At 44.1% G+C, this 72089-nt stretch overlaps 1 non-coding gene across 1 annotated transcript; it reads left to right on the forward strand.

The window, feature by feature from the left end:
• Nucleotides 1-33851: 33851 nt before the first annotated feature.
• TRNAP-GGG (transfer RNA proline (anticodon GGG)) lies at nucleotides 33852-33920 on the forward strand. The gene has a single exon. It is a non-coding gene; the product is annotated as a tRNA-Pro (tRNA).
• Nucleotides 33921-72089: the final 38169 nt, after the last annotated feature.

A 72089-nucleotide genomic window follows, 5' to 3' on the forward strand; every position in this document is an offset into this window, starting at 1 on the left:
TCCAGCAGTCTGGTCACACAGTGGCCAACCAGGTGCCTCTAGGAAGCCCACAACCAAGATGACTGCCGCAGCATCATCCTGCCTGTGTTTCACAGCACCTAATATATTCAGCATGCTCCTCTGATCCTGGAGAGAATAGGTATGCATCATGACTAGTATCCATTTTTACTAGTAGCCATGAATACTCCTCTCTTCCATGAACATGTCCACTCCCCACTTAAAGCCTTCCAAGTTGGCAGCCATCACCACATCCTGGGGCAGGGAGTTCCACAATTTAACTATGCATCTGGACAATACACTTGTGAAGGATGCTCTAGGCTGATCCTGCATTAAGCAGGGGCTAGGACTAGATGGTCTGTGTGGTCCCTTCCAACTCTATGATTCTATGAAAGACTGAGATCTGATCACCCTAAAGAGGGATGTACAACATTAGTTCTGGCAGCTGCCGCACCATGTGAAGCCTCTGGACTGACAAGGCCTGTTCAAAGGCCTAGAAAGCTAAGCTTCCCGGTCACCCAGCAGGCGCAGGGGATGCAGGTCCCATTGCCTGCTGTTGTTCCAAGCATTGTGTGTGTTATTACGACACTTCCATGGAAAACCCAGAAATGAAAGAGGGTGCTCTAGGAATTTCTGGAAACTCTATAATTGTGCTCTAGAGTTTCTGAGTTATCTTCTGTCTCTTTTGGGTATGATGATGCATGCGATGGTGTGCCCCCCCCCCATGTCCTTGCCTCTAAATAGGGTTGCCAACTGCCAGGTAGTAGCAGGAGATCTCCTGCTAATTCAACTGATCTCCAGCCAATAGAGATCAGATCGCCTGGAGAAAATGGCCGCTTTGGCAATTGAACTCTATGGCATTGAAGTCCCTCCCCTCCCCAAACCCCGCCCTGCTCAGGCTCCACCCCAAAAATCTCCTGCCGGTGGCGAAGAGGGACCTGGCAACTCTACCTCTAAACCTCTTGCCAGTTGCCAGGCACGGCCTGCAAGCCTATAGAAGGCTGGTCTTTTGTCTTTGCTCAAGCGACAAAGCAGAGGCTTCAGTTTAGCCTGCTGCCTTTAGGTAGCTTGAGCCGAAGGGCTAGGGTTGCCAGCCACCAGGTACTAGCTGGAGATCTCCTGCTAGTACAACTGATCTCCAGCCGATAGAGATCAGTTCCCCTGGAGAAAATGACCAGTGTGGCATTGTGGTCATTGTTATGGCCTGGTTGTTGTTGTTTTTGAACAAACAGGGAGGTTGAGCCATGCATATCAGGTTGCCAACTCCAAGTTGGGAAATGCCTGGAGATTTGGGGGTAGTTCATGAGGAGGGTGGAGTTTGAGGACGGGAGGGAGCTCAGCTAGGGTTGCCAACCTGGTCCAGATGTTTCTTTGGAATTTACATCAAACTGTGTGCAGCTAATAGGAGCAAGAGACACGCCTCGCCAGCTGGAGTCTGTTATACGGCAAGATGACAACGGATGAATTTTCTTACCTTGTGACTGAGGACTTTGCTCTCTTAAAATGGCCAAAGCTGGCTTATAAGTTTTCTACCACAGACTTTGCAAGGGGTGTGATTGTAGTTGTGTGTTATGTTGTCATAGTTTGTATCATGTACTTAGATAGTTACTTAGATAGTTCGAGCGAGGTTTTGACATTGTTGTATTTTTGTTTTAGTGAAATGTATTGAATTATTTGAGCTACATGCTGTTCTTTTTTGCGAGTTATTCTCATTACAGCATAGGGTGTTGTTTGGATTCAACCTCCAGGTACTAGCTGGAGATCTGCTATTACAACTGATCTCCAGCCGATAGAGATCAGTTCACCTAGAGAAAATGGCCGCTTTGGCCATTGGACTCTGTGACATTGAAGCCCCTCCCCTCTTCAAACCCCACCCTCCCCAGGCTCTGCCCCAAAAGCCTGCCACTGGTGACGAAGAGGGACCTGGCAACCCTATGAAGGGCACATGTCCTGGGTTTGGGTGGGTCCATCCACAGCCCCAATAAGGAACACAACCCTAAATAAACATCTAACACACTCAGTATCCAATGTAGTGATGGAGCGTTCAAGTGAGCAGAAATGGGGGGGGAGCAGTGGACTTGGAGGGGGAATAACCTGCAACTGCCTTATTACTGCTGCAATATTACTCTCTATTATATCTTTCACATCCGAATTACCATGAAGCGCATTATGTCCCCCAGTGGTAACAGAGGTCTTTAATTAAGGAGATCATAGGCATCCTAATCTATTGGTTTGCTGGCCTGTAGACTAGTTCTTCTAATAGCCTCAGCCCCTCTGGCAAAGTTTTAAATGACAAATCTTTCAGCAAGGCGCACTTGCGTTCCAAAGCTTATCTGATCTCGGGAGCCAGTACAGTTGCAATTAGCAACGCCGGCCCTCCTCGAATCCTTGAAGCCACGCGGGGCGGGGGGGGGGGGGATAATTAAATCAAGCAAAAATGTCATTGAGAATAATAATAACATACTTTCCTAAAGTGTTTTGCACTCATCATGCCAGAAGATGATTATATACCGGCATTGCTGGGTGTTATTGAAAATCGAGTAGTACGCGCCACCCACTCTCTTCAGAGAGGGCCACTGTTGGTCGCAGAGAATTGCAAAAGGGAGAGGATGGGGGGAGAGCTGTCTGTAGCTTTGTGAATGAAGGGAACACTCAACAGACAACAAAACACTATTCACTTTCAGGGCCTTGGCAGCTAGAGATGCCACAGTATTGCATCGCACGTGAAATGGGTTTATTGTGGTTAGAAAAAAAGGAGACACACTTATATAACCGTGACATGGGTAGGAAACCTCATTTTTAAAAAGTCACTTCCAAAGTTGAAAAAAAAGAAGTATTTAACTGATGTCCTCTGTGAGCCACACGTACCTCCTGAGCTGGGTTGCCAATCTCCAGGCAGGGCCTGGCATTATCCAGAATTACAGCTGATCTCCAGACTACAGAGATGATGATGAAGAAGTTGGCTTTTATACACCAACTTTCTCTGTCACTTAAGAGAGAATCAAACCAGCTTACAATCACCTTCCCTTCCCCTCCCCACAACAGACACCCTGTGAGGCAGGTGGGGCTGAGAGAACATGATTGGCCCAAGGTCACCCAGCTGGGTTCATGTGTAGGAGTGGGGAAACAGCTCCAGTTCACCGGATTAGCCTCCGCCGCTCATGTGGAAGAGTGGGGAATCAAACCCAGTTCTCCAGATCAGACTCCACTGCTCTAAACCACCACTCTTATCCACTACAACATGCTGGCTCTCTTGAACATATAAAGATGAGTCCTTGAAGAAGCTGCCTTATACTGAATCAGACCCCTTGGTACATCAAAGTTCTTATGTTCTTATATTTCACATTTCACATCACCTTTCACATCACCTACTCACCTAGTCCCTTTAACTGGAGATACCAGGGATTGAACCTGGGTCCTTCTGCATGCCAAACAGATGCTCTACCATTGAGCCACAGTCCTTGTTTTTTTTATGCTCTTTTTATACTCTTTGAGCCTCTTGCTTCCACAGACTTTTTTTGTGCTGGAGGATAATACCATCCTTACCATAGCCACCAAAGTATAGTGTTTAGAGTGTTTGTGTAGGATCTTGAAAACCTGTGTTCAAATCCCTACACTGTCATGAAGCTTGCTGGATGACCTTGGGCCAGACTCTCTCTTTGTCTCTCTGTTGGCCTAATCTACCTCACAGGTTTGTTAGGAAAAAATGGAAGGCAATAAGAATATATATGTCCCCCTGAACTTGTTGGAGGAAGGGTATGATAAAATTTACTGAAAGAATCAATTATCAGAATGGATTTGTGATGTCCAGCCCATTATATACCATTTCTATGCCACTCATATTTGACTGACACCAAACTAATGCTAGAAAAATGCATTAATTTAAAGAAGAAATGGGTGCGTGCTTAAAGATACAAGGGAAGAGCACGGTTGAAATAGGGATATTAAGGACATAAGAACATAAGAAAGGCCGTGCTGGATCAGACCAAGGTCCATCAAGTCCAGCAGTCTGTTCACACAGTGGCCAACCAGGTGCCTCTAGGAAGCTCACAAACAAGATGACTGCAGAGCATTGTCCTGCCTGTGTCCCAAAGCACCTAATATAATAGGCATGCTCATCTAATCCTGGAGAGAATAGTAAGTAAGCATCATGACTAGTATCTACTTTGACTAGCAGCCATGGATAGCCCTCTCCTCCATGAACATGTCCACTCCTCTCTTAAAGCCTTCCAAGTTGGCAACCATCACCACATTCTGGGGCAGGGAGTTCCACAATTTAACGATGTGAAGAAATACTCCCTTTTATCCGTTTTTAATCTCTCACCCTCCAGCTTCAGCAGATGACCCCGCATTCTAGTATTATGAGAGAGGGAGAAAAGCTCCTCCCTGCCCACTTTCTCCATACCATGCATAATTTTATAGACCTCTATCATATCTACCCTTAACTGCCATCTTTCTAAGTTAAACAGCCCTAACCTTCAGCCTCACACCCTAGTGGCCCCTTTCCCTGGGCCTCTTTCTGGACCAGGCGTGTCTTGTTTCTGCTGCCGATTTTGTATCATATTGGAAAAGTCCAGTACAGGCTTCACATTCTTGGGAATTCCAAAGGAAGTTAAAATAATTATAATCGGCGTACTAACATTCCCCTGAAATCTGCTGAACAACTCTAAGTCATTATTTAATTTTGCCCAAAGCAAAAAATGAAGGTGTTATCAAGAGGGTCCTGCTCTGGTGGAACTTCTGTAGGGTTTTAAAGAGAAGTTGAAAAGTATTGCAGGAAGATTTGCAAAATTTCTCAAGGTGGAGGGGAGCTGCACATATATAAAAAGGCTTTCCAACCTCCTTGCAGCTCCAGTGTATTTCAATGGAATGCATACTAGACACCCTTACAATTCTTCAGCCAAATAATTAATTCTTGGAAATATAAGCTGCCCACCTTTGGCTTAGCATTTGCCAACTTCCTGATTATTTACCTGACACTTTCCTGTTTGTCTTGAAAGAGCCCACCAGAATCTCAAGAAGAGTTGCTTAAGCATTTGCTGTAAATGTTTTAGTGATATTTAGCTGTTTTTCCCCATCCAGAGCCTTGCCCAGTTTTACAAACTATGCTAAAGGCCTGCGAAAATCGATTTGGCACCATTTCCCCCCTCATTTCTAGGCTCAAGTGCTTGCGGTAAACACAGTAATAATTGTTTTTCTCCTCAGTTCTCTCTTGCATCTTGGCCCCCCTCTAACTTGTGAAATTACACTTAGCATAGATTTTGGAACCTGCCTTAGAACATAAGAAAGGCCATGCTGGATCAGACCAAGGTCCTTCAAGTCCAGCAGTCTGTTCACCTAGTGGCCAACCAGGGGCCTCTGGGAAGACCACAAACAAGATGACTGCGGTAGTATTTTCCTGCCTGTGTTCCAAAATACCTAATATAATAGGCATGCTCCTCTGATCTTGGAGAGAAGAGGCATGCATCATGACTAGTATCCATTTTTACTAGTAGCCATGAGCAGCCCTCTCCTCCATGAACATGTCCACTCCCCTCTTAAAGCCTTCTAATTTGGCAGCCGTCACCACATCCTGGGCATGGAGTTCCACAATTTAACTATGTGTTGTGTGAAGAAATACTTCCTTTTATCTGCCTTAGGGTGGAACTGAATGTAACAAGAGAAATGACCCTCCCAAAACAACAACAGTCTCATGACTCTCTCCCTTTTTCTCTATCATAAAAGATATATGGCATGACGCCATCACACTTCAGGTTTTCCTACCTCCAGGCTGGATAATTCACAAGTGCTACATCTATAGAAAATGTGGAAGAAGATAATTTCACCTTCACCTTTAGATTACACACACATATACTAATCCATCTTTTAGTAGGGAGATTTAATATTTCTTTCCTTTTTATCTCTTCTTCTTTTTTCCTTTTTATGTGATGTTATTAATTAAATTCTTTTCTTTTTCTTTCTCTTTGGTTCTGTTATAGAAAATATAATATTTAAGTGATTAATGATTAATGAATATTTACAATTATATTAGGATTAGAAATTTATGCAAAAGAGATTACAAGTCTATTGTAGGATGGAGGGAGAAGCAGGGGAAGTCAAATTTTTTATTCTATATATGTTATTGTTAACCTTTTTGATTAATAATTTTGGAAAATAATAAAAAAATATTAAAAACAAACAAACAAAGCAGCCACTTTATCCAGGGGAACTGTTCTCTGAGAGGTGGAGGTCAATTCTAATTCCAGGAGATCTCCAGGAGGCTGCACCTGGAGGTTGGCAACCCTACTGTTGAATGTTCAAAAAAGCTGCAGGGTTTTGGGATTATTATTATTATTATTATTGCAAGTACAGAGGAGGGATACTTTTAAACACAAACAAACAAAGAAACACTAAGAAAATTAATTAGAAGGCTCAGAAAATTACACTTCCCACCATCACAGGCAGGAAACAATGTCTTGAATTTTTGAGCCTAGCTTTTCGAGCCGAGCTTGTACTGTTGCCAAACACTCCCCAGAAAAGTAAAGTTTGTCAGTCTGGAATAGGATTGCTAGGTCCCTCTTTGCCACCAGCGGGAGGTTTTGGGGGCAACAACACGTAGGCTCTGTAACACTTCAATATCTATCAACCAAAACACTATACAACTTATATTCCTCTATATCATTAACACTACAATATTCATACTCACAAAAAATTAACCATCATCAACATTCTCACATGCCATGTGTGTATATTCCTTGCAGAGTCCGGGAAGAAAAAAATATGAGTCCTTCTCCCAGGCTCAACCCTGTTTCTTTGCCAACAGAAAGTCCCCACTGAAAGCAGAGCTCCAGGAAACGAGAGTTGAACTTCAATGAAAGCAGAGCTCCAGGAACTGAGTCTGGAACTCCAACGACAAAGAATAAAGTGAAGGTGCACAGCAAACAGAAACACTGGCAAAAGCTAACCCAACCCTGGGTAGGTCTGTGTTTCGATCCTTCTTCAGTAAGCCAGTCGTGACGTGATCCACAGGGAGAGCTTATCCACTAATAACATTACTCTGGGCGACAGCCTCTTCCACGCATTGTGTCTCCCAAGAGGCTTGACGGATGGTCAGGGCATCGTTCTACCTGGAGCTCTAGTCCGGAAGGGGCAGATTGGCAAAGAGGACAGGGTAGCAGTGGGGTATGACAGGCGTGAGCCACATTTCAAGTTAAACCCAGATTTAAAGAGGGCTCAGCTTGAAATGCGGTAAGGCCATTTCATTTGGGGGAAGGTTTTATATCATCACTACTTCCTAGACGCAGGGTGAGGCACATCACATCGGAAAGACGCCTTGAGAACTTCAGAATACAACTCTTTCCAGCAGCCTGGATGATCTTTCCCTATCAAGCCTATTCACTCCTTTTCTTGGCCTTTGATAAACTTGGCTCATCCTAAGTGATAGAAGATACCTTCTAATACAGGCTGGGTAATTTCAGCGTTTGGCAGGGCCCTTTCTTCCCATTAGCGCTCCATTTGTTCTTCAAAGCATTTCATATCTATTGTATTCCTTCTGCTTTTATATATTTTTGTTCTGACCGGAATCGAGGAAACTTGTATTTGGAACAATTGAGGGTTTTTTTGGAGGGGGGGGCAGTAAAGCTGCCATTCACATCCGAATGAAATATATCTTCAGGCTTGTGTGACATCGAGAAAAGGAGAAGGCGAGAGCAGATAAAAAGGAAAATGGATCGACTGCAAAGCTGTACTTTGAAGAAAAGTAATTTTCTGAGATTCCTCAATAAATTGCTCCTTAATTCACAAATAATACAGTACATATTTAAGTTGTCATAAAGAATGATTACTGAATGCAGGGCCTAGAATTTATAATAAAGGAAACAGAGGGGAAAAGAATTGCTGGAGAGAGAGAGAGAAACCCTCTCTGCTATAAAAATATGGAAGTCGTAATATTTAACTGCTTTTTTCCATAAATCATTTGCCAATCAATGCAAAACAATGGAAACTCAGCACGGTTTTTTTATTTATTAAAAAAACAAAACAGAGAGAAATGAAGCCAAGTTTTGAAAAGACCCATGTGCTTCATAAATTTTACTACCTACAAAAGCAAGCATATTATCCCGTTTTACCAGGGAAAATGAACTACCTTTCCATGGATGATCAGAAATTAATGGCCAATTGATTTGAATATTCATTCACAGGAAAAACTGGTTGAGAGTTCAGGTTCATAAAGTATGAGCCGAGATGTAAATTCAGCTTAGGTTGGTTGTGGCTTCCCTGTAATTCGTACGAGATAGTTTCTTCCTTCCTGATCATTGCATTCTCACTGGAATTTCTGAGTTCTGTATTTTGATGCCGCAGCTGTTATTTCTAGAGAAGTGCAAATCCCATAGGAAAATGTGGGTGGATGGACATCAAGAATACTTCCAGTATTGTGGTGCATTTTGATGCAGCTTGAATGGACCAAGACCAATGAGATCATCCAGGGGCATTAGAGTTGCCCCCTCCGGGTTGGGAAATACCTGGATATTTTGGAAATGGAGCTAGAGGAGGGCGGGGTTTGGAGAGGAGAGGGACTTCAATGCCATAGAGACCAATTGCCAAAGCAGCCATTTTCTTCAGGGGAACTGATTTCTGTCGCCTGTAGATCAGAGAGCCAGCATGGTATAGTGGTTAAGAGTGGTGCTTTGATCTGGAGAACCGGGTTTGATTCCCCACTCCTCCACATTAGCAGTGGAGGCTAATCTTGTAAACTGGATTGGTTTCCCCACTCCTACACATGAAGCCAGCTGGGTTACCTTGGGCTAGTCAAATTCTCTCAGCCCCACCTACCTCACAAAGTGTCAAACAAAGTTGTAAGCCGGTTTGATTCTTCCTTAAGTGGTAGAGAAAGTTGGCATATAAAAACCAACTCTCTTCTTCTTCTTCTTCTTCTTCTAGAGGGAGATCTCCAGCCACCACCTGGAGGTTGTGCAACCCTAAGCAAATAATCTCAGTACACAGTGGCTGTGTACTGAGATTATTTCCTTAGGGTTGCACAATTATAGATCAGTACACCTACTTTTATATAGTTACCACCTGGAGGTTGGCAACCCTAAGGGGCATGAGTAGTAGCCATGGTTAAAAAAAGATCATTTGCTTTTAGAGATAACACAAGTGTATTCATTGGAGTGGGGTTGATTAGATCCTAAGTTACATTCGAGAGAGGGGGGGACAGGTATTTAGTGATCAACTGAGCTGGGAATGGAAACTGAATCCCAGATTCATTTTCACCATTTGGTTGTGTGGTCACAATGAGTTTCAGTAATCCAGCCTGGAGGTTACCATCACATGGATCACTGTGGCTACAGGAGAGGTAGGGCACCAAGTGCCTAGCCTGGCGAAGATGGTAAAAGGCCGCCTTGTCTACAGCAGTGACCTGTGCCTCCGTTGATAAAAAATAAACAACCACAACAGGTATCTGGTTGGAACTTGGCAACATATTACTCTGGCTATGTAAACTACATGCTACGTTATAATAGGAATGGAGGAACTAGATCAGAGGGCAAAGAAAACAGATGAAGTATGACTATGAAATGGCAAGACTGAGCTGACTTTATGTGGAATTGTTGTGTAACTTTAGGATTTTCATTGTTATTTAGATCCTAGTTGATATTAGTGTATGTGTTTATTGTATGATTGTTGTATGTATTGGTTGGATAATATTTTGGCATAAATACATCATGATTTTGTGAATGTTATTTCATGAGGTTGGCTCATCTATGTGAATTATATTTGTGATTGCACTCTGTTGATAAGGAAGCATCCAGAATCACACCCAAGCTCTGGACGGCAGGCGCAGGTGTTCATTGCATGCCATGAAGAGTCGGGATCTGGCGCACCACCTCCGGTCCGCCCGGCACTGCCACAGGACCTCCATCTTTGATGGATTTAATTTCAGCCAGCTCTGTCTCAACCATTCCGCCACAGCCTCCAGGCACCTGGTTAGTGCGTCCGGGGTGGCATCCGGCTGGCCTTCCATCAGCAGATGAATCTGGGCGTCATCAGCATACTGGTGACAACTCAGTCTGAAACCCTGGAAAAGCTGGGTGAGGGGACACATGTAGATGTTAAACAACATGGGGGGGAAAGGATCACTTCCTACGGAACCCCACACATAGGGTTGCCAAGTCCCTCTTCGCACCTGGCAGGAGGTTTTTGGGGTGGAGCCTGAGTAGGGCAGGGTTTGGGGAGGGGAGGGACTTCAATGCCATAGAGTCCAATTGCCAACGCAGCTATTTTCTTCAGGGGAATTGATCTCTATTGGCTGGAGATCTGTTGAAATAGCAGGAGATCTCCAGCTACCACCTGGAGGTTGGCAACCCTACCCACAGACCAAAGGGTGCTACAGCAATACCTTATCCCCTGGAATGAATCAGTGATTGCATCAGTGCTTAGGAATTTGTTTGTATCACAGATCTCTGCCTGAGACTCTAGAGCAGGGGTGGGGATCGTCAGGTCCGGGGGCCGTTTAAGGCCCGCAAAATCATTTGGTCTGACCCTTCGTGGGTTCTGGCAGATCTCTAGCTCAGAAGGATCTAAGACTGGTGATCTGCCCCCTCCCGCCGACAGGAATAGCCTCTATTCAAGGCAGATGTGAGTTTGTTTTGCTGAGAAAAGGAAATTTCTTTCTTCCTTGCAGAAGAGTCATTAGCTATGGAGCTGCTAGGACCTCCCAAGAAACTGTGTTAACCCTTTCCCACCTGGCCCATGGAGAAACGTATTCCCTCTGTACTACAAGAGGGCTGGGGGCGGAAGTGGCGGAAATGGAGGGGTTAAAGGAGGCCAGAATGTGGGGGGGGGGCGAGTTCTTAGCCAGTGTATCCTAATTTCATTCCTGCAGGTGGAGGTAGCAGGAGCCGGCTGTATAATCCAGCCCCGACCGTGCGGAGCAGGAACAACTCTGGCGTGCAGCTGAACGGCTACGCCTGGCTGGTGCAACAGACCATCCTGTGCCACCAGGTGGGGCGAGTGCACCACCGGTTGGATGTCTGCCTGCTTGCTGTGCATGGTGGGGGGGGGTCCATCGGGGCAGCTGCCTGTTTGGGGCTTGGTCAGCTAATTTTTAAGTTGATAATTTTGTATGGCCCTCAAATGATGTTATAAATATCCAAATGGCCCTTGTCAGAAAAAAGGTCCCCCACCCCTGCTCTAGAGAGCTGGTCTGATTCAGCATAAAGCAGCTTCAATTGCGTTCAACCAAGTTCCTCTCCTGATACCTCCTCAGCCAATGGGGGCGGGGGGGGGAGAGTACTGGAGAGGCAGACAGAGAACTGTGTACTTCAGATGAGTTAGCATTTTCTGTAGGCTTTGCTCTTTGGTCTAGTCACGGCTCTCTTAGAGCTCTCTCAGCCCCACCTACCTCACAGGGTGCCTGTTGTGGGGAGGGGGAAGGGAAGGGGATTGTGAGCCAGTTTGATTCTTCCTTAAGCGATAGAGAACTCTTTGACTCTCAGCTCAGTCCCCAGGCACACGAGCTCTGCCATTTGACCCCACTGGTCTAGCCCCTGGGATGACCAAGCCCTGGGACGGGCTCTGCCTGTGGGCAAAGCCTGCCTCTTACCAGATTTTTGCCACTCACAATTTAGCAGTAGAGGTGCCACAAGCAGATGAACATAGCAGTTTCAAAAGCTGCAATCAGTCGTCAGCCTAGCCTAAGGTCGGCTTCCTTCATAACCATCTGGTCCAAGCATCTGACAAATTGCGTTTGAGCTGTGCAGTAGGTGTGGTGGTGGGATTTCATTTCCTCCTGCTTTGCAGTGGCTTTTGCATCTGCACAGTAAATTGAATTGCTTCCTGACATCAAGGACGATTGGGTCAGGCAATTAAATGACATGGAGGGGGAAGAACTACTACTCCCATAGGGCTGTGCAAAATGGGCATGCATGAATAAACATTGATATTATGGGTGGGGGCCATGGCTTAGTGGTAGAGCATCTGCTTGGCATGCAGAAGGTCCCAGGTTCAATCCAGGCATCTCCAGTTAAAGGGAGTAGGCAAGTAGGTGATGTAAAAGACCTCTGTCTGAGACTCTGGAGAGCTGCTCCCAATCAGAGTAGACAATAGTGACTTCAATGGATCGAGGGTCTGATTCAGTAGAAGGCAGCTTCATTGGCTGCGACTTCATGGCACTTTCCCCTACCACCAAGACTTTCATAAAAACTAGGTGTTCATTTGCAGATCACTCGCTGACTGAATTAACCCTCCGAACAGGTTCAAGGTGCTCACAAACAGCCAAACGGTTGAATGAAATATCAGATCTCTGCTTGGCACCAGCAAACAGAATGTGAGCTGGACTGGTGAGTTCATAAACATCCCTAATTAGCAACCCTTCTGCCATCTTGCCAGAAGGATTTCAAGGAACTGTTCCTTGTGTTTGTATTAGTAACATCAGAGTGTCTAAATTGACCGTTTTGGAGTTGGACATGTGGAGTTGAACATGTGAAGGCGAGAGCTGATTTTCACATACCGCTCTCGCTGATCCCTCCAACATTCATCTCCTGTTCCTGGATCCTTCTTCATCAAATCATGGATATTCATAACCTTCTCCTTTTAAAAAAATCAGGCTAAGTTCTTTGTGACATGTGACATATTCACTATCTGAACCGATTTTTTTTTTAATCACTGCCAAGGTCAGAAATCTCACACTGGTTCTTTCTCACCTCACCCACTCATAAAAAAAATAAAAAGAAACATAATGGAAGGAGATGAAGAAAACTATTCAAAACCCTCTTCTCTGACTCAAAAGTGGTGCTCAGTGTGATTTCCATGACAAAATGATGTGCTTTGTCTCTTTAACACTATCAAGAGCATGTCACACCTTTGTCTCTCTTCAGAGCCAAGAGGGAAAAATATCATTAGCACACCACAATGTTCCTAATAACTAGATGAGATTTGATGAATTCCGTGTACATCCCAGTAATTTCATTTGGCAGATGGGAGGCAGTTAAAAAGAACGCCGCTTCACAGAAGCTTTTCATGAGGAATTAGTGTGTGTGTGTGTGTGGGGGGGGGGTTTAATAAAAGGAAAAATGTTTTAATTATCAGGCAATTTAAGTTCCTTTCTAGGATGGAACTTGTTATGCATATCGACAAAATCATTGCGCTCTTTCACACATTCCAAATAATGCACTTTCAATCCACTTTCAGTACAATTTAACGATCATTTGCAAGTGGATTTTGCCAGTTCACACAGGCCATTTATGCAGGGTCAATTTTGATGCTTGCTCAAAGCTCTTTTTTTAAAAAATGCGACCTTTGAAATGCCTATTCATGGTCCCTACTTTGTTCCTTCCATTAGCAACCTCCGTTTGCATAGCTAACATGTGGCTGTGATTTTACATGCTTCCTTGAGGGGATTCTTCAAGGTGGGGCGGAGCAAACACAAAAGGTCATGTTAAAGGGGCTCTTAAGAAATGCGAAGCAAGTATGTGCCGGCTTCGCAGTCACTTCCTAAATACTGGTTCATCATGAAAAACTCAAAAAAAAAATGTGGGGCACTTCAGCCTGGAACACGTTGCTAATTACCAAGAATAAATGGCCACAGTAAAATCCAGCTTCAAAGTGCATTGAAAGTGGATTGAAAGTACATTATTCGGCATGTGCAAAAGTGCCCATTGTGAGCGGTGGTAGACTGCAATGCTTGTCAGAAGTAGGGCTGTCAAAAAAAAAATTCGGTACAGTTCGGATTCGGCCGAATTTGGCCCTTGTGGGTTCGGTACGTGCCGAAGTCCGAACTCCCCCACTTCGGATCCGTTCAATTCGGCGGGAATTCAAAGTTCGGAAAAAAAATTCGGCCGAATAATGCCATTAAAAACACAATCGCACCTTTCCGCGGCTCTGGGGGGGCATTTTTGGGCTTAGAGGTCCCAAACTTTCAGCAGAGCTTCAAAGGACGTATATTGAAAGACTCCCCAGGTTTTGTAAAGATTGGGTCGGGGGGCTGAGATATGGGCCCTGAAAGGGGTCCCCCCACCCTTAATGTGCATCTCTCAGCAGAGCTTGCCACCCACGCACAAAGCTCCCAGCCCCGACAACAGTTTGCAAAGCAACTCAACTTGTAAAACTACACCTTTGCAACAGGGAAAAACCAGAGGACACACAACTGAAAACTCCCCCCTCAAACCAGGGAGCGAGAGACTCGAGGGGGAACACACACCCCAGGCAGAACCGACGAAAGCCCCCTTTGGCTTCCCCCCCACCCACAGAAACTGCTCCCTCCCCCCACACACACAGACTCTGCTTTCCCCCACACACACACACATACACAGGAGAAAAATTATAGATTAAAGCCCCCAAAGGGGTCTTACTGTGGCTGTCTTCTGTTCCATCAAGAGGGGCTGAAGAGGACTTGTAATCCAAGATGATTCCAATTAGGCACGGGAGGTTTTCTCTGGAGAAGATGCACAGGATCGGCTGATCCATTCATCCCAAAAGGGGAAAGGGGAAAGGGGAAAGCCCATATCTCGGGACCCCCTGACCCAATGTTCACAAAACTTGGGGGGTATCTTAACAACACTGGTCTGAAACTCCACTCAAAGTTTGGGATCTGCACCCCCAAAAATGCGCCCCCTGCAGCCATGGAAAGAGAAAAGGGGGGGAGGCGATATTTCTGCCCCCACTGAACCCATCTTTACAAAACTTGGGTAGTATCTTAAGAATAATTGACTGAAGCTATGCTAAAGGTTTGGGGGCTATATCCCCAAAAAAGCGCCCCCTGCAGCCACATAAATGGAAAAAGGGGGAAAGGAAAAGGGGGAGAGCCCATATCTCGAGACCCCCTGACCCAATGTTTACAAAACTTGGGGGGTATCTTAAGAACACTGGTCTGAAACTCCGCTCAAAGTTTGGGATCTGTACCCCCAAAAATGCGCCCCCTGCAGCCATGGAAAGAAAAAGGGGGGAGCCCATATCTCGGGATCCCCTGACCCAATGTTTACAAAACTTGGGGGGTATCTTAAGAAGCTTCATCTGAAGCTCCAGTGAAAGTTTTGTGTCTGTACCCCAAAAAATACGCCCCCTGCAGCCACAGAAAGGAGCGAATGTGCACAAGCACCCCACACACACACACGAGGATTTCGCTCTCTCTCTCTCTCTCTCCCTGGCCGGGCCGCACATCAGCTGATTCCTCCAGTACTCAATCCTGACTGATTGGCCAGAAGAAGACCCAGCTTGGCCACTGATTGGCCGGGGGAGGAGAATGCTGCTTACTGACGGTTATGCTGCTTACTGACGGCCGAATTTGCCGAATTTATTCGCGAACTCCCAAACTCGCTGAATTCGCCCCCCCCCCAGTTGCCCGCCAGTTTTGAGTTCGGTTCCTCCCGAACTAAAAACCACCGAATCAGGGGAAATTTGGCTGATTTTCAGTTCGGGCCGAACCGAATTGACAGCCCTAGTCAGAAGCATAGTCAAGTGATTTCAGTGTGGGAACCTAACTATCACTCTAGCAAAAGATTGCCATGTTGCAAAAGGGGCTACACCTTAGGGTTGCCAGGTCCCTCTTCGCAACTGGCGGGAGGTTTTTGGGGCAGACCCTGAGGAGGTCCATAGAGTCCAATTGCCAATGCGGCTATTTTCTCCAGGTTAACTGATCTGTATCGGCTGGAGATCAGTTGTAAAAGCAAGAGATCTCCAGCTAGCACCAGCTAGCACCTGGCAGTTGGCAACCTTACTACACCTTGAAGAGGCTAGAGAGCGAGGAGCAGGAGTACAGGAGTAGAACTGAATTAGAGATGTGTCTAATGTGTGTTAAGTGGTGTCAAGTTGCTTCAAACTCATGGAGACCCTATGAATCAACGTCATCCAAAATGTCCTATCTTTAACAGCCTTGCTCAGGTCTTGCAAACTGAGGGCGGTGGCTTCCTTTAAAAAGTCAATCCATCTCATGTTGGGTTTTCCTCTTTTCCTGCTGCCTTCAACTTTTCCTAGCATTGGACTTCCGGTAGAGCACTAGCCCAAGCACCATGTCTCTCGGGGATCTCCCCGAGGGAATCCAATAAACGTTCAAACTGGAGTGCAATAAGGCACTCCACCCCAGTCCTAAATAGCGGACTGGGAAGCAGGATCACCCCTGCATGCCGCGAAGAGCAGTTTGACTCCCATATTCTCTGAGAGAGTTTCAAGCCTCTCTGAAGAGTGGATGCTGTCCCGCAGGCAACCGAGGGGATTTCCATCTCCATGAACGTCTCTTTGGCTTCAAGCTTCGACCTCCTCTATCTATCAACACTTAAATAATATTTTTTTTTTGGAATGGACACTGCATCTTCCGAAATCTGAGTAAGTTACAAGAACTCTCTTGTTTTTACCTTGAAATTGAAGTTTTGAAAGACCGGGAAAATCACCTATGCAATCCGCGCTTCTCCGCCCCAAAAATAAGTGACTTTGGAATTTAAAAGATACTAGATAAACTGGCAGGAGCTCTATCTATTTGACCTGTATTTAGACACAACAAACAGGACTTTTGAAAGACATTACAATTACCAATCAGATCCCGAGACGTCGAAAGGGGTGGGAGTAAACAAGAAAAATACCTTTGGGTCTTTCCAGCTTGAGAAGGTCCTCCAGCCACGTTTTCACTGGAATGATCTATCTTGGAGCACCGCAAGACTGCAAGGAAATATACTCGCTGCTTTTCAACTTACCCTATAACTAAGACCCAGCACCACCGAGATTGGAGAGGACAGACTAAATCACTGGACTGGAAGTGTGTTTCCCTTGTGCAACTACAAAATATCTCCTATAACCCAGGATCATAGAGAGGAAACGACAGAAGGTCTGCAAACCAACAACATCCTGTCTACTTCCTACTCCACTGCCGAGCTAGAGTGTCACTAAAACTTGATGGTTTGTTGAAACTTTAAGTTACATTTTCATTATAACTGGAAAAATTTAAACTGATCAAAGTTGGCAGAAATACAAAGTAAACAGAACTAGGCCCTGCCATTTCAGTCAAAAGACAAACGTTAAGGATATAAGTTTTGATTGGATTTTTAAGCATCACTTCTCTTGTAACATCAAAATTTCTGGAACCCTTTTTAAAAAAACAAATATGGATGAGATGGAAAAAAATACAGGGAATGCTAGCAAAACAACAGGATCTGATAAATAAACAACAAGAAAAAATGTCACATCAATTGACTCAATTAACTGGCATGTTAACCATGTTAACCAACTCTAACCAATCTATTAACCAAAAACTGGACATTCTGACAAGTGACATGAAAAACATAAAATCACAAGTGACTATAATGAAAACGGATATGGGACAAATGGATTTATCAATAAAAAAGACAGTTGAAGAACAGAAAGAAATAAAGAAAAAACTGGAAACTCAAGTTCAACAAATTAAAGCTATGCATTCCCAAGAAGAGCTCATTAAAGACCAACTGGCTATGATGGAGATGAAAGTAAGAGAATCTAATATTTGCCTTTGCAATTTGCCGGAAGAACTAGGCGATACCAGAGAATCAATTATAAAATCATATGCTGGTCTAACTCAGATAAGTCAACAAGATTTGAACTACGCAATAAATAGAATATACAGAATCCCTTTACCATCCAGACTGGAAAAATCGAAGACCAGAGATGTTAAGATCTCCTTCTATGACAATAGGATGAAAGACATGATCATGCAAATCTTTTATGACAATCCTTTGTCAATGAAGGGAAACCCATTGATAATACTCAAGGATATCCCTCAACATTTGATGATGAAGAGAAACATGTATAAACAGTTCACTGTGATACTGAAGAATGGAATAAGATTATCCTGGATATTTCCACAGGGACTTATTCTTACCTACAAAGGGATCAGAATTACCATCATTTCACTGGAAGACACTGAAAAATTCCTGAAATGTTATGAACAAGATCTAATCAATACTATTCCAGAGCAGAAGCAAGAGCAAGAAGAAGGGAAAGAAGCTCCATATTTGAAACTTGGACAAAAAGGAGCAGACATAAGAAACACTAGAAGTGGTGGAAAAACTAAAATCCATGGCAAGAACAAATCCAAAAGACATCGTACAACCTATGGGTGAAAGAGAGACTCGGAGAGCTTACTATGGAATTTATTAATAACCAACAAACTTTAGTTATTATTGATCTAATCCTTTTACTTTAATGATAATTTTTGAAAATAACCTTTCTACTGGTTCTTGTAGGTTTTCCGGGCTGTGTAACCGTGGTCTTGGGATTTTCTTTCCTGACGTTTCGCCAGCAACTGTGGCAGGCATCTTCAGCGTAGTAACACTGAAGGACAGTGTCTCTCAGTGTCAAGTGTGTCAAATTCCAAGACCACGGTTACACAGCCCGAATAACCTAGTAGACTTTGTAGACTTTGTAGGTGAAACCAGGCAAGCTTGAACTCCCACCAGCTCAGCTCAGGTTCTGCTTGCTAGTTGTGAGCACTGAGCAGGGAGTCGATGGTTCATCGAGCTGCTTGGATGAGACCATATAAATTTAGATGGGTCTGCTTCACATGATGATGATGATGATGTGTTCTTGATCTTTCACAGCAGACCACTGTGACCATCTAATCAGGAGCTTACCTTGCATCTGACTGAGAGAGTCAAACGAGGTAAGGTCATCAAGTGGTCCTATTCATGATGAAGTCCACAGCCCTCCTAGGTGGAAGCTTGGATCAAACTCTGTGGGCTACTAAGATGCATTGGCACAGCAGCTAGTCTTGAAGAGGGGAGTGCTGTCTTTGATCTCCACAGGTGGCCTTGTCCCCTTCAACTGTCAGTCAGCAGTAGGGCTGGGAATGGCACTTCCACTATGGGGCTGGGTTCTTAATGACACAGGCATGAGACATGAATCTGCCTTATACTGAATCAGAACATTGACCATCAAGGTCAGTATTGTCTACTCAGACTGGCAGCAGCTCTCCAGGAGGAGGTCTTTCACACTACCTACCACCTGGAATGTGCCAGAGGAGGGCAACAAAGATGGTGAGGGGTCTGGAGACCAAGTCCTATGAGGAAAGGTTGAAGGAGCTGGGTATGTTTAGCCTGAAGAGGAGAAGACTGAGAGGGGATATGATAACCATCTTCAAGTACTTGAAGGGCTGTCATATAGAGGAGGGTGCTGAGTTGTTTTCTGTTGCCCAGAAAGTCGGACCAGAACCAACGGGCTGAAATTAAATCAAAAGAGTTTCCATCTAGACATTAGGAAGAATTTTCTAACAGTTAGAGCGGATCCTCAGTGAAACAGGCTTCCTCGGGAGGTGGTAAGCTCTCCTTCCCTGGAGGTTTTTAAGCAGAGGTTAGATGGCCATCTGTCAGCAATGCTGATTCTATGACCTTAGGCAATTCAAGAGAGGGAGGGCATCTTGGCCATCTTCTGGGCATGGAGTAGAGGTCACTGGGAGTGTGGGGGGGGGGTAGTTGTGAATTTCCTGCATCATGCAGGGGGTTGGACTAGATGACCCTGGTGGTCCTTTCCAACTCTATGATTCTATGATTCTATGATCCTTAACTGGAGATGCTGGGGATTGAACCTGGGACTGTCTGCATGCCAAGCAGATGTTCCACCACTGAGCCACACTGCTTCTTTAAGTTGCCAATGTGCACATGTCTTTGTTACATCCTGCATCCTGGTCTGTTTCCTGACTACACGGGGCATCTGTCCATTTGACCTAGCTTCTGCAGGTCAGGTGACACAAGGGCTGAATCCTATGATACTTCAGCAGATGCTTTAATGTTTGTATTGCATGACGACTCTGTAAAACTACATCACAGGATTCTCCTTTGTTTTCCGTTCAACTGGCAGACTTGCTTTCCAAAGCATCTGCTTCTGGAAAAACAGCCAGCTGCAGATTAATGTTTAAACATCCGTTATTCTTAAAACAGTCCACCTCATACAGACAAAGATGCACTTTCTGCTCTGATCAACCCCAAAAAGACCTTTTTTCCCCCCTGTTCACTGACTATTGGGTAAAAAAAACCCCGACCATACACAAGACCTTTGTGTACCAAGCAGGGTTCAGAATCAGAGGAACGAAATAAAGCTGCTGCCTCTAAGATGTTATCAGGTTCAAACGGAAGAGAAGGAAGTTACATACGGAAAGGATTCTTGTGGATGGAGCCTGCCAGCTAATTCACTAAGCCCTCGCCTGATAAGATTGATTCACACTGGCCTGTGTTTTAGGCAGTTTACAATAAAATAGAAAGGCTGGGCTTCTCTCCACTCTCCTTGTTGCCGCAGGATAAAGATAAGGCAATGTGCCTTCTGAAGTAAAGGGTGAATGACATAGAACGTCAGGCAGATCTCGGAAGATCACCGCTTTTCCTATCACCTGAAAAATCTTGGTATGTACAGTGCATTCCTGAAAGGAATGCCCGCGTCGGGCTTAGGAGGCAAACTAGCGCCGTTGCCTCCTAAAGAGGTTTTGGCACTGCCAAAACCTTGGCCCAGCGCCAAAAACCCGTACAACCCTAAAAGCTGGTGTATCTTTACAAAAATAAAAAGGGGCATTCCGGAGCCGAAAGTGCTCGGGAGGCTGACTAATGTCGGCCCTGCCCCGCAGCCAGTACCGTTATGCCCCAGGAACGCCTCCTGGGGCACTGTTATGCCTCCTGGCTCACCGCTGCAGCCTGTGCCGGCGTCTGGAGGCCGGCGGGAGGCAGTGGTGGTCGGGGAGCAGCGCCCAGCCCTGCACGCCAGCGCTGGGGCCAATCATGCAGTGGGCGCCTTCCAGGTGCCGGCGGTGTGGGCCCCTGCGCCGGCGGAGGCCATAGTCGGCTCCTAAGGGCTCTTGGCCCATTTTTCAGGAATGGGCTTGTAGTCTCCCCTGCAGCATATGTTTCCCAATTAGAACTTATCAATCATAGGAAAGCTTTCATCCTCGCTAGGTGCCAGGTCCTACCATCAGCGGTATTGGAGGGAAGATATAAGAAGGTCCCTATAGCAGAAAGGCTTTGCCCTTGTGGGTCAGGGGATATAGAACCTCCAAACATGTCTTGATCTGCTGTTCATTCTACCAAGAGGTTCGCACAAGGGTTCTTTCCCCTTTGCTTGACACTTTCCCTGACCAACCAGATGGGTTTCTGGCTAAGAAGCTCCTAACAGATGTAAAATCACAGTTTACCCACTTGACTGCTAAATTTGGGGCTGCAGCTATTAAAATACGTGGTACCTTGACAGGATAAGAGTAACATAAATACTTTATTACTCAAAATACTAAAGGGGTCATACCAAGTTATACGTTGTCAAAGGCTTTCACGGTCAGAGTTCATTGGTTCTTGTAGGTTATCCGGGCTGTGTAACCGTGGTCTTGGAATTTTCTTTCCTGACATTTCGCCAGAAGCTGTGGCAGGCATCTTCAGAGGAGTAACACTGAAGGACAGTGTCTCTCAGTGTCAAGTGTGTAGGAAGAGTCAGAGAGGGGTTGGGTTTGAGCTGAGTACTGTCCTGCAGACGTAATGTGCTAATCATTGTCCTGTAAGTATCAAGATAATGTACTAATGAGAGTGTGGTATGTTAATATGGAAGCATTGTATCCTGAAATGATCTGGTAATGTGTGAAATCCAAAGCTAATCTGCATGGCTATTGTTGACTGTAGCCTTTGTTAGTCTGGAGGTTTTTCAGGGCAGGAAGCCAAGCCTTATTCATTCTTAAACTCTTTTCTTTTCTGTTAAAGTTGTGCTGATGTTTATGAATTTCAATAGCTTCTCTGTGCAAGCTGACAAAATAGTTGGTAGAATTGTCCAGTCTTTCAGTGTCTTGGAATAAGACCCTGTGTCCTGTTTGTGTCAGTCCATGTTCAGCCACTGCTGATTTCTCAGGTTGGCCAAGTCTGCAGTATCTTTCATGTTCTTTTATCCTTGTTTGTATGCTGCGTTTTGTGGTCCCGATGTAAACTTCTCCACAGCTGCAAGGTATACGAGAAGTTTACATCGGGACCACAAAATGCAGCATACAAACAAGGATAAAAGAACATGAAAGATACTGCAGACTTGGCCAACCAGAGAAATCAGCAGTGGCTGAACATGGACTGACACAAACAGGACACAGGGTCTTATTCCAAGACACTGAAAGACTGGACAATTCTACCAACTATTTTGTCAGATTCTCTCTCATGTCTCCTAAGTCTGTGTGTGTTGAGTGTCATCTACTGGGGGAGCGCAAAGCCTGAACTTTAGCCTCAAATCACCTCCTGTCTCTACATTCCTACCTGTCGGCCAGCATGTGCAAGAAAAGCCTTTGGCTCTGTCTCTGCAGGGCAGATGGCCAAACATAGGGTAGGCAATCTCTGCTTCCATGCTCCCGCCATTTGCATATCAGGTAGGCTGCCTATCACCAGCTGAAGATGCAACACTTATGCCTCTCCCCATGACCCCACATTCAGCCTAATCTGCCAGCCACCAGGTACAGATAAAGCCTTTGTCTTTAGCTATCAAAACCACCCCATAGAACAAAATAGCTCAAGCGAAATATAATACCTATCCTTCTATAGAATCAGAAACTGTTGTGATGTCAGTGTTTTGTGGAAAGTGAAAGTGGTGTGGTCAGAGAGAGAGAGAGAGAGATGGGATGGGATGGTCCTATTTGGTTGAAACATCTGATAATTATTCTGGTTGGATGACATTCCAGCCAGCCACACATCTGCTGAATTTGTATTTTTCTTCACACTCCAAGGATAGCAAGGCACTAATAATTATTACACTGGAAAGTTTCTGACCCCTACTCCTTTTCCTTTCCTTTTATCCCTTAGAAGCTCCTTGATCAATTGATCTTGAGCAGCATATATCTAGTGTTGGAGGGATATAAGGACTGAAACAAATCTTGCCACTGACAATGTAGCCTTGGGGTCCCTATTGCTTAGTAAAAAAGGCATTATGTCAGTCACAGAGGCATTGGATTTGTATGTTAAAAGGGGGAAAATATAGTGTGATCGAAGTTCTTCATAAAAGCGGCATTCCAAAAGGGCATGAGCTAATGAGTCAATAGAGCCAGAAGAGCAAGGGCAGATCCTGTCTATGGTATATTCAGAATTCTGCCCTGCATTACTATAGAAGGATTAGCATTCAATCTAGCCAAGCAAAAAGCTCTACAAAGACGAGGAGTTGTCAGATAATATGTATAGGCAGGCAGACCACGTGGAGGGGGTATTCCGAAGAACTGGGATGAACAGACACGACGAGCACAAAAAGTAGTGCTGTTATAATCGAGCTCTTTAATGCACTTTTTAATTTCGGTAAAAGCTTCAGTTTTCCCAAGATCTAATAACCTATCCTGCGAGAAGCCCAACAACGACAGTTTCTCATCTAAGATTTTTTGCCATGAGGATTTAAAAGGGTCATGCTTCAGAGAAGCTAGGAACCCCTCAGTGCTAAAGCACAGTTTAAGGTGTAGTTCTGACCCCTACTCAAAGTTGGAAATACTTCTGGTTGGACTTTGACCATTTACAGTAGCACAGAATGGGCATATTTGTATCAGAATTTGATGAGTAGTAATCCAGCTACATGAAGCAGAAGCAGCAGCAGCACAAGAGTTGGTTTTTATATGGTGAGTTTCTCTACCACTTCAGGAAGAATCAAAACGACTTGCAATCACCATCCCTTCCCCTCCCCACAACAGACACCGGTGAGGTAGGTGGGACTGAGAGAGTGCGACTAGCCCAAGGTCACCCAGTTGGCTTCATGTGTAGGAGTTGGGGAACAAATTGAGTTCACCAGATTAGCCTCCGCCGGTCATGTGGAGGAGTGGGGAATCAAACTCGGTTCTCCAGATCGGAGTCCACCATGCCAAACCACCGCTCTTAACTACTACACAACGCTGGCTCTCCTGATGAGCTTTTCTTGTGATAAAAGCCTCCAAAATGGGATGATAAACATGGTGGATGTTATGTGTGCACTAGCCCAAAAGTTTCCCATTTGGGCCTAGCTGTCTTTATATTTAATATCCTAGTTGCTCAGGTGAGGATGACACCACCCCCACCCCACTTGTCAATGGGGGAGAAAATAGTATGTTCTTATTTCATTTCAGAGACACGTAAGCTGGATATATGATGCTGAAACTTACATCTTGTAGACCATTAGGATGATGTGCAGCAATTTTAAAATACAATTAATCAAATCCCTTTTATTATTGACAAAACTGCCACCAGTCCTCAAAATACATGTGGATACTTTGTAGATGACTGAGTTACCTTCTGATCTTTCATTCAACGCAATGGTGAGTCCAATATTTGTGACGGTTGCCTGGATATATTTAGGGAGAAAAGACTAGAACCCATATGAGCTGATTTTTTTTTAAAAAATGTCATTGTTCTTGTTATTATTTAGTTTGATCTACGACTTACTCTGTTCTCAAATGCTGTTGGTGAATAAAAGTTTTAAAGAAAGGCAAATGAAAGGATAGAAAACACTTTTGCTAACATGCCAAGTACACACAAGAAAAGCAATTCCAGCCTGTATAGGAGGTTCTACCACTGCCCCCGAAAAATGCTTTCCCTTTCCCCCTCCCCCAGCAGCCTCTACAGAGGAAAACTGTGGCCCAGGCTACTGGGCAGGCCCACTTGTCGGGTGGCTCCACACTTTCCCCTGAATTCCTCTCCTCATACTGTTTCTTCTTTCCCTCCCCTTGGCAGCCCCCATATCCTCTCTCCTTTCCCTGACTCATTCTCTCCTTCTCAGCCACTCACCAACCTACCTTTTATCTGCCTCCCATCTTCAGCTATATTTTTTTAATTTATTTACTTCATTTATACCACACCTTTCTCCACAGAGAGGACCAAAGTATCTTACATTATTCTCCTCTCCTCCTTTTTTTCCGCACAACAACCCTGTCACATAGGTTAGACTGAAACTATGTGATTGGCCCAAAATTACCTGGTGAGCTTCCACAGGAAAATGGGGATTTGAACTTGGATTTCCCAGATCCTACTCTAACCGCTACACCACACTGCTTTTCATAGGATGGCTGCTGTTGGACAGTAGCAAGCAGTCAGGCCTAGTTGAGTCATACAAGTTGGGTGGTATCAAGTCACCCAGAGTTGCTTCAAGGCCCAAGGTTGCCAGTCTCCAGGCTGGAGCTGGAGATCTCTTAGAATTACAACTGAACTCCAAATAACAGTGATCTATCCCCCTGGAGAAAATAAATGTTTTGGAGGGTAGACTCCATGGCATTATATTCAGCTGAGGCCTCTCCCCTCCTCAAATCCTGCCCTTCTCAGACTACACCACAGAATCTCCAGGAATTTTCCAATGTGGAGCTGGCAACCCAAATCAGGCTTGGCCCCAAGGAGCCCTCTCTCATAGGCCAAAATAGGCCTGGTCAGGGCCATGCCCCTCCCCCTTGCTTTGATTGACTGAACCAAGCCATAGAACCTTGTGGTTGCCTAGCAACAGCTACTGAGAGAATAATTTTGTTAAAGCTACAGGAGTTCCTTAGACCATTTTTGGATTTTTTAAATCCCCCAGTGTATTTTTTTTTTTAGATTTTACATTTTGCTGCAAACCTGGGACCCTATTCAGGTTTCTCAAAAGATCTGTCTTGCCTGTTCACAGCTCCAATCACCAGATTTAAGTATCCAAAGATTTGACTGACTTTGCTATTGGAATATAAGATTATACCAGTAGTTCACATAGTTCTGGCTTGAAGAGTCAGTGTGGTGTAGTGATAAGACTAGGTTGTGGGAGACCCAGGTTCAGATCCTCACTTTGCCATGAAATTCAGGGAGAGCTTTGGGCAGTTACTTTCAGTCAATTCTACCTTACAGGGATACTGTGAGGAGAAAATACGGGGAACCATTATGTTACTCTCAGCTCTTTGGAGAAATGGTGGGACTGAAATGGGTAGATAGGTCGCATTGTCTACTCTGACCAACAGGGTCTCAGGCAGAGGTTGCTCCCAACAGCTACACCTTAAAGGTAATGTAGTCCCCTGTGCAAGCACCGGGTCATTATTGACCCATGGAGTGACGTCACATGCTGATGTTTACTAGGCAGACTATGGTCAAAAGCGCATGGTCGCTTAGCCCACTTTATTCCCTGTTTCAGCCAGGATCAAAGTAATCCAGGCTGGAGTAGAAACTGTACACATTACCTGGAATGAGCAGGAACAAAACTGTGTCAAATGGATCCATGTAAACAGAAAAATCGGGTTCCGTGGAGTTCCTGCTGAGTAAGCTCCCCCCCCCCCACAGCTCCTGGTGATTGGTCCTTTTGAATTGACTAATGAAGGCTTTTCCCACCCCGCTTGTAATTTTAAAAGTGTTTTAAGAACAAAAAACAAAAAAAACGGAGCAATCTGAAAGAAGGGGGGAGAAATCCAAGCCTCGTTTTAAAAAAGCCTTTCTGTTGCTCAGAAAGAGCTCCGAGGTAGCAAGAAACAGGAAGCACTTGAATCCCTGCCTCTTCTCACACTGCTTTGTGATTGGCTGTGAGAGAAGCCAATCATCTGTGCTTCCCCTGGTTGGCTGCCAGGAAAAGGCAGGTTCATTCTGCTTCCAAACAGGGCTGAGCCAACAGTAAATAAGGTACGTCAGTTCGCGAAGATTTGATCCTGGGTGAAGCAGGGAATAAACAGGGAAGAAGCTGGGTTAAGGGACCATGCGTTTTCAACCTATGTGGATGGGTTGGTTTGCCATTGCCTTCTCCAGTAGTCTACACTTTACCCCCAGCAAGCTGGGTTCTCATTTTACCGACCTCGGAAGGATGGAAGGATGTAATTTATTGTTACGGCCATTGGCCAGCAAGAAATAACAAAGCAGTACAAGTACCTATATAACATTTAAAAAAGAAAAGAAAAAAAAGGAAAGCAAAGTAAAATGGACTAAAATAAACTGATTAAATACATTATCAGCATAATTGAGTACCAAGTAAACATTGCACATTATACGTTGTACATTGTAAATTACTTCACCTGTCACTCATCATCTAATGTATCACTAATGATATAACCCTTTTTATTTTGAACATTCCTTTTAGTAATGGCCTTCCAGCAAAATTTAGCTACATCGTAGGAAATAGCTGGGTTTTTATCTTCAAGCAGAAATTGGATTATTGAGCTTTCTTCAATTGTAGATTGATGCAAATAACCAAATTGTTGTAACCAAGAATCAATTGTAGTTCTTCTAAATTCCACATAAAATTCACAGTATAATAGAAGGTGTGACAAAGCACGAAAACGCATGGTCACTTTCGCCTCCTTTATTCCCTGTTTCAGCCAGGATTCAGCCAGGATCGAACTCATGCGTTTCGTTGAACGTGCGTTCGATCCTGGCTGAATCCTGGCTGAAACAAGGAATAAAGGAGGCTAAAGCGACCATGCGTTTTCGCCCAAAGACTCCTCTACTCTCACTGTGCACAAACATTTTCTCATCTGATGGAAGGATGAGTCAACCTGGAGCCTAAAATCGACTTCCCTCGGGATCGAGCGCCAGTCGCGAGCAGAGCTTGGACTGCAGTGCTGCAGCTTTACTACTCTGCGCCACAAGGCTACACTTTAGACTGTTTTGACAGATGGTGCCAGAGACTGGAACTGGGTCCTCCTCCATACCAAGCAGGTGGGCTGAGCCATAGCCCCTCCTTTAATGTTCAAGGTGTGATGAACTCATACACAGCAGCAGGTTGGACAGCTGGTTGTGTTGCCATTTGCCCCCCACCAGCAGGTGTTAGTCCACGAATCCACTCACTTGCCTGCTAATGCTCATAGTCACGACAGGTTGTATCTGATCAGAGGCCTGGAGACCAAGCCCTATGAGGAAAGGCTGGGGGAAAGGTTTAGTCTGGAGAAGAGGAGGTTGAGGGGGGACATGTTTGCTCTCTTGAAGTACTTGAAGGGCTGTTCCTGTTGGCATCAGAGGACAGGACTCGCAATAATGGGTTTAAATTGCTGGCGGAAAGGTACCGGCTGGATATTAGGAGGGGAAATTCACAGTAAGAGTTGTTCAACAGTGGAATCAGCTTCCTAGAGATGTGGTAAGCTCCCCCTCACTGGCAGTCTTTACGCAGAGGCTGGACAAACATTTGTCAGGGATGCTGTAGGCTGATCCTGCATTAAGCAGGGGGTTAGAATGGCCTGTATGGCCCCTTCCAACTCTATGATTCTATGAACCTGAAGTGACAGGACGCTCTCGGAATCCCCCAATCTCTATAGTATTTACCATAGAAAAGGGGAGGATTTCTGTGGTTACCTGGAAGTGATGTGATTTCTGGGTTCAGGCTCAAGCCCACCACCACCAACTTTCTCCCATCACAATGGTCAGTAGCCCAGGCAACACTAGAAACAGGATCTAAATTGCAATCTCCATCCTTGCTCATTTCTCTGCTCTTTTACCAAAACCTATTAAGTTGCTCATATTCTCTTCAATATCATGTTACAGTTGTACAGGCCTGCCTAAGCTATCTCCCAGTTCTTTCAAAGGAGAAAATTTATAGTCTCACTTTAGTGTGTGAATCAGGGAAGCTTTGATGAATGAGATCACAGGCCAGATAGGTAAATAGGAGATGGTTGAAGGATGTATGGCTTGCAATGTATAATTTATTACACGAGCCACAAAATACTAATGATGAGAGAAAACAAATTATTGGCCTCTCCTGCAGTGACCATGAGAACATGATAAATATTGCATCGCCTTCTAGTCATCAGACATTTGAATACCTCATCTGTCCTATTTATGCCAGCTAAAATGAATTCAACCTATCAGTGGCAAATGCATTTTTAATGCTTCTCTTTACTTTCTGTAGCACAGGCAGCTAAAAAAAAAGTCCGTCTTCCACAGGGATTGCATTATTCATTTCATTACATACTGTAAACTGTTGGTGCTCAAATAGGCTTTTTGCTATTGAAAACAAGCACTTTACATCTAAGGGGTGTGTATGGAGGGGAATTCCCTGCTATTCCTTTTCTAGGTAACTTTATTCAGTCAGAAGTTATCACTTTTCAAAGATTTTTTAAGAAGGATTTTATCACAGGTAGGGACATTAAAAAAAAAACCAAGTTCTTTCTGCTCAAAATGTAAACACTTCACAAATATCTATGGGGACATTCTCCATTTGTCAACAACAAGGTAGCCAAGATGGCGGTGGTTATAAGTATTAAAGCTGAAGTATTTTTTTTTTTTTAAAAACCATGAACTGTCATTTTGTGTCTAGTCACAAAGCAACAATTCTCCCATTGCTTAATGTGTAAAACTGCCACGGTTATGACAAGTCAAAATGTTTAATAGTCAAATGCATTGACGGGGGGGGGAGGAGCCCTGTGGCGCAGAGTGGTAAGCTGCAGTACTGCAGTCCAAGCTCTGCTCACGACCTGAGTTCGATCCCAACAGAAGTCAGTTTCAGGTAGCCGGCTCAAGGTTGACTCAGCCTTCCATCCTTCCAAGGTCGGTAAAATGAGTACCCAGCTTGCTGGGGGTAAAGGGAAGATGACTGGGGAAGGCACTGGCAAACCACCCCGTAAACAAAGTCTGCCTAGTAAATGTCAGGATGTGACATCACCCAATGGGTCAGGAATGACCCAGTGCTTGCACAAAGGACCTTTACCTTTTTACATTGAAGGGAGGGGAAAGCACAGAGCAAAGCTGCCTCCATGAATGTGGGCTTGTGGACCTCAGGAAAGATTTAAACATCTTTGTCCTGGTCGATTTCTGAAAGGATCATGGAGAGCCCTTCCCCACACATGAGCTCCCTTATACTCAATCAGACCACTGGTATATTAAGGTCAGCACTATCTGCTCAAACTGGCAACAGCTCTCCAGGGTCTCAGGCAGAGGTCTTTCACATCACCCTCTGGCTGATCCTTTTAACTGGAGATGCCAGGTATTGAACCTGGGACCTTCTGCATGCAAAAGAGAGGCTCTTTGACTGAGCCACAGGCCCTCAAAAACATGTATATTTGAACACATGAAGCTGTCTTCTACTGAATGAGACCATTTGTCCATCAAGGTCAGTGTTGTCCACTTAGACTGGTAGTGGTTCTCCAGGGTTTCAGGCCGAGGTCTTTTAGCTGGAGATGCCAGGGATTGAGCTTGGGACCTTCTGCATGCCAAGCAGATGCTCTTCCACTGACCCATGGACCCTCTCCTTCAAAATGCTGAAGGTCCCAGGTTCAGTCCCCAGAATCTTAAAGGACCAGATGTTGTGTTAAAGGCCGCTATCTGAGACCCTGAAGAGCCACTGCCAATCTGAGTAGACAATACTGGCCTTGATGGACTAATTGTCTGATTCAGTAGAAGGCAGCTTCATGTGTTCATGTATAAAATGCTAGAACCAAGCCACAAAGCCACCAGAATGCAGATAGGGCTTTTCTTTTAAACCCAAGGGGAACTACTGAAGGGGGAAAAGAATGTTTGAGCACTTTTGATTAACGCAGTCATACTTCTCCATGATCAAGACTAGAGAACATATAAGCTGTAGGGAATCACAGACTGTACAGATATAAATCTTACACTGTTTACAAGTAGGATTGCCAGGTGGGTTGGAATGGTGGGCAATTGCCCACCAATCCATCCACCAGCTCACAGCAAGGATCACGTGTGTGCATGGGTGCAAGCAATGCAATCCCATCATTTCCGGTTTGCTTACCAAAGTGCTGCAGAGCAACAGGTCAATTTATCACACAAAAGGGGGTTTGAGTGGTAAATCGTCCCACTGTGCTTCATCGCATCCGGAAGTCAACCACAAGTGACAGGATTGCATCGCTCATGGCTGCGTGTGTGTGATCCCCGCCTCCAAAATCTCCTACCAGAGGTGAGGGGGGACCTAGCAACCCTATTTACAAGTAAGGAAGCCTCAACAGTTTTAGCTGTTTTAGGCTCTTTTAGGATAATGACTCAGCAAGCCAATAGATCAATAACAGCTGTGCCATGGCATACAGAATAGTCAGAAGATATCTGATGCTGTAGCAAAGTGAAGCCACTGAGAAACTGGTCAATGGTTGGATCAGAGATCCCTGTAATTCTCATAGAAAGCATTCTTGATTTTCTTTTTCAAAAGGAAAAAGCATAAATCAATTCAAAGTTCACATGTCTTAGTAGACACATAGCCTGATCCAGCTACCCAGACATAGAGTCACCAAATTTGCAGTGTGGCTGCAAGGGACTCTCTTTAGATGGACACAAACGTTTAGTGAACTTTGGGACAGGGGGTCCAATTTTATGGACCCACAAAGGGGTTGCCCCCATCCTCCAGGCATTTGCAAGCCAAGCTGTCCATCGGTTTTCAGGTTAAGAACTTCAGAGTTGCCGAGGACTGGCAGAAAGAGCCGATTGTCAGGCTGGCACCTCAAAGTCTGGGGGCTCCCTTCATATCTGGGGCGTATAGCATGATGTCCATGCAAATTAGCTTCCAAACTGAGGAGAAAGTCTTAAACGCAAGAAAACTAAGGCACAGAAAACATTTCTTTTGGTGGCAAATGACATCCTGTGAACAGTCCTTTATTATGGTAATCAAAAATCTGATTTCAAGAGGTGGTCATGGTGCGGGGAAACAAAGCCTCTACTCAGGGTGACCTTCAGTTTGAGAGCATGTTTTCGGGGGGGGGGGTGTTGATATCGGAGCCAGCCTAAGTCATGATCAAGGCAGCTCTTGTGATGAAGATTGCTTATCTGCACAAGTGAGTAGTCTTTTTTAGAAGCCTGGTAAGCAGCTGTAGAAGCTGGCGTTTTTTAGTTGGAGGGTATATCCCTCTGGACGTGACTTGGTGAGCCCCATCTTTTAAATATGCTTGATGCTGATCAGCCTACCATATAGTTGGTCAGACCAAGTTGGCTCCGATTACACAACCCCTACCTCAAAAGGGCCCCAACTATGGGGCCCTAACAAAACCAGTCAAAAGATAGAAAAATGCGAGAAAGCACCGAGCCGTGCATCTCAGCAAAGGCAAATAGCCAAACCCAAAAAAGCTGAATATTTGTTCGGCTTTTTCAGGAATCACCTATTCAGTTTCGGGCAGATTCCCAGATTTTGGTATTTGGTCTACCCAAAACCCAAATATTGCCGAAACATCTAATTTCAGGATTGTTTTCAGTTTGGGTATATCAATATGCACAACCGTAGGGTGCACTCTGTGGTATTACGCTTTGCTGAGGTTCCTCTTCTCCCCAAACCTCACCCTCCCTGGCTCTACCCCCAAATCTCCAGGAATATCTCAAGCTGGAGTTGGCAACCATACCTATGTGTGAGGAGGAAGATAGGACATCCATGCTCTGTGGGCAGAAATCCTTGTACCCATGAAAACAGCCTGCATTTAAAAACAAAACAAAACATGGCATTCTGAAATCAGCTGAAAATCAGATTTGTCCACAATACTATTATGAACAGTATTCACAGTGGGTAGCCGTGTTAGTCTGTCTGCAGTAGTAGAAAAGGGCAAGAGTCCAGTAGCACCTTAAAGTTGATTGGTGGCATTTCAGTGGTTTTTGAAGGGGCTATAGATACAGAGTCCTGATAGAGCTCTGTGTATCCTGGTGGAATATAGCCACCAAGTATATGGCCCAGCTAAATGGATTTTGGGGGCAGTAAAAACTCCACAACTCCAAAAGCCCACCTTTATTATACACTTACTTAGAATATGGGTAGCACATCATGTAAGACGGGACAGGAATGTGTTCGATTGATGTATTTTTCCAAAGGGGAAGGTCACGTTAGCATCCTTCAAGCTGTCCATCTTGAATGATTTTTGTCATGAGAAATTAATTGGCAGGATTATGGATTTAGCTGAGACGAGAGGTCCCTAAAGACTTTTTGGACAGTGAAAAATGAACTTTGTCAGCTTCCGGAACACTCTTGAGTGATTTACATGTTCCCAAGTAATTGAGGCAAGTGAGTTGCCTTTGCATTCCATGTAGATGACTTCTGATAGTCACCTGGAATAAGAAAGTAAGGGAAAACATCTCTCTGAGCCATAAAGTTTCTGTTCGTAAGAATCCAATACTGAAAGGCACTCAATTCACATGTATGCCTCCAAAGGTATACTTTGTATGGTGCATAGCTGACATAATCAGGCAGAAATACTTTTATAACTCTGTACTTTAGGTTTACTTTATAAAAACAACAACCACAAAAATAAAAATACAACAGCAGTAGGTTAAACTTCTTTGTACAGTCCAGATATGTTCCAATAATTGATCTCTTATACATTCGTGCTTTTTACAGAAATTATACCATTTGTTGTATTCACTTAGCAGAACTTAATAAATACAAATAATATGATAAATTTGTGGGCATCATTTACTTTACAATGCCCCCTTCTCCGCATATTCTAGAAAAGGCAGCCATCTATTTAAGATAAGTTATTTGCTACTTTGAGTTGTGAAGATACCTTATCTAAAATAGGGCTGTTGAAAAAAAAATTCGGTATAGTTCGGCTTCGGCAAAATTCGGCCCGTTTTTATTCGGGCCGTGCCGAAGTCCGAACTCCCCCGCTTCGGATCCCTGGAAATTCGGGGGGATCCGGAGTTCGGGGAAAAATTCGGCCCCCGCACGCCTTCAGGGGGATTCCCTGAAGGCGCGCGGGGGGCCCTTTAAACAAGCCCCTCTGCGCTGTCTGCGCAGGCAGCGCAGAGGGTTTCCAGACCCCCCCCCAGCCCTGCCGGGAGTCCGGCAAGGCTGAGGGGGGGGCTTTAAATAGATCTGTGCCTCCTGACGTTAGTCGGCATCCTGAGCACTTTCCGCTCGGGAACGCCCCTTTTTTATTTTTGCAAAGATACGCTGGCTTTTAGCAGGCATATCTCCAGGGTTGCACGTGTTTTTGGTGCCGAAACCTCTTTAGGAGGCAATGCAGCTAGTTTGCCTCCAACGCCCGGTACGGGCATTCCTCCCAGGAATGCGCTGAAAGACATTTAGGTTGTGTGCTAGAAGGAGGGGGAGGATGTGCTGGGGGAGCGGCTGTGGCTCAGTGGTAGAGCATCTGCTTGGGATGCAGAAGGTCCCAGGTTCAATTCCCAGCATCTCCAGTTAAAGGGATGAGGCAAGTAGGTGAGAGCCTGAGACCCTGGAGGGCTGCTGCCAGTCTGAGTAGACAATACTGACTTTGATGGACCGAGGGTCTGATTCAGTCATGTGTTCCTGTGTTCATGTGTTCATGTGAATTAGCTTGGCTCGAATTGTCATGTCTGACACAACTGATTTTTTTAAATTAAAAAAAAACTGTTGTCCAAGTGCACGAGATGTTCAACAAAGTATCTAGGACAGGGAGCATCATATTCCCCCTCTGAAACAGGCTTGCTGGGTGGTCTCGGGCATGTTGCTTTCTCTTAGCTTCTGGTTTCCCATCTGTGAAACTGAGTTCTTGTGAGAATAAGAACCATAACTCTTTCTGCACAGTCGACACACTCCATCAATGATAAATTAACAATGATCGTCCTCATGCAAGCTATAGAAGAGGCTCAACATCTGTTCTATTCAGGTGAGTATAGACCAAGCTCATTTTCATGTATTAGTTATTTCTCCTGCTGAAACGATGTGACAAAAAAGCACCATAGACGGGAGGGTGCAATGATTTGGAAAGTGGAATTAAGGAATGGGGGGGGGGAATACAGCTCATGTCTATTTATATTTCTAATGGTTGTTATTATTCTAATACCCCAGACTGGTGTTGTGGAAGGGAAATCCCCTCCTCCACATACGTCTTAAGCATCATATGCATGGTTACTTGGAATTGAGTCCAAATGAATTCAGTGGAGACTACTCAAGGGTTGCCAGCCTCCAGGTGGGAGCTGGAGATCTGGTGGGATTACAACGGACGTCCAGGTGACAAAGATCAGTTCAGCTGGTGAAAATGGCCACTTTGGAAGGTGGACTCTATGGCATCATATCTCATTGAAGTCCCTCCCCTCTCAAACCTACCCTCCTCAGGCTCCACCCTCCAAATCTCCAGGGATTTTCCAACCTGGAGATGGCAACCCTAGAAATACCAGACATTCCAAGGTGGGGTGATCGTTGGACAGTTTCAGCATATTGATAAAGTACCATGCACGAATATGGGTTTGATGGCTCATCCTGGGTGGAATGGATGTTAGGCTGTCTTTATCAATGGCTGGGTTGGATTAGCGATACTTAAGGGTTGCTCAGCTGTCTATAGCTGGAAATGGTCCATATTGCCTTGATGAAGTATCTCTATAAGTGAGAGATATGATTGTATTAGTCTTGCCTTGGAGCTGGAAGAATGCTGATGCTTTATGCATTCCAGTCTTCAATCTCCCCTGAGATCAGCCCGGGTGAAATCGCCATGCATAAAGGCAAAGCATGCGACAAGGGACTTGGGGGGTGTAGGATTGCCAACCTCCAGATACAAGCTGGAGATCTCCTGCTATTACAACTGATCTCCAGCCAATAGAGATCAGTTCACCTGGAGAAAATGGCTGCGTTGGCAATTGGACTCTATGGCATTGAAGTCTCTCCCCTCCCCAAACCCTGACCTCCTCAGGTCCCACCCCAAAAACGTGCTATCAGTGGCGAAGAGGGACCTAGCAACCCTATAGGGAGTGATGTTTTTCTCACAGTAAGCAGAACAGCCAATTACAAAGCAGTGTTTGAAGGGGCGAGGAGACTTCCTGATATGTCTCCTCCTGGAGTTCTTTCTGAGCAGACAAAAATGAAACGGTTTTAAAGCGAAGCTTGTTTCCTCCCCCTCCTTTAAAAGATCACTGGTTTTTGAAATTGATTTGTAAACTGGCACTTGGGTTTTGAGGGGAAAATGGGAACTGGGCATTTTTCTCACAGCAAACACTACAGCCAATTACAAAGCAGCATTTTCAAGGGGCAGGGAGATGCTTTCGGATTGGAGCTTGGTAACTTTGCGGGTGCATAGCAATTTTTGGATTCACTGCAGAAAAGTGTAGGTCGAGCGAGCATCGGACCCCAGGTAAAACTCCCATGCATAAACGACCTATATCTTCCCCAGTCACATCTCATTTTTACCAGCAGCAAACCTTTAAAATTGATTTCACAAAGCTTGCCTGCAACTATGTCAGCAGTAGATGCTTCTCATATCAATGGTCATAGTGGGGGAATCCAGATGGAAAGAGCCTGGCTTAGGGATGCTATCAAACTTTTCCACCCAACTAGTTTGACTCCAGATTCCCATTTCAATTTCACTTCTTTCTTGTGCAAATTGACATAATGCTTTAAATATATAGGCCATTTTCTGTGTCCTCAACCCAAATCTTTCCTGTTAAAATTATAGCATAGTTATTTTGGGGGCAGTCATATGTAAGTATAAATAGCATATAGCATAGAAATGACACTGAAGTAGCATTCCAATGGTGCTAAGATGGAGTGAAAGACATGAACCAGGAGTACCAGTACCCCCCAAAATATAGTGTGATGAAAAGGCTCACAAAGGGCAAAAACGCATGGTCGCTTTAGCCTCCTTTATTCCCTGTTTCAGCCAAGATTCAGCCAGGATCGAACGCACGTTCAGCTAAACATACGCGTTCGATCCTGGCTGCATCCTGGCTGAAACAGGGAATAAAGGAGGCTTAAGTGGCCATGTGTTTTCGCCCAAAGACAGCATTCCAAAAGTGGAGGGCATATTCGTAAATCCCTAGTCTAGATCAAATGCCCTCTGTATAAACTGTGTTTTTCAAACTGTGAGTGAAAGAGCTGTTTTCTTCCTGAGTAACTTCTCCTCATCTTATTTTTCAACCTTGACCTCAGAATTCAGGTATTTATTCTCGTATGCCGTGTTCCTTGGCCTTGTAATCCTCAGAGAGCACATTTGGCCTTAAAGCTAGTCAAGCGATGTACAACAGGGGTGACTCAGTCAATAATGCAGGAAATTCATCTGCGTGGTTACATGCCAGTCTCCAGTTTAGGTTTATTTTCAAAGTTTCCTGGAGGAAGTTGACTTAATAAATACATAAAGTCTTTTAGCAAGACGCCTATAGAACATTTACAGGAGATCTTGCATGGTGTAGTGGCTAGAGGGTCCGACTAAATCTGGGAGGCATTCATTCAAATCCCTTCTGAGCTGGGGACTACAGGCAGGGGTGAGTTTAAACTTTGCCTTTTTTAAAACGCTGGGAAGCCTAACTAAACTGAAAATTTAATTGAAGTTTGCTGGGGGAGGGTTGTGATTGTTGTGCCGGGGGGGTGATTAAGGTTGATTGCTGCCTGAAAGCTTGATTGTTCCCTTGTTAAGTGGGGTTGTTGTGATTGGAGCTTGTGTCTGAGAGGTGGGGGCTGTGTGCATTTAAATTCCAAGGCTCCTGGTCGCTCCTGTGGCTCTTAGCCTGTGGATCGTGACTGGGGATCTATAGGTGAGTATAAAATCTTTTTATCTTAGCAGAGTAACTCTCTCCATCCGGTTGGAGTACCAAGCAACTTGAATATCTATGTGAATTAGCAGCAGATAGCTGCAGGGCAAGGAACTTCGGCACTCAGTTCTTATTTGGTATAGGAAGAGTCCAAGAGAGTAAAAGGCAGGGTTACAACACCAAAGAATAATATAATATTAAATTAATTAATAAAATACCAGTTATGAAGGTAGAAAGCCAGCAGGGGTCGGGGGGCTATCCAGTGTGCTGCATGGAGTGTCACATGTATGATTATCTGCCTGCTGGACAGAAGTCGTGGGTGTGCGCTCGGTGCAGGGAGTTCCTGGCTCTCAGGAAGCGAGTTCACTTCTTCGAGGCCAAGGTAGCTCAACTGGAGGAGCTGAGGCAGGCAGAGAGAGAGGTGACTAAGGACTCCGGGGATGAAATAGTCACATCCCAGTCCCAAGGTGACGGCAACCTGCCAGTCACGGATGATAAAGCCCTTGGGGAAGGAGGCCATCTCACTGAGGTAGGGGAATGTGGTACCTTAGAAGGGACCTCTTCCTTGGTGGATGAACAGATATCCTCTCGTACTGAGGATATGCCTCAGAGAGGAGGGGGGCTTCTTGTAGTGGGGGATTCAATCCGTAGGAATGTAGATAGCTGGGTTTCTGGTGGGTGCATGGACTGCATGGTGACTTGCCTGCCTGGTGCAAAGGTTGCGGACATTACCTGTCATATAGGTAGTCTGGTAGGTAGTGCTGGGGAGGAGCCAGTGGTTGTGGTGCATGTTGGCACCAACGATGTGGGGAAATGTAGTCCAGAGGTCTTGGAATCCAAATTTAGGTTGCTAGGCAGGAGACTAAAAGCCAGGACCTCCAAGGTAGCTTTCTCAGAAATGCTACCTGTTCCATGTGCAGGACCAGCTAGGCAGGCACAGTTGGTGAGTCTCAATGCGTGGATGAGACAGTGGTGCAGGGAAGAGGGCTTTAGATTTGTAAGGAACTGGGCAACATTTTGGGACAAGCTGGGCCTATACAAAAGAGATGGGCTCCACTTGAACCAGAATGGAACCAGAGTGCTGGAGCGTAATATAAAAAAGGTGGCAGAGCAGATTTTAAACTGAACCTGGGGGGAAAGCCGACAGGAGCTGAGAAGCATCCAGTTCAGGCAAACTCAGTGCACATGGACAAAGGGAAAATTGCTTCAGATTGCCCACATGGGAATTACTTGGACATGAAAGGGAATGGGGAAAAAATGATGGATAGCCACAAGATGCCCAAAGGCACATGCCAGGCAAGTCGAAAGAGAGAAACAGTGTGGAAGTGTTTCTATGCTAATGCTAGAAGCCTCCAAGCAAAAATGGGGGAATTAGAGTGCATGGTTTTAAGGGAAAACATCGATATGGTGAGCATTACAGAAACCTTGTGGAGGGGAGAGAACCAATCGGATACAGTTGTTGCGGTCTGTGCCGTTAAGGTAGTCCAGCTCCTAGAATTGACCCCTTCCTAAAAAGAGATCCGTATCTATTCAGCCCATTACCCACTAAGCAGGGATCAACACTTTCTATCTCTTGTGAGATAGACTTTCTATTGAATTGTTCCAGTAAAAATATGAAAAGATTATTTGAATAAAAATATTATTTATTTCACATAAAATATATGCTTTTAAATAATTACAGAAATAAAAACTATATTAGTTAGTTCAACAGGAACAAATATATGCAAGCAATATTTAACAATATCAATAATCTCTATGACTCTATATGAGAGTTTCTCAAGTATATTTTTCATTCAGGAAATAATACAGTTTACAGAAATCTTGTAAAATAATGGTTAGTGCATTGAATAAGAATTCTACTTCAAATTATTTAAATATAAGATATACTTTTACCCAGTTATGTCATTGCAGAGTTTCTGTAAGGATTCTATGAGTTCATTTACAATAGTTAGATTTCCTTCAGGTATTCTCTAAATATTATTCTGTTATTTCAATGCCTTTAGTATTTGAAAAGGTAGGAGATCTCTTTGGTTCCATAGTTTCATGTTAAAGCTGGTTCTATAGCTCTTAACATCAGTCTGTTTTTGACTGAAGTCATGAAACCATAAAGTCTCTATATGTTTGAGGTTTCTGGGTCTGAAGCCCATATTCAGATTAGAAAAAGCTAAGTGACAGCCATTTCTAAGCATGCATTTGATGTAAGCATTGCTGTATAGCTAAGAGCCACTTTGATGGTTTAACTATACTGTAATTAATCCGTATTTGCTGTTACTATGTGTAAAGCTTAACATTATGTGTAGAGTATAAAACTCTATTCTACGGTCTCTCTGGCAGTACCAATCTTTAGAGAGATACTGAGTATAGTTCAGTTTAAGAGCTTAAGGCTCCATGGATCTCCATCCATGTATTTCCAATTATATGGATTCCAAATAGAGTAATTCTATGTGAAAGCCATTGTTGGCTGTAATGCATGTTTATGTATGCCAGACAGTTCTGTGTCAGACCTCAGTCTTAGAACTGACTGCAGAGCATATTCAGTGCTCTCACCTTGTGTAGAGAAATATGCTCTGGGCTTCTTAGAGAAGCTGCATTTACATCTTGTCCATCAGATCTAGGAAGCCTGTATATAAGACAGATCTTATGAGAAGACATAAGTCTTGTTAGAACAAATGAGTTCTCAATGTCACCATATTCAAATATGGTAAGATCCATACCCTCATAATCCTCAGAATATAAGAGTCTTCATCATATTCAAGATGAAGCATTTGTATAGACAATTATTTCAGACAATCAGTCTTCAGAGAGACAGACTGTGTGGCATAATATCTCTCTGTGAGAATTCTCCAGAATCAAAAGACAAGAATAAATGAAGTTCTGATTCACGCAAGAATCAGATTTCCCAATTCACGCAAGAATTAGGCTGCCAAGGCTTTTACATCTCTTGGTACATGGAGGAAGTCCATAAGTCAGAGTGTTCAGACTATCAAGATCTTCGCTAACCTGTAGTCAGAGAAAGGTCTCTATTTATATCTTCCCAGTGTCCTTGGATGGGTACAGATCCAGTTGACAGTAGGATTTACAAACAGTGTATGAGCTTGTCTATTTCCATCAGTCAGTCAACAGAAAATAGTTAGTCAGACCCATGCAATAATTACATCTGCTGCATTGGTTTTCTAACTGAGTGCTTCTACAGCAGTGACCTTTAGCTGGGACAATAGTATACAGACTTTGGCAGGTTTTTGCTAACCTTGGACTGAATATTGTCACAGGTATTATAGTATATTTTATTTCATAAGAACCTTGGATTGTTTCTACATTGACTGAGTATAACAGTAGAATCTGGCTTGCTACTTCTAAATAGCAAGTAAGCCCTGAGCTTACATCTTTTCAATACATTTAATCCTTATGAAACCTAATGGAGACATGCTTTCCTAACATAATCCTGGTTAGATTGTCGCAGCCCACGACACAGTCATCCCTGGTTACAAACTGTATAGAAATGACAGGGAAGGGTGTATTGGAGGGGGTGTCACTATGTATATCAAGGAAGGCATAGTGTCTAATAAGCTAGAGACCATAAAAAAGGCAGACTCGTCCACAGAATCCTTATGGGTGATGATTCCGGGCCCCAAAGGAGATTTAGTACTGGGGGTGTTCTATCGGTCCCCTAACCAAATGGCTCAGGGTGATCTTGAGATGGAGAATGAAATTAGGGAAGCATGTAAAGTTAATGAAGTAGTAATAATGGGAGACTTCAACTTCCCTCATATTGATTGGATAAATGAATACTCCAGTCAAGCCAAAGAGATAAAACGTTTAGACATCCTAAATGACTGTGCCCTCGAACAGTTGGTCATAGACCCAACCAGAGGGGAGATGATCCTGGATTTAATACTCTGTGGTGCTGTCAGTGATTTAGTGTGGGATGTGGATGTAGTTGAGCCAGTTGGCAATAGTGATCACAATGGCATCAAATTTAATTTATATGTAAGTGGGAAAGTGACTGGGAAATCTCATACCATTACCTTTGACTTTAAAAGAGGGAACTTCTCTAAAATGAGAAAACTGGTAAAGAGGAAGTTGAAAGGAACAGTTAGGAGGGTTAAATCTCTTGAAAAGGCTTGGGGGTTACTCAAGTCCACATTACTAGAGGCTCAGCTAGTTTGTATACTGCAGGTCAGGAAAGGTAGTAATAAGTCCAAGAGGTCACCACCATGGCTAACAGGTAAGGTGAAGTAAGCAATTAGAGAAAAAAAGTCTTCCTTCAGAGACTGGAAGGTTTGCCCAAATGTGGCAAACAGAAGCAAACACAAACTTGCACAAAGGAAATGCAAGCAGATAATTAGAGATGCAAAAAAAGATTTTGAGGGGCATATTGCTAAACACATCAAAACAAACAATAAGAAATTCTTTAAGTATATTAGGAGTAGGAAACCAGCTAGGGAAGCGGTTGGACCATTGGATGACAATGGGAGTAAAGGAACTCTACGGGAGGATAAAGCGATTGGGGAAAAACTAAATGAATTCTTCTCATCTGTCTTCACTGTTGAAGATACAGGGCAGTTTCCTTCTCCTGAACAGAGATTTTGGAGAGGGGAAAATGAGGAACTGAGGCAAATAGTGGTAACAAGGCATGAAGTCCTAGAACGTCTAGACAAACTGCAAACTAACAAGTCACAGGGACCAGACGGTATTCATCCTAGAGTTCTTCAAGAACTCAAATGGGAAATTGCTGAACTTTGCTGAAATTGCTAACAAAGATATGTAATATGTCCCTTCGATCAGCCTCTGTACCAGAGGACTGGAGAATGGCCAATATAACACCCATTTATAAAAAAGGTTCCAGGGGGGACCCAGGAAATTACAGGCCAGTTAGCTTAACGTCTGTTCCGGGTAAATTAGTGGACAGCATTATTAAAAATAGAATTGTCAAGCATATAGAAGGGCAAGGTCTGCTGGGCAAAACCCAACATGGCTTCTGTAAGGGTAGGTCCTGTCTCACTAACCTATTAGAGTTTTTTTATAGGGTCAATAAGCATGTGGACAGGAATGAGCCTGTGGATATTGTGTATTTGGATTTCCAAAAAGCTTTTGACAAAGTCCCCCACCAAAGACTGCTAAGCAAACTTCATAGTCACGGGATAAGAGGACAAGTCCTCTTATGGATTGAGAGCTGGCTGAAAAATAGGAAGCAGAGAGTAGGAATCAATGGTCAGTTCTCACAATGGCGGGATGTGAGCAGTGGGGTGCCTCAGGGATCTGTGTTGGGACCGGTGCTTTTCAACCTGTTCATCAATGACCTGGAGTTGGGGTTAAACAGTGAAGTAGCCAAGTTTGCAGATGACACCAAATTATTTAGGGTGGTTAAAACAAAATCGGACTGTGAAGAGCTCCAGAAGGATCTCTGCATACTGGAAGAATGGGCATTAAAATGGCAAATGAGATTCAATGTAAGTGTAAAGTGATGCATATTGGGACAAAAAAACCAACTTCACATGTACACTGATGGGATCTGTGCTGGCAGCGACAGACCAAGAAAGGGATCTTGGGGTGGTAGTGGATAGCTCAATGAAGATGTCAACCCAGTGTGCGGCTGCTGTAAAAAAGGCAAATTCCATGCTGGCCATAATTAGACGAGGAATAGAGAATAAGGGCAAAAACGCACGGCCATTTACTCCAGTTTCTGCCCAGTTTCCTCCCCGTTCCAGCCAGGATTAAATGAACCCGGGCTGGGGGAGAATCTGTACGCATTACCTTTGTTAATCTGTGCTGAAACTATGGGCTGATCCCTCCGTGAAAACAGAAAATGTGAGAGAGACATACTTCCTGGTCGTTCAGCAACGCCCCCTCCCCCTGGTGATTGGTCGATTCAGACTCTACTGCCATCACTGGATAGGTCTATCTGCCCTGCCTTTTCAAGATCTGGGCAGCTCAGCCAATGAGAGCCATTCTATCTCCAGATCCTCTACCTCAAGGAAATTAAGCAATTAAGACGAGCCAGGGATAACAGTTTGGCTCCTTGATTGCACAACCGGGTTCGTTTTGAGTCGACATATCGCTCAGCCAGCATCAAATCAATTGCCGTTCGTTTGCAAGGATTTGATCCTGGGTGAAATTGGGAATAAACAGGGAGGAAACTGCGCAGAAACAGCAGTAAGTGACCGTGCGTTTTTGACCTATAACTGCTGATATCATACTGCCCTTGTACAAATCTATGGTGACACCACACTTGGCATGCTGTGTACAGTTCTGGTCACCACACCTAAAAAAGGATATTACAGAGCTTGAGAAGGTGCAGAAAATAGCAACCAAAATGATTAGGGGACTAGAGCAACTGTCCTATGGGGAGCAGTTAAGACACTTAGGGCTGTTTAGCTTGGAAAGAAGGTGGCTGAGGGGAGACATGATAGAGGTCTATAAAATTATGCATGGTTTGGAGAGAGTGGACAGGAAGAAGTTTTTCTCCCTCTCCCATAATACTAGAACACGGGGTCATCTGCTAAAGCTGGAGGGTGAGAGCTTCAAAACAGATAAAATGAAGTATTTTTTCACACAACACATAGTTAAATTGTAGAACTCCCTGCCCCAGGATGTGGTGATGGCTGCCAGCTTGGAGGGCTTTAAGAGGGGAGTGGACATATTCATGGAGGAGAGGGGTATTCATGGCTGTTAGTTAGAATGGATATTAGTCATGCTGCATACCTATTCTCTCTAGTATCAGAGGAGCATGCCTATTATTTTGGGTGCCGTGAAAAACAGGCAGGATGGTGCTGCTGCACTCGTCTTGTTAGTGGCTTCCTAGAGGCATCTGGTTGGCCACTGTGTGAACAAACTGCTGGACTTGATGGGCCTTTGTCTGCTCCAGCAGGGCTGTTCTTATGTTCTCTATTATTAAGTTTGCTGGATGACCTTGGGCCAATTCCCTTAATTTCTTTTTTTTTGAAATCCAGCAACCTATTTTCCCCCCTCTTTGAAGGAATTTAGAGTCTGTTTTTATAGAGTTGCCAGTTCTGAGTTGAGAAATTCCTGGATGTTTTGGGGGTAGGGTGGCCAAGTACCTCTTTGCCACCGGTGGGAGGTTTTTGGGGTGGAGCCTGAGGAGGGCAGGGTTTGAGGAGGGGGGGACCAATGCCATATCATCCAATTGCCAAAGCGGCCATTTTCTCCAGGCAAACTGATCTCTATTGGCTGGAGATCAGTTGTAATAGCAGGAGATCTCCAGCTAGTACCTGGAGGTTGAATAAAGATAATGGTATCAAGCTCAAAATGATATGCAAAAGTGATATATTATTTACAAGTGCAGATGTTATACAGAAATACAAAGAATATGTAGCATAAAGCTACTCAAAGAAAGCAAATAATTTTCAAAGATAAGTACAATTACTTGTAAAATACGTTCAAAGGTAAGTACAATGACTTAATTTTTTCTCTTTACAGAACAAAATAATGGAGTTTGAGAACGATGTAGGCACGCCTCTGCTGGAGCATTTTCCGGATGCTTTAAATGCTTTCACCATCCAAAGACAGCTTCATCAGCCGGTGGCCTTAAAATGTTGCACCAGGATGGCTGCCAGAATAAAGCTGTGTTATGGAAGAATAAGACTTTGAATATACGAATATTGTTAATAATAAGACTTCTGTAAAGGAGCAACATTTTAAGGCCACCGGCTGATGAAGCTGTCTTTGGATGGCGAAAGCGTTTAAAGCATCCGGAAAATGCTCCAGCAGAGGCGTGCTTATGTCGTTCTCAAGCTCCATTATTTCGTTCTGTAAAGAGAAAAAATTAAGTCATGGTACTTACCTTTGAAAGTATTTTACAAGTAATTGTACTTACCTTTGAAAATTATTTGCTTTCTTTGAGTAGCTTTATGCTACATATTCTTTGTATTTCTGTATAACATCTGCACTTGTAAATAATATATCACTTTTGCATATCATTTTGAGCTTGATACCATTATCTTTATCCAGCTTGTCTAAAGGTATCTGTGCTTGATTTCTGCTTAGTACCTAGAGGTTTTCAACCCTACCAAACACTCTCTAGTCAAGCAACTTGCTCAGTCGCTGTTCTCTTCTTGCAGTATGAAAATGGTAATGTTGGCCTTGCTGTGCCAGTATAGGAGAAGTCCCTTGAATATGCTATACAAATGCCAACCACAGTAAGTATAAAATCCGCCATTATCAACAGAGCTACTTCCTCCAAACTCAATGCAATTTTTTGGCAATGTACAAACACCCACAGAAATTATTATCGAGATCCTGTGTGAAGGCCTTGCTAAATGCTGATAGTCATTCAGAGCACAGGGGAAGTGTTTCTGTTAGCTGGAATTTGAAATGCTTAAAACCTCCCCTTCCATCTATTCCCCCTCTACCTCCCACACCAGTATAGCTTAAAAGTTTCGCCTTTTAAAACAAATCGAGCAAAAGTTGAAAAACTGTCCATTGCTGTTAAGAATGGAGGCCGCTGCCATGTGCGGAGCGGTAATTGTCAAAATCAGTAACTGTCCGTTTTTATTTTGTTCAGAACTTACCGCTTAAACATGTTAGGGGTGCATAATTTCCCATTCCCACCTCACACCTACCCGCCTGGCATACCGATATTTGATTCAGTAGTCAAAACATCCCAGCGAGAGAAGACAGTGTGGGATGCATTTCAACAAAACTCTCCACTTAACTACGAAGGGAGATCTGTGTCATATTTCAGAGCACCTCTGAGCATCCAGTGCTTCAAATCTAATTGTTGTAAACACAAATTGAAATAACTTCAGGAGGCTGCACATCCCATTAATCTTTTGTACTCACATGATTGTTAATAAAGGCTTGGAAAGCCACCGTGTGGCTCAGCTGCATGAGAGCGAGCCTTATGCACACCCCTGGGTAATGGAAAGATGATGACTTTTATGTCCCCTGCTTAGATCCTGAGAATCTTGGACCAAGAGACTAGCTCGGTGTTCCCAAGGGAGCCACAGAAAGCTTAAAGGCGGGCAGCAGGTGTCAAGTACTGATTGGCAGCCTACACCCCTAAAGCCCAGACAAGACCAGCCCCAGAATCAGGGGAAAGGACTCCATTACTGCATTTCAAGCAACCCTGAGTGCTGTGAATGACCTTGCTATACCTGAGACTCTGGAGAGGTGCTATCAATCATAGTACACAACATTGAGCTATATCTAGGGTTGCCTGGTCTCTCTTCACCACTGAGAGTTTTTTTGGGTGGAGCCTGAGGAGGGTGGGGTTTGGGGAGGGGAAGGGCTTCAATGCCATAGAGTCCAATTGCCAAAGCGGCCGTTTTCTCCAGGTGAACTGATTTCTCTCGGCAGGAGATCAGTTGTAATAGCGGGAGATCTCCAGCAAGTACCTGGAGGTTGGCAACCCTAGCTATATCAGGAGTGTCAAACATAAGGCCCTTGAGCTGGATCCAGCCCCTTGAGAGCTCTTATCTGCCCCTTGAGCCAGCCGAGGCAACCACCACCACCCTCTCGATCTGGGCTGGCGAGGTATGGCCCGGTCTGACCAAGTGACATTTATGTCATATCTGGCCCTCGAAACAACTGAGTTCGACACTCCTGAGCTAGATGGTTTGGCTGAGAGCCAAACTGCACATGTCAACAGACACAGGCCCAACCTGTGGCTGCCGCCACTATTTTAGAGAGAAATTTAGACATCTTAAAATTGCCATGAGGACCTGATCCCAATTGGGTCTGTGGCACCCCAGCAACCATTGAGCTTCTTCTCCTCGTCCAAGCTTTTAAAAATATTGGAAGAGCCCATCACACATGGCTGGTTGGGGACTTTAAAATATGTAGGGGGGGGGAGATCACCTGCTGCTGCTGGATTGTGGGCCCAATCAGGATTGGATCCTTGCAACGATTTTTAAACAGCTAAATCCTCCACTGAAATGGCACCAGTAAACATGTGTCAGATCTGTGTCCTTCGCAACATATAGCTTGGCCCTCATTAGCCTTATTTACAAGGCTTGTTGACTATACAGGGCACCATTCCTATAGGAGGAATGGAATCGAGGAGACCTGCTCCCACTCTCATCCACGGCTGTCCATAGTGGCTCCATCTCATTTCGATGTGTTTTTTTGCCATGACATGGGTACAAAACCTATGGACGTTTATCGAATTGATTTGTTTTATTTAAATATTTATATCCTGCTCTTCTCCTGATCAACAGTAGATGCAACTTTTATGCGTATAGGCTTTGTCCCTGGTAGGAGGCAAGGCATGGTCTCCAGGCTGCTGATTGACATGGACAGAGAGGTAGTTGAGAAGTACCTGGCTCCATTGGATGAGTACAAATCCCCCAGGCCAGATCGTGTGCACCCAAGAGTAACTAAAATTTCTTCTTGGCACTATATTGGTGGGTGTGGGGATGGTCAAAGCAGAAGATGTGAGGTGCTACTTGCCAACCTCAGGGTACTAGCTGGAGATCTGCTATTACAACTGATCTCCAGCTGATAGAGGTCAGTTCACCTGGAGAAAATGGCCGCTTTGGCAATTAGACTCTATGGCATTGAAGTCTCTCCCCTCCCCCAAACCACACTTTCCTCAGGCTCCACCCCAAAAACGTCCCGCCGGTGGCGAAGCAGGACCTGACAACCCTATTATTTATACAATGCAGATACTGGATGAGGGAATTCTTCACCAGTTCCTCCAAACCCTTTCCTTGAAGATATTTCTCTCTCACACACATACTCTCTCTCTGTGTATGTGTGTGTGTGTGTGGTGCCATCAAATCACAGCTGACTTAAGGTGACCCATCAGCAAGGGACTTTCAAGGCAACTAAGAAGCAGAGGTGGTTTGCCCTTGTCTTCCTCTGCAGAGTCTTCCTTGGTGGTCTCCCTTCCAACTACTGACCCTGCTTAGCTTCTGAGATCTGAAGAGATCAGGCTATTCCATGCTGCCCTCTCTTTCCCACTCTCTCTCCTGCAAGCATGTAGTTTACTGCCTCCATTGAAATGAAGGGTGTAGTTCACAGCATGTATCAGTTCTAGATAGGTGATCATTGGTTTTACATGCACATTCAGGTTTAAGGAGACATTTCAAAAGAAAAAAAACGGCATGGGAACAGAGACAAAAAAGTTTTATAACATATACAGCATTTGTAATCAAGCTTTGTGCTAGCAAAGTCTTCTAACCAACTCCTCCGAAAGCAACATTCACATAATGAAAGGGATGCCTCCCTTTGCCGATGCACCAAAAAAACCTTGTTCAACAAGTCCCTTTTGACTTCCTTCCAGAAATACTTTCTGGAAAGTAACATCAAACATTTCATGCCATTAAGGCTAAAACTAAAATTGTTTCATTTCATGCTTAATTTAGTTTGTAATTATAAATCTGTGGGTAAACAGGGCCCTCGTCATGTTCCGTGCATTTTGTCTGCCTAAGCTACTGAACTATTCAAGGCTGAATATGTTTGTCACTTGGAAACAACATGATAATCAGTCACTGTTCTTGGAAATGGCTTGCTGGTGGCATCAACTTGTCATTCACAACCGTACAGGTTGTTTCTGCATCTACCTGTTAGCAGAAGCCCTTTTCCTAAGGAAATACGAGAATAATTCTAATGGACCGATACTGATACTGTGTTCCGGGGCTAATGGCAGGAGTTATAGCAGTTGCATCAGTAAAGGCAAATTATAATTATATTTGCCTTTACTACTGCAACATATAGTTAAATTGTGGAACTCCCTGCCCCAGGATGTGGTGATGGCTTCCAAGCCAAGATACAATAGTTTGGATTTAAATTGTGCATTTACTGATCTGCACAAATAAACAACAATATTATCATTTTGCAGGGCTATTGAACACATGAACCTTTACTGAATCAGACCCCTGGTCCATCAAAGTCAGTATCATCTACTCAGACTGGCAGCGGCTCTCCAGGGTCTCAGGCTGAGGTCTTTCACATCACCTACTTGCCTTGTCCCTTTAACTGGAGATGTCGGGGACTGAACGTGGGACCTTCCGCATGCCAAGCAGATGCTCTACCACTGAGCTATTATTCTGCATGCCAAGCAGATGCTCTACCACTGAGCTATTATTATTATCATAATCATTAACAAATACAACAACAATACATGAAAAACTCACAAAGATATATAGGAAAGCCACGAATGAATGCCCACTACTAAGGCTCTGTTTTAACATGTGAAGCACTTTCAAAGCCAGCCCTGAAATAAGAGATTCTTATCGTATAATTCTTGTCATCTTCACATCTTTGTCAGAGATAGAAAGGAAATACATTATGTGAAATTGGCAGCTTATCCTTGAGATGGGTGCAAGAATAACTATCAAAAGAAACCATGCCCCTCAATCTGCTGAACAAAGGAGCAGGGTGGCTTTTCTTCTCTTTCGCTTCAGATAGTGCATTAAGTCAGCTAACCACTTCATGCTGGTTGGCAACGTGGACCTAGTGGGAAGGGGCACCGACTTAAGATGGTCACGTCTTCTGCCCAGCCTCAGTTTGAAGCAGAAACCTTCTTAAAGTGTAGACATGGCAGGATTAACTGGTCTCCGGAAGGGTTTGAGAAGGAATTTTTGTCACTCTTTTCTTGATTAGTTGGGGCTTTTATTTTTACCTACTCTGCACCGCCAAATTGTAGGGATGTAGAAGAATAACATATAATAACCAGTTTTTCTTCTTCTTATCTGACTGGCATTAGCTCTCCAGGGGCTCAGACAGAGGTCTTTAATGTCATTTACCACTGGTCCTTTCAAACCAGAGATGCTGGGGACTGAAACTTCTGCATGAAAAGCATATGTTCTGCCATTGAGCCATGGACCCACACATGGGTTGGAGGGAAGGAACAGCTCCAAGGTCACTGTTGAGCACCCAGCGGCAAGGGGGCAGGGCAGAAAAAGGTAACTTTTAATGAAGCCACAACTCTGATGGCCTACTCTAAAAAAGGAGAAAGATGGGCTACAGGATACATAGTAAGACACTGGGGCCTGCCCTGTTGAATGGCTTTAAGAAGCTATCATGGTCAGAAGGGGCGGGCAGCCTTGGATAACATAAAAGAGTCCCACTGGATCAAAATATAGCCCAGCATCTTGTACCTCACTGTAGCCAGTCAGATGCTCTGGAAGGCCCAAAAAAGGGCCACTGAGGCCCAAACTGTCCCAGTTGCTAGGTGGTTCCCAGCAACTGGCATTCTGAGGTAAACTCCCTCTTAGCATGGAGGTCCCATTTAACCATAATGGCTTATAACCTCTATGAATGGGGAAGGGATTGTACCAGATGAGTGGGAGCTGAGCTGATAGACAAAGCTCAGCTCCCTCTGGCCTCCAGCAGATTAGCCACTTATAGAATCCAATCCCTAGAACTCCCAGAGGCACGGATTGGAGCACAGGGTACTGCTGTAGTATGGGTCGTCCTTGCATGCCCTTGCTGAAAGACAGCTGATGAGTGATGTTAAGTCTAGGAATCCTGTTGAGCGAATCAGGGCTTGTCCTGTACTCAGTCTACAGCTTATCTCAGGTAGCTTACCCAAACAAACCTATCATGGCTTACCAGATCAAGGGGATCCAGGATGTAGAGCATCTTAAGGCCTCCTGGACCCCAAGGCTAATCAGCTGAGGGAGCTGATAATGCTGACAAGGCCTCCTCTATGGATCACTAAGGTAGGGTTGCCAGGCCAAACCTGGCAGCCACTGAGAAGGTTGAGGGATAAGAACATGGGGAGGCATATGACATTGGCAATATTGGCAACGTCACTATGTTACTTCTGGGTACAACTTGGAAGTGACAATGGATAGATCTAGGAATCACCAGAAACCTTATGGTTTTACCATAGAGTTTCTGGCAATTCCTAGAGCTACCCATTGTCTGGGGCAGAGGATGCTAGATTTTTTTCTTCCCCCCTCCACTCCAAGTGGTGGTGGGCAATGACAGTAATCTAGAGAAGATTTCATACCATAGCAGGGGGCCTGGGAAACCTACACTAATATGAGTGGACTGGACAAAATAAAATTGAGTTTCAAAGACTATTCTAAAGATTGGAGGTCACCAGAAAAACTGGGCTACAGGATGTTGTATCCATAGATCAATCGATCAATCAATCAATCAATCTTTATTAGCATATACTCAGAGATGTAGCATAAGATGTCCATAGATGTTGCCTTCCTAGCAGCTAACCCAGTCTCAGGAGAGGGGGAAGAGTGTCTGCTGTGTATACTATTGCAGACAAATTTAATAAAATATTTCATTTCACTGTATGTGTCTTATATCTATATTCTCGAGCATGAGGGCAATTGTATGTTTACAAGTTACGCTATATTTCCAGTTTATGTTTCCTGCGGAAAGATTCTAGCGCTGATATTACTTAGAGGAAAGTCCCATTGCTTTCAATGGAACTTATTTCTGAATAAATTCGCTTAGGAGGATCAGAGACTCACATCATTTTCAGAAACGTAACATGAAGTTCACCTGCTGAGAATTTGAGAAGGGGGGGGAGAGACGAGTCGGTAATGTCACTTGTTTGAAAAACAAACTTTTTCTTTCTCATTTTTTAAAATCGTATTAAAAAGTACACAACTAAACACTTGATTGGATTAGGCCCAAAGGTTTTCAATAAGCAGTTATTCTTTTTAAATTATTTATTTCCTATTGTAGTACAGCCGTATGCTTGGGGGAATCCAGCACAGAAAGTAAAATCATTTTAAACCTGATTGCTGAGTGACTAACAGAATGTTACCTTAATGAGTGCATGTACAGTGTTATTGCTGTGACTGTAGGAATTGTGTGACTGGAATTTTAATTACCTTTCATCCCCAGACTTAAGTCTCCAACCTCTACTCAATTATATTAAAATCTATGTGTTTCTTCCCTCTTCCTCTCTCTCTTTCTCTTTGGTCCTGTTAAGGCTATGAAATACTAGCTGCAGATGCTGAAACCATAAAAGGAATAATGTGGATATTTGAAATCCAGAATACGTCCTTTCGAAAAAGGATATTGAAAGGCTTGAAAAGGAACACAAAATGGCAGACAACTCGACTGATGGAGTGAAGCATCTTCTCTACAAGGAATGACTAAAGAGTTTGGGGCTTTTTGGTTTAGAAAAAAATGCCCAGAATCTGGTATGCTGGATAGAGGGCGTTTCCTCATTCTTTCACAATACTAGAATTACAGAGTTTCCCAGTGTCGATAGATGCAGAATTCAGAGCGTGCTCTCATTCCCTGCTTGTGGGCCCTCTGAAGGAATCCGGCTGTAAAAAAAAAAAGAGGCCAGACTAGATCAAAATTTGGTCTGATCCAACAGGGGTTCTTCTTGTATTCTGAGTAACTTCCACAGAGGTCTGTTCTGAATGATATACTTAGCACATTGTTGGCTGGTGATCTGATGTCTGGCAAGAGTACTTGTCATGAATGTTGACTATTGCAAACACTAACTTTTATTGTGTGCTGTAAAGGAGTTTTTTATTATTATTCTTGGAGCTCCAGTAGTTTTGTATTCTATAAATCATTGCACACTTTTTAAAGGAAGTTGTAGAAACCAGTAGTTTGAGAGGAGAACCATAGAAACAGACACCATAGACACAGACCCTGTTCTTTTTGACCATTTGGATTAGTCCAACACTCTAACCACTACACCACACCAGCCCTGCAAGCTAGCTTGAAGTCTCCAGTTGTGTTCGGAAAGGTTGAATGTTCAAAGAAGTGTCACCTGGGTTCAAAGAGATCATATGTTTGATCATGCCAAAAAAGAAAAGAAAGGATGTATAGTTACATTATCTTTTCCTACCATTCCATCCACTGCAACCATTGCCACTACCATCTCCCCATCTGCTGTCTGATATATTCTTCATATACACAAATTATCAACACTACACACTGAGTGACTTAGAGCTGTAAGGTGTCTCCCCATATCTCTTACTGCCTGACCTGGTGATCATTAATGCCAAAAGTAAACAAACTGTCTGGATCTGGATTAATTTGCACTTGTGCACATTTGCACAGCCTCATAGGAACTGCAGTTTTTTTCCCTCCCCAATTCTACACAGCATTAACCTAAAAGAGGTTGTTTTGGGGGGAGAAGACCTAACATTCAATAGGCAACCACACAGAAAACTTCTATCCACATACGGCCCTGCTTAGTTTTTAGCTCTGTTAAGATTGAACTAGTCTGGGCTATTAGGGCTGCTACCGTGGTGCCCTAGGGATATACAAATATTCTGTTTTTGTTGCTTGTTATTTTGTACATATAAGCCTTCTTGTGGTGCAAAAAAACCCGCTTAAATTTAAAAATGTTCTGCAAGGAAATCAGCAATATAGCAACAGTAGAGACTTGTAGGTTCGATTCAAAGAAGGGGAAAACACAGTGGAAACAGTGTTGTTGTTTTAATCAAGATGCTGCATAAGAACATTAGAAAATCCATGCTGGGCCCATCAAGGCCCATCAAGTCCAGCATTCTGTTCACACAGTGGCCAACCCAGTGCCTCTAGAATGCCCCCAAACAAGACAACTGCAGCAGCACCATCCTGCCTCTGTTCCACAGAACTTAATATATTCGGCATGCTCCTTTGATCCTGGAGAGTATAGGTATGCATCATGACTAGTATCCATTTTGACTAGTAGCCATGAATACTCCTCTCCTCCATGAATATGTCCACTTCCAAATTGGTAGCATCACCATATCCTGGGGCAGGGAGTACCACAATTTAACTATGTGTTGTGTGAAGAAATACTTCATTTTATCTGTTTTCAATCTCTTACCCCCCAGCTTTGGCAGATGACCCAGTGTTCTAGTATTATGAGAGAGGGAGAAAAGCTCCTCCCTGTCCACTCTCTCCAAACCATGCATAATTTTATAGATCTCTAACATATCTCCCCTTAGCCGCCGTCTTTCCAAGCATCTTCAATATTCAATACCAGCTGGGGATGCCAGCCTCTTGATGGGGCCTGAGGATTTCCCAGAATTACAGCTCATCTCCAGACTATGGAGATCAGTTCCCTTGGAGAAAATGGATGCTTTGAAGGGGGGACTCTATGGTGTTGTACCCCACTGAGATAGAGTGTCCTGTCCTGCCCTCCCCAGGCTGCAGCCCCAAATCTCCAGGAGTTTCCCAACCTCGAGCTGGCAACCCTACGGCCCCGTTCCCTACTGGTGCTCTCCACTCACTGGGTATGCTCTTCTTTGGTGAGGTCTTGTTTCTTTTCTGATGTGGCACCAGGTCGGCCAAATGGACTGTCTTCTGGAGAGCCTGCAGAGCGGTAGTGTTTTTGCTTAGACTGACAGTAAGCATCATTTTACCTGGCTGCTTAATATACTGTCATACTTCAAAGGGATTGGCGATTGCTATCATCTGCCTTAAGCAAAGAATAAAAGGTGCCATTTCCCCCCAATAAATAAATAATGATGCTTCTTGTGATCCTTCCCTAATTTTTTTTTGTGTGCTAGTTGTCCATGGATATGTTTGACTTGCATAGCTAGCGAACAATTTGCATAACACACATATCAAACTATCCAGATTTTGGAAACTGGGATATGGCAACACTACTTTGGTGCAGCCTGTCGACATTCATGTTCTGATGCTCCCCTCACAGGAGGCTCGCAAGATGCACTCGGCCATCAGGAGACTCATTAAGACATATTTTCAAAAGGACTTTGAATGAGCTGGTGTTTTTTTTTTTAAGTTTCCAAACTAGGCTGAATGCTTGCTCTATTGCTGGTTTTATAGCTGTTTCTCATGAAGTTTTGATGAGCTAAATGCTTTGATGCGATTTTATTATTTTACTCATGTTCATCCTGATTTGGTAAGCTGATACTATATTAATACAATAACATGTTAATTGATACAAGAAAGTAAGAGGATGGACATGACTCCATTGTTAATGCCTGTTTTCTTTGAACAGACAGGGAAGTTGATGAGCCTCGCATATCGGGTTGCCAACTGGGAAGGGTGGAGTGTGAGGACGGGAGGGAGCTCAGCTAGGCTTGCCAACCTCCAGGTGGTGCCTTTTGAGGTAGTAGGTAAGATTTGTTTTGGTCTTTTTCATTACCTACAGTTAGGGTTTAATTTTTGGGTTAATGTTATGTATAGAGTATGTGAAAAAGTATTTTTGCTTGGTCTTTTAAAATCAGTACCTACCTAATAGGAGACTGTACCAACATATAGGCTGCAGGCCATTGATGATAGTCCATGAATATATGTAAGATCTTATTTCTGATGGCCGAGTGCAACAAAGATGGTGAGGGGTCTGGAGACCAAGTCCTATGAGGAAAGGTTGAAGGAGTTGGGTATGTTTAGCCTGAAGAGGAGAAGACTGAGAGGGGATATGATAACCATGTTCAAGTACTTGAAGGGCTGTCATATAGAGGAGGGTGCTGAGTTGTTTTCTGTTGCCCAAGAAGGTCGGACCAGAACCAACGGGTTGAAATTAAATCAAAAGAGTTTCCGTCTAGACATTAGGAAGAATTTTCTAACAGTTAGAGCGGTTCCTCAGTGGAACAGGCTTCCTCGGGAGGTGGTAAGCTCTCCTTCCCTGGAGGTTTTTAAGAAGAGGTTAGTTGGCCATCTGTCAGCAATGCTGATTCTGTGACCTTAAACGCACGATGAGAGGGAGGGCATCCTGGCCATCTTCTGGTCACTAGGGGTGTGGAGGGGGGAGGTAGTTGTGAATTTCCTGCATTGTGCAGAGGATTGGACTTTATGGCCCTGGTGGTCCCTTCCAACTCTATGATTCTATTCTATGATTCGATTATTCTATTTCCAGTATTTTGGTGGTTCTGTGTTTGGAGTACATATAATCAAATGAGTCAGGTGGATATGAATTTTATTACTATAATTCATGTTAATAACAGGTAATTGAAGAGGAACTGATGAAGACATAAGAACAGAAATGGCCGTCTTCCCCTTCAACCTGACATGTTTTCCTTTCAACCTGGCATGTGTTGTATACAAGGAATGTTGTTCCTGTTTAAAAAAAAGTTTTAAAAAACTTAAAAGTTGTTTAATGACATTAATATAAGAACCTATGATTGAATGTATACTTACCTTGTCAACATATTTGATTGTAACAGTGAAACACCATTTTTGGAATTTTGATGTTGACCCTATGATACTTTTGTATTTTGATTCCCATTATATATTGGCTTATTTGCATGTGAGTCAATTTCTGTGAGTTTTTGGGTTTAAGTTTGTACACAGAAGTGTCAATTTTGATATAACCTCCAGGTGGTGGCTGGAGATTTCCCACTATTACAACTGATCTCCAGGTGACAGAGATCAGTTCGCCTGCCCTCCCCAGGCTCCATCCTAAAATCTCCAGGTATTTCCCAGCCTGGAGCTAGCAACCTAAGCTCAGCAGAGACATAATGCCTCCCTCCAAAGCCACCATTTTATCCTGGATAACTGATCTTTATGGCCGGGAGAGCAGTTGTAATTCTTGGAGAACTCCAGGACCCACCTGGAGCCTGGCTACGCTATGTCCATATCTGAGCTAGGGTTGTCAGGTCCCTCATAGCCACCGGCGGGGGGTTTTTGGGGTAGAGCCTGAGGAGGGTGGGGTTTGGGGAGGGACTTCAAATGCCATAGAGTCCACTTACCAAAGCAGCCATTTTCTCTAGGTGAACTGATCTCTGTTGCCTGGAGATCAGTTGTAATAGGGGGAGATCACCAGCTACCACCTGGATGTTGGATCGCAATATGAAGTTATTCAACCAAAGAGCAACCACTATGGCAATATTCACAACAGGTTATACACAAAAAATGAGCCAATGATATTATATATAATTCCTGTATTATTTCATTCAGTCATAAAGACAACTGTTTTAACCTAAACTGTATTCCAAGACCAACAATTCAACAAATCAAGACAGAATTCCGGTATTCATTCTGTTTCACAACTTTCCTCAGTTGAAAATTATTGTAGTCCATATAACGGTAAGTATTGTCCAAAATCAAAAATCTTCTATTTCTTTTCCTTTTCAGGTACTTTTCCTTTCAATTGTGTTGAAGAAAGTGATGCTCACAGGCACTCCCACGCTGCTTCTAATTGAATCAGTCAAGAACATTTTTACAGAGAAATATCATTGGAACTTCAAAAATACTAACAATAAACATGCATGCAATGACTATACAATATACTTACAGACAACTTATCATGTCTTCATTCATTAGTATTACTCCATGAGTTATTTTTTTTATTTTACAGTGGGATACCAAGGAGGAATTAGGTTAGCTATTTATAGAGACGCCGACATCAGATGCTTACCAGAAACTAACTTCACAAGAAGGCTGAATAATCGCACACCGAGTTGAGCCCATTAGGGATCATTGTGTCAAACATGGTAATGAAGTATGCCTCTCTTTGGTAAAGTATTCTATCTACATTTTCTCTGCTGTAGCGTTTCTTCCGATATTGCCAAAGGGCAAAAAATCTTAGGTCCGAGTCTCAATGTTTAGCCTGTATGAAATGTGAAACAACCGGTGCTTCTAAAACGGAATCGCGTATGCGTGATAAATGTTCACCGATCTGTGTTCTCAAGGATCGATTGGTCTTGCCTATGTACAAAAATTGGCAAGGACAGAGAACGGCGTAAATCACATTATCAGAACTACAATCAGTATAAGATTTAATATCAAATTTCAAACCCGTTCTTATGCAAGTAAAGCATTTGACAGGGAGAGCATATTGACACATATTACATGTACCACACCGAAAATGGCCCGATAGGGCGATCGATTATATCGGTGTGAACAAGTCTGTCCTTAAAGGACATGGTTCGTCTATAACCCAAAAGGGGTGGGTCTGAGCATCCTGGCAAGGAGGCAACAATGTGCCAATGTTTATTAATGATTTTACGTATACCACCCACCAAGGGAGTGAACTGAAAAGATGAAGTCAGTTTTTTTTCTATTTTTTTAGAACGTGAAAATAACCCATTCCATTCATGGAAATCAGCCCGATCCTTGGCTGCGTCTATCAAAGATATAGGATACCCCCTTTGCATAAGGGTTTGTTTTAAACGGAAGGCTGCTTTATCATAATCCTCCGCTCTTTGGAGTTCCTTTTCAACCTTAACATTTGCCCATATGGTAGATTTTGTTTGAGATGGCTCGGATGATTAGAATTAAAATGCAAAAGAGCCATCCTATCCATTGGTTTCCTATAGGGTGATACCCAAATCTTACCACTGTTATCCTTATTTAAATTAATATCCAAGAAGTTGATACATATCTGATGCATTTTACATTCAAATTTGATGTTAGAATCACAAGCATTCAACATGTCACAGATCACAGAAAAATTATTGCCATCATCAATGCACATCACCAAATAATCTACAAATCTAAAGTAAAATAAAACATGTTCATTGAAAAAACTATTGGAAAAAAGATACAACTTCTCAAACTCGGTCATGAAGATATTAGCCACTGAGGGGGCTACGGCTGACCCCATGGCTACCCCTTTTATTTGTTTGTATACCTGTTCTTTGAATCTGAAATAATTATAAAGCCTGTGCGTTCCATCTCACACCCTTTAAAAAAAACTTTAAGGCGAATGAGTCTAATCAGCTCGAAAAGATCAATATGCGTCTGAATGCTTGAATATTCTCTTATAGACTCCTTTTATCATTGTGTCTTGTGTGACATTCAATAATTGGAGAAAAGGATTTTTTTTTGCATTTTTTGACAGGTCCCTCCCCTCTGAGTTGATTATAAGAGCTACTTATTAATGCTACTTGGGGTATCCATCAGTCCCAGTGAAGCATTATCCTTAAGGCGAACGATCCTTGCTTCAAGGCGACCATCTCCTGCCAGCAACTAAGATGAAAATCTGGCAAGGAGAATATACCGACCTTTCTCCTTATTATTGAGAGAGGTGGAAGTGAAAGAGGAAAGTAAGGAGGAGAACAAGGAAAGGGGTGGGGGAGAAAGAAGCCAGCTGATAGGATTTGGGACAATTGGCTTTCTGCATACACTATTTACATGGCAGTGGTCATCCAGGTCCAACCTGAGAGGACTCCTGAGGAAAAACTCAACATATGTCTGCCATCTTTGGTGACAGCCCTTTGTGTATTGTATTGTGTTTTTCCATCCTGAACCAATTGTTCCTATAGGAACAAATCAGTTCTTACTTTGCTGGCACATAGCATACAGACATCTCTGAACTGCTTATCATTTTTTGACCTGAAAATCCTCATTTTGATTTTACTTCTTTCTTGAGTGAAGCAAACCTCTGATTCTTTACTTTCTTGCCATTTATATTCCCTCATATAGGATTCCCCTCCCCGTAATGCGTTTGTATCTTTGAATATTATTTTAATAAGTCAATAAAAAGTAATCTTATCAGTAAATTGTTCTATGTTGTTCTATGTTACTCTCATTATTGAGGGGGGGCAACCTACTGCTTATTCCGGGCACTATGGGCCAAATTAAGCACCATCTGGAGTTTTTAAGGGTTTTCAATTGGGTTTTATTGTTTAATTTTAGAATTATTACTTTTATTGTTAATATTTGCTATGTTTGATGATGTTTCCCGCCCTGAGCCTGGTCTTGGCTGGGGAGGGGGGGTTATAAATTGAACAAATAAATAAATAAATAAATCCACATGATATATAATCATGTCTAAATAGCACACGTTGAACATATAGCTATTGTATATGTCATGTGTAGAAATAACCCAATGGGTGTGTGCAATCTGAACGGATTGAAAAATCAATGGGCAAAACAAACAAACAAAATTACAAAAATATCAATGAAATTACAAAGAAACAAAACGGGGAACATTTGCTCATTACTAGTCGAGTGGTACGTTTGCGCAGAGGGTGAATTTGGCTCCTCAATTCAATATGAGTCCATCATCTGCTTAAATAGACTTCCCCTCTCTTGCAAAGGGTTTTTCTTTGTTACGCTCTGTCTGATTGCTCATTTGTGGCAATTACACCAGCACATTTGTGAGGAGACGAAATTATTCACTTAAAAATTGACTAGTTTGTGTGATACTTGACAAATGCTGGATGCTGTTAGGATTGCTCTCTCCTCTATTTAACAACAGTGCCAAGAGCTAATGACGGAGGGTTGCTCTCGCATTTCCAGGGCTCTTGATATTGAAAGGATTCGTCATGCATAGAAATGATTTGTCCTCTAGCTGCAGGCCATTTTTGCTGCTCTTGGTATTCAACAGAAAACATATTGTCTGTCTCCGTTTCTACTTGCTTACTCGGGAAAGAAACAACAAACCAACTGGGACAAAATGCAGCTGAGATACATCGGTGGAAATCCAGAGATGGTACGTCCAGCTTGGTCCAAGCTTTGGCTATTCCCTGAGTCTGGTTTACAAACACACTGCTCACTAGAGTTGCCAGCCTCCAGGGTACTAGCAGGAGATCTCCTGCTATTACAACTGATCTCCAGCTGGTAGAGATCAGTTTCCCTGGAGGAAATGGCTGCTTTGACAATTGGACTCTATGGCATTGAAGTCTCTCCCCTCCCCAAACCCTGCCCTCCTCAGGCTCTGCCCCAAAAACCTCCCACCGGTGGTGAAGAGGGACCTGGCAACCCTACTCCTCACTCTGATGCAGAATGTGGCTTCCGGAGAACCTCTGGAGAATGGCAGGTTTCTAGCCCTCCTGGCTGCAGTAGATATCTAGAGAGACTTTCATGCCCTTTACTTCCCTACATTCTCTTATGTCAGCCATCTCTTCACCAAAATAATGGCAAAATAATATGAGAAACTAAACCGTGAAAATAGTTAAGCAAATAAATGTACACAAACTTAATCTGCATAAGTTATTCTGATCTCAGACTCTGATTCTCTTGGTCGCAACGTTATTTATACTTTGCATAAGAAAGGCCAAAACTCTACACAAAAGGAAACTCAATATCTTCATTCAGAAAATTCATATGCTATATTCTACTCCTCAGTATTTATGAGACAATGTGTCTTTTGTATGGATTTTCTTTCTTTCTTTCTTTCTTTCTTTCTTTCTTTCTTTCTTTCTTTCTTTCTTTCTTTCTTTCTTTCTTTCTTTCTTTCTTTCTTTCTTTCTTTCTTTCTTTCTCCATCCCTGAACATAGTATTTTTTTGAATAATGTGACCAAAATATAACTGTGAAGTACTGTGACATCAGGAAATCTATGAAATTGGGTACTAGGAAAAATGCATTTCCTTTCAAAATATTCAAAAATTTCCAATCTGTAATCTAGTTTGACCTCAAAACTGAACTTTCAAAATTTCAAGAACCTTTTTGGATTTAATTTAAATTTAATTTAAATAGTAACAACAATTCAAAGCATATTATTTCTTTAACTCCCTGTTTGTTTGTTTGTTTGTTTGTTTGTTTGTAACACTTATACCCTGCCTTAGCTTCAAGGTGGCTTTATATAGTTTGTGTGTGTGTTAAGTGCCGTCAGGTTGCTTCCAACTCATGGCGACCCTATGAATCAACGTCCTCCAAAATGTCCTATCTTTGACAGCCTTGCTCAGGTCTTGCAAATTGAGGGCTGTGGCTTCCTTTATCGAGTCAATCCATCTCTTCCTGGGTCTTCCTCTTTTCCTGCTGACCTCAGCTTTTTCTAGCATGACTGTCTTTTCTAGTGACTCTTGCCTTCTCCTAATGTGACCAAAATATGATAGCCTCAGTTTAGTCATTTTAGATCTAGGGTCAGTTCAGGCTTGATTTGATCTATAACCCACTAATTTGTTGTTGTTTTTTTGGCAGTCCACGGAATCAGTAACCCTCTCCTCCAACACTACATTTCAAAGGAGTCTACCTTCTTCCTGTCAGCTTTCTTCATTGCCCAGTTTTCACACCAGTACATAGTAATAGGGAATACGATGGCATGAATTAACTTAATCTTGGTGGCCAGTGACACATCCTTACACTTCAGAATCTTTTCTAGCTCCTTCATGGCTGCCCTTCCCAGTCTCAATCTCCTTCTAATTTCTTGGCTGCAGTATTATCTCACACTGGAGACTTATGATAGGAAATGCAATAGGAAATGTACACGGCTTGCGATAGGAAATGTACACAAATATCTACCCAAAAATGTATTCAGCAAGCCCTAGTGTTGCCAGGTCTCTCTTCTCCACTAGCGGGAGGTTTTTGGGGTGGAGCCTGAGGAAGGTGGGGTTTGGAGACGGACTTCAGTGCATAGAGTCCAATTGCTAAAGCAGCCATTTTCTCCAGGTGAACTGATCTCTGTCATAAAAAGCTATAGCAAAAACCAGAGCAGTAGAAATGATGGATTGGCTTCAAAGATTCCTTCTGCAACCAATGGAATACAGGATCTCAAGGGCACCTAGTTAAGTTGATGGGGAGGAGGAGAAGCCAGGTACTGTCATGCTTCTCCTTGTTGGTCCTACCATGGATATGGACAGGGCTCATGGCAGCAGCCCACAAAGATTTGTCCTGGTAAAGTAAATGGTGCCCTGACCTGGATTGCCCAGGTAACCACACCTAAAAAAGGATATTGCAGAGCTTGAGAAGGTGCAGAAAAGAGCAATCAAAATGATCAGGACTGCCCTATAGAATAATGCTGCTGCAGCCGTCTTGTTTGTGGGCTTCCTAGAGGCACCTGGATGGCCACTGTGTGAACAGGCTGCTGGACTTGATGGGCCTTGGTCTGATCCAGCATGGCTTTTCTTATGTTCTTATGTAGCCCAATCTTGTAAGATCTTGGAAGCTAAGCAGGGTCATCCCTCGTTAGTATTTGGATGGGAGACCACCCAGGAAGTCCAGGATTGCTTCACAGAGGCAGGCAATGGCAAACCACCTCTGTTTGTCTCTAGCCTTGAAAACCCTACAAGGGTCAACATAATACAGCTGCAACTCGATGACACTTTCCATCTCGCCACCAAAGTAAATGGCCAGTCCACCCCTGACCAACTCTTTCCGTGACCTTTACCCATTGGATGTAACCCATAGTGCAGTTCCATCTTCTGAGTCCGTGGAGAAGATTGTTGGCTCAACGAAGGCACCGAAACTGGGGCAAATAGAAGTACAGCTGCACACTCTATATTCTTTAGATTTTCTGCTGGCTGGTGATATACTCCATTGTCTCATTAGGTCGTCAGTTAATTAATGATCCTCCCAGGCGTTCGCATTGTGCTCTCATTTGGAGATGTCCTGCTAAAAGCAAAAAAAAAAATCCTCGGAGCTTTGAAACGGCAATCTTTTTCCTCTTCCTCTAAATTAACCCCCAATAGGGCAATAGTCTCTGCACATTTTATATTAATCTCCGTAATAGAACAAATGGGCTCACATTCTGAATACAGTGCGTCTCATCAAATGTGCCTCAAATCACATATAATGAGAAATTATTTTTAAAAAAGCTTTGACAAGCAGAAGACTCAAACGGGAGCCTGGTGGGTGATAAATGCAGTCCTTTTGGGTCAGGCCGACAGACGGTGCCGTGTGCATGATGCACCCTTGTTTTTTTATTTAAAAAAATAGAATAAAGAGTTCTGAAATCAGCAAAAATAAGTCAAGCAAATCTATGATGTCATGTGCAAGGGGACCTAATGGACCTTCTGCCAGTTGTTGGCTCAGCACCTCTCCAGTCACAGAAAGGCCAGGTAGTCAGAGGATCACAGGGACTGATGGCTGTTGGCTGAACACTTTTGATCCCGATCTCCTCGAAGGCATTTGCAGAACTGCTCTGCTTCTGAAAGGGACTGCAAAGGCAGAGATTTCAGATTGGGGATGGGGGGTGGGAGACACAGGTAGTTTATTAGGGTTGCCAACCTCCAGGTACTCTTCATCAGATATACTGGGATCTTGTCAACCTCCAGGTACTAGCTGGAGATCTCCTGCTATTACAACTGGTCTCCAGCCGATAGAGATCAATTCACCTGGAGAAAATGGCTGCTTTGGCAATTGGACTCTATGCCATTGAAGTCCATACATTCCTATCTGATTAAGAAACCTCAGAGAGTAATGCTGGGTAACTCTACCCATTGGCTGTTGGCTGAGCCAGTGTGATGTAGTGGTTAAGAGCAATGGTTTGAAGAGGTGGACTCTGATCTGGAAAACCGGGTTTGATTCCCCACTCCTTCCCATGAACGGCGGACACTAATCTGGTGAGCTAGGTAGTTGGTTGGTTTCCCCAGTCCTACACATGAAGCCAACTGGGTGACCTTGGGCTAGTCACAGCTCTCTTAGAGCTCTCTCCGCCCCACCTACCTCACAGGGTGTCTGTTGTGGGGAGGGGAAAAGAAAGTGATTGTAAGCCAGTTTGATTCTTCCTTAAGTAGTAGAGAAAGTCAGCATATAAAAACCAACTCTTCTTCTTCCATCTTGTCTCCCATGTTTTTAAATATCTACACCAAAACACTGGGAAATGTCATCCAGAGATCTGGAGGACAATATCAATATGCTGGTAACATGTAACTTTTCTGTCAGTCTGAATCCAGGGAGGCAGTGGAACCCCTAAGCTGATGCCTGGAGGCAGTACAGAGCTGGATGCGAGCAAATAAACGGAAGCATTCATAACAGCAAAATGAGGACATAACACAACAGGGCTCCCGCAGTTGAATAAATTAATTAGGTTAGTGGTGATGGGAATGGCTGCCTTCCATGAAGTTGTCTAGCAGACCTCTGATGGTTCCAAATAAGGGAGGGAATAAGTTTCATTTGAATCAACCCTCGCTTTTATCAATTGTTTGTGTTTGGGGCCACCCCCAGAGGGGGCAGCAAAGGACGGCCCATCCCCGGACTCCCTCCCCGCTAGGGTTGCCAACCTCCAGGTAATGGAGGGAAAATAGACACCACTGTACTAGTATCAGTGAGATTTGGAAATCAGTACAGGAGCGAAAGATGTTTAAACAAAGTGCAAAAACTATTTGTAAGCTACCACATGAATGTACAAACAGAACAGAGTGTACACATAAAACCTGCAAAAACATACAACAAATGTTCATATGTACAATAAAGTCAATTTTTTCCAAAAAAGTCTCTTGTCAGAGTACAGTGCAATAAAGTCATGTTTTTTTCAAAAAAGTCTCTTGTCAGAGTACAATTTCTTCCTCCATAAATCTCTTCTTCTGCATAACTACATGATGTTTGCCTTCAAGAAAGAAATTGTACTCTGACAAGAGACTTTTTTGAAAAAAAACTTGACTTTATTGCACTCTACTCTGACAAGAGACTTTTTTGGGAAAATTTCACTTTATTGTACATATGAACATTTGTTGTATGTTTTTGTAGGTTTTATGTGTACACTCTGTTCTGTTTGTACATTCATGTGGTAGCTTATAAATAGTTTTTGCACTTTGTTTAAACATCTTTCGCTCCTGTACTGATTTCCAAACCTCCAGGTAATAGCAGAGAATCTCCTGCTATTAGCTGATCTCCAGCCGATAGAGATCAGTTCACCTAGAGAAAATGGCCGTTTTGCCAATTGGACTCTATGGCATTGAAGTCCCTCCCCTCCCCAAACCCCACCCTCCACCCCTAAAATCTCCTGCCGATGTCAAAGAGGGACCTGGCAACCCTACTCCCCACTGATAAGGAGCAGGCCTGGAGCCTGGCAGTCAGAGAGGCAGGGGCAAAGGACGAAGCTCCCGCCAAAGGCCCTGATGCCCCACCTGTAAGCTGGCTCACAAATCAGCTGGTCAGCGGGAAGGGTTGCAAGTGGGAGGGGAGGACTGAACAGCAGGGCAAGCCTGAGATCTCTGTCACCTGAAACCAGCATGCCAGCCAGGTCAGGCTGCCAGGGTCAACTCAATTTCCTGCCCCCTAACTTCCCTGTTGATGGTGGCCAGGGGGTTCAGGAGCGGGCCGGCCACCAACTCATGGCCTAGGGTAGCCTCCTGATCAGCAGGAAATGTTAAAGGGCAGGGCCGAAATGGCCATGTTCAGGTGCGCGCACACGATGACGGCACTTCCGGTTTTACTTCCAGAAGCGCTGCAGCGCCGCGGCTGATGTAACAATTTTGAGTGCAAAAGCAGCTGCGGCAATGCGGCACTTCCAGAAGTAAAACTGGAAGTGCCATTGTGAGTGTGCCTGCACGCGCACACTGCCGCAGCCCCGGAGCGGCTGGGTAGATTGACAGGCAGTTGCCCGCTAATACTACCCACCTGGCAACCCTAACATGGACTTCGCTCTCTGCAGCGGTGATCCCGGAGACTCTCGGCCCTGCCTCCCTTCAGCCCACTGCCTCCAGGAAGCACAGGCTGCTGAGCTGGGAGACAGACCTACGAGGTGGTCCAGCAAGGATGGTAAGGCAGTGGGAAGCGGAAGAGCTGGGGAAGGGTCTTGGTTTCAACAGGTTACCCTTGAGGAACCTTAGGACTGGAAGGAAGGAATGTCTCAGGTGGGTGAGAGTTTGATGGCCAGGGGGAAATTGGGACAATGGGAAGCACCAGGTTAATGGGGGTGGGAAGTATGAAAGGGCAGAGAGTAGGGTTGACAACTTCCAGGTACTAGCTGGAGATCTCCCACCATTGCAACTGATCTCCAGACAATAGAGATCAGTTCACCTGGAGAAAATGGCTGCTTTGACAATTGGACTCTATGTAGGGTTACCAGGTCCCCCTCTCCTCCGGCGGGAGGTTTTTGGGGCGGAGGTGAGACAGGCAGCTGCGCTGACCTGATCGCGTCACTTCCAGTTTACACTCAGAAGTGCCACATCAAACTGGGAGTTTGAGTGGTAAACGGCCCCTTGCGATGCGGCGCTTCCGGGTGTAAACCGGAAGTGGCATGGCGCAGTGGGCAGGTGCCCAGGCACGCATTGCCTGCCAACCCACAGCTGGTCGGTGGGCAGCCAGGTGGATTAGCGGGGGTTTGCCCGTCACCACCTGGCACTTGGCAACCCTAACTCTATGGCATTGAAGTCCCTCCCCTCCCCAAACCCCGACCACCTCAGGCTCCTCCCCCAAAAACTCCAGGTAATTCCCAACCCGAAGCTGGCAACCCTAGCAGAGAGGGATAAAAGGGAGGAAGGAAGGGCCAGCTGGAGAGGAGTTGGACAATAGCCTTATTGAGAGAGAGAGAGAGAGAGAGAGAGAGAGAGAGAGAGAGAGAGAGAGAGAGAGAGAGAGAGAGAGAGAGGCAGGCGTCCAGGACAGCCAAGCACAGAAGGAGTGTGATTTCTGAGCCCAGGTCAGAGGCGAGTGGGGTGAACAAAGGAAAATAAAAAGACATTCAAACTCAGAGGAGTAGAAAACAGTTAATTATAAGTTACAGGACTATTTACTTACCAACTGAAGAAATTGACTTTGAAACAGGATACTTACTGGATCCCTGTCTTGCTTGTTTATAGTCCTTGTTTTGTTATTATTGTATAAATTGCAATTAAGGAAGTGTATGAACCATATGGTCCTTGCGAAGTAACAAATGACTATTACACATTAATTGCATTTTTCATATGTTGTTGTGTTATTGGTTTATCCTTTTATTTTACTAATGCCATAGTGACTGCATACAGTTGACTAACTTCATTTTTGCAGTGGGTAGCCATGTTAGTCTGTCTGCAGTAGTAGAAAAGGGCAAGAGTCCAGTAGCACCTTAAAGACTAACAAGAATATTTTCTGGTAGGGTATGAGTTTTCGTGAGCCACAGTTCACTTCTTCAGATACCTGAAGATATCTGAAGAAGTGAGCTGTGGCTCAAGAAAGCTCATACCCTACCAGAAAATATTCTTGTTCATTTTTGCGGTCCAAGTTGTGATATTATTGTGAGGACCTGGAGGTTGGCAACCCTATATGAACCCCAAGGGCAGAGCCCAGGCATACAGTTGGATTCTATTCAGTTCTTCCATGCTTGCCTTCTACATTTCTATGTTTCTAGTGTTACTCAAGTTTTTCAGGGAAATGCTGTCAATAAGTTAATAATAGCCATGTTTACTCATAAATGTGGGGCGCAGCTGCTAATACCATCTTCCATACACATTGTTTTTCACCTCCCACGATGTTCACGGCTGTTAGTTTGGTCTTTTTCATCTATATGAGAAATAACCATGGGCTAATTATTGCGAAAGTTTTCACCTTGGAGCAACACTTCCTTGACAAAATGGATGGTGATCGCGGTTGATCTCTGGAGCAATATTTTTTAAATTCCTGACCTTTGACCTCATGCTATAGCTTCTTATAAAAAAAAAAACCAGCCACTGCCGGCAACTGTCCTAGATAAAGTAGGCATATTTTTCAAGGTTATGTCTTTATCTGGGTTTGACTATTGCCATTTGTTAAATCAGAATGCATTTCTTCCCCTGGGAAATCATATATACTTAGGATTATGGATATGAGATTTGCCTTTGCCTCCGGACATCATGGAATCCCAATGCTTCATCCTCCAGAAGGGAGGGAAGGGATTGTAATCCACATTAGATCTCTTCCCCTTTCTGCGCCTGATTCTTGGTGGCAGAACAAGGGAACAAACCGGGACACATAGCTGAGGCCTTTCTTGTGTTTTATTCACTGGGTGATTTTCTTGCCATATGGCATCTGGGAGAAATGCTGTGCCAACTGTTTAATATCAAGGCCTCTCAAGGGAGGGGGGCAGGGGGGACTGGGCCTCACAATCACAGAGGCCCTCAAATATAGACTACTGACATTAGGCTAGGGTTGCCAACTGCCAGGCAGTAGCAGGTATCTGCTATTTCAACTGATCTCCAGCCAATAGAGATCAGTTCACCTGGAGAAAATGGCCACTTCGGCAATTGAACACTATGGCATTGAAGTCCCCCCCCCTCAAAGCCCGCCTTCCTCAGGCTGTGCCCCAAAAACCTCCCACCGGTAGCAAAGAGGGACCTGGCAACCCTACATTAGGCACTTTCACACATACCGAATAATGCACTTTCAATCCACTTCCAATGCACTTTAATGATTGTTTGCAAGAGGATTTTGCCATTTCACACAGTAAAATCCAGCTGTAAAGTGCATTGAAAGTGAATTAAAAGTGGATTGTTTGGTATGTGTGAAAGTGCCTGTTATCTCCAAATGAGATTATACATAATGTGCTCGCCAATGAGTGCGAACGAGCCAAGCTCCACTTTTGGTTGTAAACCGGAAGTGCCGCCTGCCGCGGGCGGCTGCAGCAGGCGGCCCGCTCGCCCCAGGGAGGGCAAGGGGAGGGTTCCTGCTGGCGCACGCAGCTGCAGCAGGCAGCCTGCTCACCCTGGGGAGGACGAGGGGAGGGTTCTTGCTGGCGCGCGCGCTGGCCTGCGCATGCACAATTGCCCACCGATCCTCAGCTGGTCGGCAGTCAGAGGGGCATTTTACCGGGGGGTTGCCCGCCACCAGAGGGCACCTGGCAACCCTAAGGATTGGTGAGTTTGTGCAGGAAAAAGAGAAGCTAGGAAAGCACTGTGCGTGTTAAAAACATTAATTTGTTCAATGAAAACATTACAAATATTCTACAATTTTTGAAACCCTGTTTTGTCATTCCTTCATTTTTTGATGTACTGGGAGTCTCAAAACATGGAAGCGGGCCAGGCTTCTCTTAATCTCTGAGAGACCCTGTCAAAGCCAGATCCCCCCTCCATTCCTGTCTCCAGCTATAAAGCATGGGCATGTTTGGAGGTAGGGTTGCCAACCTCCAGGTACTAGCAGGAGATCTCATGCTATTACAACTAATCTCCGGCCGATAGAGATCAGATCACCTGGAGAAAATGGCCCTTTTGGCAATTTGACTCTATGGCATTGAAGTCCCTCTCCTCCACAAACTCCACCCTCCTCAGGCTCCACCCCAAAAACCTCCCACCAGTGGTGAAGAGGGACCTGGCAACGCTAGCTGGAGGTGTGAGTAGGGTTGCCAGCTCCGGATTCGGAAATACCTGGAGATTTTTGGGGTGGGTTCTGAGGAGGGATTAGAAAGGGGAAGTACTTCAATGCCATAGACTCCCAATTGCCAAAGCGAAACCCCTGGATATTTGGGGGTGGAGCCTGGGAAGGGTGGAGTTTGGGTAGAGGAGGGACTTCAGGAAGGTAGAATAATACAATCAACCTTCCAATATAGACATTGTCTCTAGGGGAACTGGTCTCTGTCATCTGGAGATTAGTCAGAATTCTGGGAAATCTCCAGCCTCCACCTGGAGTCTTGCTACCCTACCTGTGGCCTCTGATCAAATGAGCCTACCAGGTCCGGAATCTCTCTAGGGGATAATCTTTTTCTTTTGTTGTTTGTTTATTTGAATTCCATTTCATTTGTTTAAATTGTTCCTGTATCGAAACTGTACGTAGGTATATTTGTAAGGCACTCTGGATACCCATCAGGGAGAAAAGTTGGGCAATAAGTTGCCTATATTTATACATTTCACCCATTTTTGATCCTGAGAGATTTCCAATTTGTTTGAGACCTTTTGGACTCTATCAAATGTTATTAGGTGTGAGGGGGAATTGACTGAGGATTTAAACTAACCAGGAACAATCTATGTCAGAAAGTGAGGTTTAAAAAAAAAAATCAAAACACCATATTCAGAAAATCTGGTAACATCCTTAGAGACATAGATCATCCTTTGTGGATCCTGCTTCCCTCCCTCATGCACATACCTTTCACCAAGCTGTTCTTACTCCCCTGGGGTCTCACCTCCTCCAATGAGACATCTGGAATTCTCCAGGGACCGGGTATCGTTCTGGTTGCCACAGCAACCAACCAAGCAAGGGCCCAGAACCACCCCTGCATCACTGTGACTGAATGGGAAGGGAGGGTGATGCAGATGGTGAGATGGGGCAGAACAACTCAACAGTTTCCAGTTGGGCTCTGGCTTAGGTATGGGGGCACAGGACAACAGCCTACATTTGATTAAAGCCCTGTTTTGATCAATGTTACTTGCTTATAACAGAAGAAGGTTGTAGGCCTGTTCTTTGAAATTGCTTTTAGTAAACTGCATTTATTGCTATGCATGAATAATTGGCTCTATCTAATTTAGTCTCAGTCTCTTCCTCCCTAACATGCATTTCCACTTGCCTCGTGTCCCTTGATCACTACGCAGAGAGATCTTGACCTGTTCCTTGGCTGACTCTGATGAAGGTGAAGATTAAATGGTCTGGACACAAGTAGGGTTACCAACCTCCAGGTACTAGCTGGAGATCACCTGCTGTTACAACTGATCTCCAGCTGATAGAGATCAGTTCCCCTGGAGAAGATGGCTGCTTTTGCAATTGGACTCCATGGCACGAAAGTCCCTCCCCTCCCCAAACCCTGCCCTCCTCCACCAAAAATCAGATTTTCACTTCTTTATCCTAACGAATCCCCTCTGTTGATCTTCTGCCTCTCTGTTAGAAAAAAATATGAACCAATACATCTGCCATACAACAACCCCACTAACGAAGATAAAGGCAGTTATCCAGGCCTTGTTGCTGTTGGGAAGGGGCTCACTGTATGGCCTATTTTCAAGGACCCCGCCCCACCACCCTGTTCTCCGCCATTTGGGCCTCGAGGTGCTTGCAAGGGCAACAGTGTCCTTTGGACCTCGTTGGATGTCGCCATATTGTTGCTGGTTGTGAAAGGCCCCCCATAACAATTCCAGCTTCAGGGTCCCAAAAATGTAGGTCCACTACAGGAGGAGTCCTAGTGCCTCTCCTGAAACAGAGGTGATGTTGGTGTGGAGATGAGCCACAACAGGAGCTCTTCCCGTATGGCCTGTACCTTCTCACTTTAAACTGGTAACATGATAATAGTTAAGGCACCAGAACCAGTAACCTGGCTTGAAGCTAAGCTGTGATCAGTCTCCTTACTTCTTGGGTGGGAGATCACTTTGGAACCATTTTTTAGTTCCATGGGACAACAGTGGGATGCAGTTGGGGGAAGAAGCCTCAAGACTGTGAACACAACTTGAGAAAGCAGCTGAAGTACTAGATCAGGATTGTCCTTGAGATAGCACGAGTTCTCCACATAGGTCGAATGAAAGTGTTTACTCCATCACAAAACCTCTTGTGTTTGCTCACCTGGACAGGCATTATGCGGAGAGAT

Source organism: Euleptes europaea, chromosome 2, assembly GCF_029931775.1.
Source record: "Euleptes europaea isolate rEulEur1 chromosome 2, rEulEur1.hap1, whole genome shotgun sequence".
NCBI classification, from domain to species: domain Eukaryota; kingdom Metazoa; phylum Chordata; class Lepidosauria; order Squamata; family Sphaerodactylidae; genus Euleptes; species Euleptes europaea.